This window comes from Camelus ferus, chromosome 29 (genome assembly GCF_009834535.1).
Source record: "Camelus ferus isolate YT-003-E chromosome 29, BCGSAC_Cfer_1.0, whole genome shotgun sequence".
Taxonomy (NCBI): Eukaryota; Metazoa; Chordata; class Mammalia; order Artiodactyla; family Camelidae; genus Camelus; species Camelus ferus.
The window spans coordinates 1,376,248-1,441,429 of NC_045724.1; the positions used below are offsets into that span (position 1 = coordinate 1,376,248).

Here is a 65,182-nt window from a genome sequence, read left to right on the forward strand (position 1 = left end):
GCTTAGTCATGATTACCCTCTTATAAACCACCTGATTCAGTCTGCTAATTCTGTGTATACGATTTTTGCACAACAGATTGGCAAACCAGGCTTTTAAAGTGACTTCTTTTCCCTTCTCATTACAGAATGCTTTTGAAAACCATAAATTATTGATCAGAAGTGTGCTCCAGGGTGTTTACTCTGTAGTTTGCAAGATGTAGAATGGACTAGTGCAGGAGGTGGGTGGTGAAGGATTAGGAGGCTATTGGAGTATCAAGAGTTTGGACCAGCTTGGTACAGGTAGAAATGAAAAGGATGGATAGACTCCCCAGCACTTACTTAGCTCCTGATTAGATGAAAGTGCAACATTAGGAAACAGAGAAGTTAGGAGAAGTTGATTTGAGCTTGGAGAAGAGTAAAAATAATGCATTAACTTGGAGTGAAATCCTTATCTTCATCCTAATTATCACCATCATATATAATCACCATATAATTATCACCATATAAAGGAAGGACTGCAATTTAAGAAATTGCAAATACACGGAAATAAGTAACTGGTGACTATATTAATGTCTTTAATTAGAAAATTTCCTTACCCTCCTAGAGCTTGAAGGAGCCTATTAACTTCCTCTGTGTCATTTTTTTAATGTGCAAAATTTGGATGATAAACAGTTACTGCCCTTGCGTGGTGAGAATTAATGCTTGCTGAGTAGCAAGTACTGTTTTAATAAAATAATCTTAGTTGTTTGCTTTGTAAAAAAAAATAAGAAAGTTTCCTTACGTTTCTTTGAAGCCAGTTTTTAAAATAATTTCCACTCACAATAGGAAAAAGTAAATAATCTTGTATTCGTTGAGTATCTTAAAAGAGGATCCTTAACTTCACAGCCTTTTAAAAAATAGCCTTTTAGTACAGCACATTTCAATCCAGGTTACCCTACTCCTTTCCTAACCAGCAGGTGGCGACCAGGCGCCCAGCTAGCTCTCCGGTCTACCCCGCGGCTCCCGGGAACGCGCACGCGCCGGAGGCCGCGCACGTCGCTCAGCGGCAATTCCCCGCGGCGCGTCGGCCTGGACCCCGAGGACCCGCACCCATGTGGAAACTGCTCCCCGCCACGGGCCCGGCCCGAGGTAAGGGGAGAAGGGAGACGCCCGGGGAGCGAGTTCCCGGAGCAGCGGCGGTGGGCAGCCGTGTGTGGAGCGGGATTTCCTCGGCGGGGTCCCGGTTCTCGCGCCGGGAGGCCGCGCTTCTGCGGTGCTGGGGTCGCGCGGGCTCCCTCGGCCGCGGAGCTCGGTAACCGGGCTGCGGCCGGCGGGCGCGGGGGCCGTGCGGCACCGGGCCCTCCCCCGGGGAGCGCCGGGCCTCGCCGCGGGGCCACTTCCCAGCTCCGCGGGCGGGCGGGACCTGCCCCGACCCCGGCCCCGAAGGCCTGCCGAGTCCAGCCTGGGCCGGGCCTCGCCGCGGGGCCACCTTCCCCAGCTCCGCGGGCGGGCGCGACCTGTCCTATCCCGGCGCCGACGGCCTGCCGGGTCCAGCCTGGGCCGGGGATCTGCTGTGACCCCTCATGTTTTCAGCTTTTGAGGAAACGCCCAGAATAAGTGAACACAGACTCAACCACAGGATGGCAACAGATGAGTGTCTGGAGCATATGGTTCATTTTTGTGACGAACCATTTGGAGGTGACTTGGGTAAATGACAGTCACGGGAAAGCATAGTTTGGTTTTTGTACGCCTTTTTCCATTTTGTCATCAGAACAACTGAAAAGGTGTTTTGTTTTTTTTTTTCCTTTTTTCCTTTTCTGCATTTCCAGCAACGGAAGATGTTAATCCCATGTTAATTTGTTGCCCAGTATGTGCAAATACTTATTAGTTGGTAGACGTGTAAACCTATGATTGGATCTTGCCCTCAGGAAGTTTGCACTATGATAAAAAGATCTATGTATAGGCTAAATTGACTGACAGTATAAGGAGGGATGGAGAGGGCCAAACGAATGGTAAGGGAAAAAAGTACCATGATGATACTATCGATATTAAAAAAATATAAAGATCAAGGCATCACTGTGGACTCCGAGCGTTTTAGGGGTAGAGCAAAAACCGTTGGCCGACAAGTAGGAACAGTTTCCAGGAACACTTAGTTGTAGCCTGTGGCTAGCTGGCTCTTTGACTCCCTAGGGTGGCAGTGAGGACAAATGCCCTTAGCACCGGCAGGTGGCATTCTTACCCTTTGAGGGATCTTGAACTCTCTTCAGTACGTAATGGAAGCTAGAGGGTGCCATCCTTCTAGGGAAAATGTAAGTAAACCTACACAAAAGTTTTTTCGTTGAAAGAGCCCTCTCTAGGTTAAGAATCTGATGAACAAAATGTAATCCAAATCTGATTAAGGCTTACTTGGACTGCTTCGTGCTTGTCTCGTTTATCTGCCCTCATCACTTTACCATTCCAGTAATGGACTTCAGAGCTCCCAGACTAAACTCCACAAGTTTCCAACACACATGCTATTCAATTTGTGATTTCCCCCAGCTTTTGAAGCTAATAACCCTTTCCCATTGTTCTGAAAGCTACCTTTAACATAAATTCCACAAAATAGGCACTTGAATCTGGTCTGGACTTTTCTTGCATTGATCTATGCTTGTTTACTCTTGATCCAGTACCATACTTTGTAATTACTACGGCTTTCTGGCATATTTTACCATCTGGTAGGGGAAGTTCCCATAGTGTTCACATTTTTCTTGACGTTTTTGCGTTACATTTTCTAGATGGAATTTTGAATCTGTTCATCAGGTTCCAAACGTAGTGTTGTGATTTTGTGTGTTAATGTATTAAATTTATAATTTGGATAAGCATTGACGATTTTCAATATTATTTTCTCTTTGGAAAAATGGCAGAACTTTCCATCTATTTAGAGTTGCATCAAGGATGCAACTATACTAGAAAACGCAAGTTTGATTTATATTAAGTTGATTACTAGCATTTAAATAGTAAAATAAAAATATTTAAATACTTGCCGTACCCGTATCTTAAATACATATTTATATGTGGGTGTATCTGTTAACTTACTTTTTAAAAATTTCTCTTAGAACCGTACAGACTTTTGACTGGTGTTGAATACATTGTTGGAAGGAAGAACTGTGGCATTCTAATTGAAGATGATCAGTCAATCAGTCGAAATCACGCTGTGTTAACTGCTAACTTTCCTGTAACCAACCTGGTAAATTACTAATTTTATTTCAGTAGCTTGTAATAAGAGGATTGAAATCACAAAAGATTACCTTGCTGTATATGTAAGAGAGAGTTCCTGAGACTTTTCATTTCATAAGGCTCTTTTTTCTTAATGTCAGCAAAATAAAACATTTATGTTTGGGAGTGGTGCTGGTGGTGTTTATTTTGAGATTTGAAAGTTATGTATCGGTATTTTACTGTTTGTTTTAGTGATTTAGACACTCAAAGGAAGTGGAATATATTTGTATTTATTTTCTTAAACATTTATTGAGTGTTTACTGTGTGGTTAGTCACTGTACTGAGCCTGGAAATAGAGCAGTGAATAGACCATCACGACTCCTACTTTAAATAGCTTGTGTAGCTGTGTGAACACTGGTATTTCCCATATCACTTAGGTTTTCAGGATAGAAACTGATTTATTTTACCAGGGAAAGTAGCTGTTGCTTATGCCCCACAGCTCCTTTGAATGGCTTTGAATTTCTTTTGGTGTGTTGGTCATTTTAATAACAGTGGGTTATAAAAGTAATGTAAATACATACAAATAGCTGTGCTCATGGTTGTTTAATGCAGGTGGCAGTAAGAAAGAGAAGCCATTATTTTGAACAAAGACTGCATATGGGAAGACGCTGGATCTGTTCAGTGATATTTAGGTTTTGTGCCTTTTAGATACAGAAAAATGTTATTGAAATTTGTAAAGAAAAAATAAAATTATTACTGCAAGTCAGACACTCTAACCTTTTCTCACTGGAATGATTATTACTATGTGATTTTGATAATGTTGAAAAAAAACTTTAGGAATGAAGCTCTCACATTACACATGAAACACAGAGGGGTCAGAAAATCGCCACTGATTTAAAAAATGAAGAAAATGTATGTTCTAAGAGGAGTGATTCTGGAATTAACATACTTTCTTTTAATTGCTAGTTGAGTGATCATTTTTTGTATGAAACCAAAACAGTAACTGTATTACTAGCGTATTGGGAGGTTAGCCACCTATGGCCTATTCAAAATGTTATTAATCTTTTCTTTTGAAATCTTTTCCCCTAGGAACAGTATTTACTGAGTGGTAAGAGACCTTAAATTATTTATCATTTTTTTTGCCAGAGTCAAGCTGATTGAAATCCCTATATTGACAATAAAAGATAATTCTAAGTATGGTACCTTTGTTAATGAGGAAAAAGTGCAGAATGGCCTTTCTCGAACTTTGAAGACAGGGGATAGAATTACCTTTGGAGTATTTGCAAGTAAATTCAGGTAAGAATTTTTTAGTTGATATTAAAATGAACAGCTTTATTTTACACCAATCAAATTCTCAAGGAAAAGGATATTTATGGTTAACGAATTGGAACCAGTCTGTTAAGTTCCTGCTTCACCCAGTAGTGAACTTAGCACACCACATGTGGTCAGTGCTTTTTGTTAATCATAGGTAGTGACAGGAGTGAATGAGGGTTTGAGCGGGTCCTGGGACCCATGATGAGAGCTGGTTTTGTTTGATTCCGCATAGGTCAAAGTATAATGTTAAACTTTGATCATTGTTTTCTTAATTGTGACTTAAGACTTAGGAAGTGATACTTGCATAAGCTAGAGGGTTTAGTCATGCATAAAAATCATGCGATAGCAGCATGTGATGGGAGCTTCAAGTTTAAAGTGCCGTAAGTTGCCATCTCTGTAACTATGATAATATAACTTTATGTAACTTACTCTCATTTACAGAGTAGAGTATGAACCTTTGGTTGCATGCTCTTCTTGTTTAGATGTGTCTGGGAAAACTGCTCTAAGTCAAGCTGTATTGCGACTTGGAGGACTTACTGTAAACAATTGGACAGAAGAATGTACTCATCTCGTCATGATGTCAGTTAAAGTTACCATTAAAGTAGGTTGAATGCCTTGTTATCATGTTAAAATAAGTTCTGTGAATTTAATCTTACTCATTTACTCACTATACACAGGTGTTTTAAAAGTCATTTACTTTAAAATTACCCGAACTGTTGTAGATTTATATATACCGACCAATTCTGTGCCTGTATGTGGGCTAGAATGGTGTTTTAGAAAACCTGTTTATTATCTGGGACAAGCAGAGGGACATAAAATGTTATTTCAGATTTTGGTTTAGCATTTTAAAAAAAGATGTTATCTTTTCAACAAGAAATTCATTACAGTGCATAGTTTGTGTTCTTGGTCAAAAAACAAAGCAATTAGAAATCAACTGTCAGTCTGTAAAGTTAGCAGCTCACGTCTTTTCTATCAGGTTGTCTTCCTCCAGTCTCTGACATCATCCCATGATCTCATGCTTTTTTATTTAGTTATTATTTGGTTTAAGGCCCTAATCACAAAGACTTTAAATTGTTAATGGTTTAATATTACCTTAATATATTGTCACAGCCTAGAGACATATAGATATGCACCTTTGGAAGATGCAGATGATTTGTTGAAACAGTGGTGTATTTTGATATGTTTTCAGATTTTGCATCTTCATCAGATTTGGTTATATCCAAAGCTAATTGAAGAATGACACTGGAAGGTGATTCGTCTCCTTTCAAACATGTTGACTGTAGATAATGTGAGATTGTTTTAGGTTAATGTCTATAGTAAAAAGCAACAAATATTTATATTCCTTTATTAAATGGTGCAAAAATCCTTTAATATAGTTAATTAAATCAGAATATGTTTATTATAGCTAAAGAGGTATTGTAGAGAAAAGCTTGCTGCTCAGATTGAACCTCATGTTAAACTTGCGTCTTAGTGGGGTTATCTCTGACCAAGGAGCTTTTCATCTTTGTAAATTTATGAAACTGATTTATAAATTCCACAGAGTGATTAGCCTCTTGAGTACTAATTTATGCCAATAAACCCACAGATCATAGATTGATAAATCAAAATGTCCGTTTATTAGTTTATAGTAGTGATGCACCTTTATAGTGACCAGAATATTTGTGTGTGAACACCAACATGGTCCTCTGAAAGGTACCAAGTTACCTGAGAAGTAGACTAGGTAATCATGCCCTTGCTTGCTGGGTTTGGAATAAGACCAAAGTTAGTTAGGTGGTCTTGAAAGATGTTTTACTGAGTCTGTGACAGACCTGGAAACTAGCACCCATTCACCACAGTATACACTGTTCCAGTGACTGGGATGCTAATGGCCACCCAGTCGCTGGGACAGTAGAGAATACTGGATATATACTAAACAAAAGCTTGCGGAGCAATTCTCCTTTTTCAATATTTTTGATCAATCATGTGCCAGAAAAGAAAATCTTACCATTGTATTAATTTTTTTAGTAGATTTTCCAAAAATATAGGTTGTCTTATGTTTTTAAAATTACTGAATGTTAGAACCAAATGGGAACTTAAAGATCATTCAGCTCAATTTTTATTTTCTGAAGAGTAAACTGAGGCAGTGAGCAATTAAATCCTTTGCCCAGTATCACCTGTATTGGATTTACTCAGTCCAGGGTTGGATTGCACGTTACTGCTTCATGCAAGAAGCCAATTACTTCATTCACATTTGAGGTTAGTGACTTTCAGATTCCATTCTTGAGAAGTACCCTAAATTACTTGCTCACATTTAGGTAATACCCCCGTTTATTAGATGCATACTTACAAATTCTTTAGTGGGATGATTTCCGAGAATTACGCTGAGTCTTCTTTTTCATTGCCAGTGGTGTTATTTTTTAATCTTTCTTGAATTTTGTGGAGACATCTCATTTGAGGCTTATAGCTTCATTCACTTGCTGGTTGAAGTTTCTCCCCCAAACCCCCAAATGTATATACTTATTTTGCGGTTTTATCCAATCCCGGTTTTTTTTTTTAATTTACTTTCTTGAAAAGACTTTGTTCTGTATAATAATCTGTGGGAAGGCAATTAGGCTAAAAAGATCTTATGTCTCTTGTTAGGGCAGATGTTACATTTCCTCAATTATAACTTTTTAACATTTTAATGTTTTTTAAAATAGGTATACATTTTAAAATTGACTTATATTTTATCTTACATTGTTTTGCCCCCTCTAAAGCAGTTTTTAAATTAATACTGTAATTGGTGGCTTCTTATGATCAAGTGATTATGTAGGAATTTGTATACTGAAACTATGCAGTGACCAAATACTGACTTCTATTTTATAGATTATGGCTCCTTTATAAATTTAAAGAGATGGAAAGAAAAACAGATTAGAATAGCCTCTTTGTAGTCTATAACTTAAAATTTTTCTTTAAAAAAATAGCCTATGAATATATGTATTCACATGTTTTCTTCTTTTTAGACAATATGTGCACTCATTTGTGGGCGTCCGATTGTAAAGCCAGAATATTTTACTGAATTTCTTAAAGCAGTTCAGTCCAAGAAGCAGCCTCCAGAAATTGTAAGGTATATTGTGTATTTTACACATAATAAAATACGACTGAAGAAATACGGTAGTGCTGATTTTGTTCAGGTTAATTCCCTCTGATGACTTTCAGGATGTAATTATGTTTCAGTTCAGTGTTACTAATGAAGTTTTATTTTTGTTAGTATGTAAAAAAAGTTTCCCCAATAGTTCTTTTGTTTTCTCGGTAAAGCAGATGTTATACATGTGCCAGTATTTAAAGGAAGACATTGAAGGGTGGTAATGGCATAGAGGGACAATGAATAGAGCACTTGAGCCAGCGCTGGGCTTCGTGCAGGCGGGACCCCTGGAATTGTGTGGTGCAGCAGCCCCCTTCCGGAGCACACAGCCCTGAGCCAGACCGTGCCCAGCGCTGTGGCCTCGGGAATGGAGCTTACTTCTTCCAAGTGTCAGTTACCTCCTTTGGAAAATGAGGCTAATACCTATCCTGCCGAGTGTTTAGGGATTTAGTAGTAGTAGGGTTAGTATTAGTTGTCTTAACTAGTAGTGTCCTCAGAAAGTCTGAGCGAGTAAGTGCCTGTTAAAGGAAATGTAGTTGATTTCAGTGTCTGGGAAGATTCATAATAGCCTTATTTATTTATTTAATGTTTTAGTTGCTTTGCTAAATTTGTGAACCACCAGACTAAAGATTCTGTCTGCTGTGTGTGTGAGGAACGCTTGTAGCACTGTGGCTGAGGAGGAGCATATTTGGGGTTTTTCTTTTCAGATTGCATGGTTAAGATACTGGTGACTAGACGGTGGGTGTTTTTAGTCAACGTAAGGCCGTGCTTGCTTAAAATGTATGTCAGTATCTTGTAGTCTAGATGGCATAATAGATCTGAGGAGGTTTAAAAAATCTAAAATATTATGGAAGTTAAGTGTTTTATTACCACTTTGAAAAGATTACTACTATAAGCTGTGTCATCGGAAATAAAATGCACAACCTGTAAGTTGAGATTTATGTTTTATCCAGTGGACCTTCTGAGAACTTGAACCCAGGAGGCAGCCTCTCAGATCACTGTAAGAGACTGTTCCGCAGTGGCAGGGGAGAAGCTAGGATATATAGGAGTTTTGCCGCAAAGACCAGATAATCGGAATAACAAAAGATTACTGTTAATTAAAGAAAACCAGATATCTCAAGTTAAGGAATTTAGTGCTTTTCTATGTATGTGAAGGTGCAGAGGTCCAGGCTTGTTGAAATCATTTCTTTGAGATGCACCTTAGCTCTCTAGGGCCAGTATCCTGTTCTTTCCCATCCTGAATCCCGTCAGGGGCGCCATAGTGATGGCTGCAGAGGTGGGCTGCCTGCTTGTCTGCATCCTTAGTTCCCTCTGTCTACCATCAGGGTGGTGGCAGATGACTTGATGGCCACAGCATCCTTTGTTTACTGATACCACTGGCAGTATTTTTCGTTCACAGCTATTTTGCCCAGTGTGGGGCATTTTTAGGAACTATTTATACCTCATAATATGTATCTGCTTTTAGAAGTAAATGAAAACTAGATTTTCCTCTTTGTTTTAAATTTTCATTTGGGAGATTTCTTATATTTTATAATCTGGTTACAGTTAATATGCTTTGTTCTGGGAAGAGATCGTCAGGTTTTAAAATAGATGATTCTTAACCTTTTTTTGAGTCCTAATGTTGTGGGAGAATAGGTTTTTGCCTCATACAGGAAAGGATTTAAGAACAAGGCCTGGTAAAGTGAAAGTAAGTTTATCTAGGGAGATGCGCACTCCACAGGCAGTGTGTCTCAGTCAGAAGGAGAAGCGGCTTAGGAGACACACACTCCATAGGCAGGATGTGGGCCGTCTCAGAAAGGTGAGAGGGAGGGAAGCTGAGAGGCGTGGGGTATTTAAAGTAAAAGTAGACACACTCTCCATAGGCAGAGTGCAGGCTACCTCAGAAGGCAAGCGAGAGCGACCCCAGGGTGCGGAGTTGTTAGGTTTTATGGGCTTGGTAATTTCACATGCTAATGAGTAGGAGGATTATTCCAGCTACTTTGGGGAAGGGGCAGGGATTGCCAGGAAGTGCCCCCTTCCGCCTACTTTTTTGACCTTTTATGCTCAGCCTAGGAACTGTCATGGCCCTGTGGGAGCACCATGAGTCTCAAGGTCTACTGGAAGTCAGATCTTCTGCCATCTTGGTTCCAACCAGCTTGTCCTGTCCTCAATGGCTGTGACATTCCTTCAGTGCTTGTGTCCTGCCCCCTTTCCTCCCACTTCCCTGTGAGAACATGAAAGCACTGGTCTCTCTTCTGGAAACTTCACTTACATACCACCAACTTGCATAGTATTTCAACAGAATTATATTTTCCCTGAAGCCTATTTATAAACCTACCTAGGGGAGTCAATAAATCCTATAAACAGTGACTCTTGTTACAGATAATAAACAGTTGTTAATTCTAGATTACTTGGGAGTGTGGGGGTCTGATAGGTTTCTACTACTAGTGATACGTTTTAAGGTCTTGGAGCTTTTAGGATTAGTCATTGATTCCTACTTATTGTTCAGATTCTCAGATTTATTTTACCTGGGTCTGTTTTTGATTTTAGATTCTGAATTTTTTTTCTGGCTTCAGTTAGTGACTGTAATAACTTAGATGGCTACAGTAAAACATCTCTACTATAAAATTGTTCAGTAACTCCTAAATCAGTGTTAACCAGGAAAGACTGTTGCATTAGTCCATATTTGATGGTAGCAATTGATGATCAAATTTTTAGTATTATTTTAAAATAAATGGTTTTTTTGCGTTAATAGAGTCCTATACCTGTCGGCATCCATTCTGATATGTTTGCTGAAGAGTTACTTGACTATATACTCAACTATTGAATAGAAAAATGATGAAATTTAAAATATGAAATAGGAGGATGAGTTTCAAAATGGATATGAAATAAATTGTGGTGACTCTTTTATTACAAAACTGCCTGTTCTTTTAGTTCTGTAAAAGCATTATCACTAGTCCTGGGCTTAAATTAGGAAGCATATACACTATAATATTTTTACTTAATAAAGAGTGTAGTCCTTTTTAGTATAGATATGTCTGCATCTCAGCACTATTGTCAAAGAGTCAGTAAGTCAAGGGGAAGACAGAATTTAAGCTTTCATGTACCTGACAGAGTTTGTGATGACCGATTTTCCTGTACTATCATCATAGTCCCAATGTTGATGAAGTCATTTTTAGAAGATTCCGTTTTAAAAAAGTACTTAATTTTGCTGTTCTATACTCTAATATATTAAAGGAAGTTTATTAAAATATTCTGTATGATGTGAAGAAATGATCCTTCAGGGAAAAGGGAGTTTCCCTTTATTTGTAATTTTACAAAATCTCTCAAACTGTAGAACTTTATTTCAAAGAACAAGCACTGTTTCGGGAAAGCACTGTTGGGAGAGAGGCCTTGCCTCATACAAAACTTGCTGGATCTGACGAGAATGCTAGGCCTTGACCTCCCTGCACCCAGGCCATTTTTCACAGTTGTGTTTGCAGTAGAAACCTTGGAGGATGAGGTAATATCTCCCTTGCAAGATAAAGAGTAAGACTGCTTTTAGCTTGTAAAATGAGTAGATGCCCGAGTTCAGTAACACCACGAACGGCATACACCTCTCCTATAGCAAAACCCACCGTGTGCGCCTTCTGTGTTGTCCCCGTGGGGCTTGATATGAAGGAGGCCTGCTACCAACACAGAGGCTTGTTGCTTGCTTGGTCTCTGACCTGGGAGTCTTGTGTCTTCTGCCAGCATCCATGAGAGAGGAACAGGTTAACTTACTAGCTTGTAATAAAATCCTAGGCCCAAGAGACACATTAGCCTGAAACAGTCTCAGTAAATGAAAGTTTAGGAAGTTTATAGAGTTGACCTTAAACAATTAATTAAAATTCAAGGCAAAGAAATTTAACACATACTAGAAAATGTTTCCTGGACATGTAAGCTCAGATTTACAAATTGTGCATGCCATTGTTAATTAAAATCTTTAGAGATTATCCAAAAAGCAGCATATAGTAAGTATGTAGTTCTCGAAATCATGAGCATATATCTCTAGGACTAATGAAATAAACAGCTGTCTAGATGTTAGGCAAGTAAATACTGTGGTTTGGAATACAGTTTCCAGGACAAAAATTATACATGAATTCAGAAAAATTATGTATTTGGAAAATTTTGGGACAGAAGTAAAGATGATGTGCTCTGAGTTAGATGAACTTTATTGAGGATCATGTGAGCAATTTAAATAAAAGTTATAAAATATACATGGGAAAAAGTCAGTATTTCTAGATTAATATTTTATAGAATTTGTGAATAATAATGTGCTAGTTACTACATAATAAAACACAATTACTTTATTTGTAGCTCTTAAAGTTTCTGTATAAATGTGCCAAAAAATGTTTTAATTATTTCATTGTTAGAAGTTGGAGGTCACTTTATATTTGTGGTAGCCTTGTATTCAGGCAATGTGCCTCTAACGTAGGTCTCCAACAAGTTAATTTACTGTCTTCTGATTTTCTTACTAGCTGTCAAATCACTAGAGCTTCAGAAATCCTTCAAAACTTCTAGAATGTAATTTTCCAGAAATACTGATTTTAAATTATATTTTCTTCATATTTATCTTAGTCTCTTCTTTCTTGTTTCCATCCTCACACTGTTCAAGAGAAAAAGACTTTTCTAGGTGTATGAAGTTCCAAAACATCTATTAGTTATCACTGTACTATCGTCTATATATACATCATATATATGTATATATCTATACACGACTCCATTTGATTAGATTCTTGATAATAACAATGACCTTTTTTGAAGATCAGTCTTATTGGCTGTTGGGATGCAAATTTACTAGTGTTTTAGAAAAGCAAACTGTATTTTTCCAGTCCCAGAATTTTAATACTCAAATCTGTAATAAGAGATTTTTTAAAACTTTTCCTGTACTTCTAATTTTTTTCCTTTTTTTTTTTTTGGCTTAAGGAACAAAAATTTATTCTCTTGAGCTTTGGAAGTTAGGTGTCTGAATTCAAGGTGTCAGCAGGGTGGTTTTTTTTTTTAATTGAAGTACAGTCAATTATAATGTCAGTTTCTGGTGTACAGCTCAATGTACCAGTCAGGTATATACATACATATATTTGTTTCATTTTTTTTCATGAAAGGTTATTACAAGATATTGAACATAGTTCCCTGTGCTATACAGAAGAAACTTTTTTAAAAATCTATTTTTATATATAGTGGCTAACATTTGTAAATCTCAAATTCCTAAAATTATCCCTTCCCACCCACTTTCCCCAGTAACCAGGATTATTTACTGAATCTGTGAGTCTGTTTCTGTTTTGTAGATGAATTCATAGTGTCCTTTTTTTTTCCTTTTTTCTTTTTAGGTTCCACGTATAAGTGATATCATAGGGTATTTTTCTTTCTCTTTCTGTCTTACTTCAGTTAAGATAATGATCTCTAGGTCCATCTATGTAAAATAATGCTGCAAATGGCATTATTTTATTCTTTTATGGCTGAGTAGTATTCCATTGTATAAATACACCACATCTTCTTTATCCAGTCATCTGTCAATGGACATTTAGGTTGTTTCCATGTCTTGGCTATTGTATATAGTGCGGCTATGAACATTGGGATGCATGTATCTTTTTGAATTAGAATTCCCTCTGGATATATGCCCAGAAGTGGGATTGCTGGATCATATGCTGGGTCTGTTTTTAGTTTTTTTGAAGAATCTCCATACTGTTTTCCATAGTGGGTGGAAAACTACATTCCCACCAGCAGTGTAGGAGGATTCCATTTCCCCACACCCTCTCCTGCATTTATTGCTCATGGACTTTTGAATGATGGCCATTTGGACTGGTTGTGAGGTGATACCTCATTTTAGTTTTGATGTGCATTTCTCTGATAATCAGTGATATTGAGCATTTTATAATGTACCTATTGGCCATTTGTATGTCTTCATTGGAGAATTGCTTGTTTAGGTGCTCTGCCCATTTTTGGATTGGGTTGCTTTTTTGTTGTTGTTACTAAGTTGTATGAGCTGTTTATATATTCTGGAAATTAAGCACTTGTCAGTAGAATCACTTGCAGATATTTTCTCCCATTCCGTAGGTGGTTGTTTTCTTTTGTTAATAGTTTCCTTTGCTGTGCAAAAGCTTATAAATTTAATTAGGACCCATTTGTTTATTTTCTATCTTATTTCTATTGCCTGGGTAGACTGCCATAGGAGAACATTGCTAAGATTTACGTGAGAGAATGTTTTGCCTATGTGTCCTTCTAGATTTATCATGTCTTGTCTTATATTTAAGCCTTTAAGGCATTTTGAGTTTATTTTAATGTATAGAGTAAGGGAGTAGTCTAACTTCACTGATTTACATGCTGCTGTTCAGTTTTCCCAACACCACTTGCTGAAGAGACTATCTTTTCTCCATTGTATATTCTTGCCTCCTTTGTTGAAGATTAATTGACCATAGGTCTGTGGATTTATTTTGGGGTTCTCTATTCTGTTCCATTGATCAATATGTCTGTTTTTATGCCAATACCATGCTGTTTTGATTACTGTAGCTCTGTACTATTGTCTGAAGTCTGGGAACATTATTCTTCCAACTTCATTCTTTTTCTTCAATATTGCTTTGGCAATTCTGGGTCTTTTATGATTCTATGTAAATTTTAGGATTGTTTCTTCTAGTTCTGTAAGAAAAAATATCCTGGGTAATTTGATAGGGATCCCATTAAATTTGTAGATTGCCTTGGGCAGTATGACCATTTTAACAATATTAATTCTTCCAGTCCAAGGATATGGGCTATCTTTCCATTACTTTAAGTCATCTTTAATTTCCTTAATCAGTGTTTTGTAGTTCTCCATATATAAGTCTTTCACCTCCTTGGTCAGATTATTCCTAAGTATTTAATTTTTTTGGATGCAATTTTAAAAGGGATTGTTTCTTTACTTTCTTTTCCTGTTGATTCATTGTTAATGTAAAGAAATGCCACTGATTTTTGTAGGTTAATCATGTATCCTGCTACTTTGCTGAATTCTTTTATTAGCTCTAGTAGTTTTTTTCTGGAACTTTTAGAGCTTTCTGTATATAGTATGTCATCTGCATATAGTGACAATTTTACCTCTTCTCTTCCAACTTGGATCCTTTTGTTTCTTTTTCTTGCCTGATTGCTGTGGCTAGGACTTCCAAGACTATGTTGAATAGAAGTGGTGAGAGTAGGCATCCTTGTCTTATTCCAGATTTTAGTGGGAAGGCTTTCAACTTTTCACTATTGAGTACTATGCTGGCTGTAGGCTTGTCATAAATAGTTTTTATTATGTTGAAGTATGTTCCATCTATACCCACTTTGGTAAGGGTTTATTATCATAAATGAGTGTTGAATTTTATCAGATGCTTTTTCTGCATCTGTTGAGATGATCATATCATTTTTGTCCTTTCTTTTGTGGATGTGGTATATCACATTGAGTGATTTGCATATGTTGAACCATCCTGTGTCCCTGGGATGAATCCAACTTGATCGTGGTGTATGATCTTTTGTATGTGCTATTGAATTTTGTTTGCTAATATTTTGTTGAGGATTTTTCATCTATGTTCACCAGTGATATTGGTCTGTAATTTCCTTTTTTGGTAGTATCTTTGTCTGGTTTTGGTATCAGGGTGATGGTGGTTTCATAGAATGAGTTTGGGAGTATTCCTTCCTCTTCAGTCTTTTGGAAGAGTTTGAGAATGACTGGTAAGAGTTCTTTGTATATTTGGTAGAATTCCCCAGTGAAGCCATCTGGTCCTGGACTTTTGTTTGCAAAGAGGTTTTCTATCACTAATTCTGTTTCATTTCTAGTGATCAGTCTGTTCAAGTCATCCATTTCTCTTGATTCAGTCTTGGTTGACTGTATGTTTCCAGAAACTTGTCCATTTCTTCTAGGTTTTCCAGTTTGTTTCCATATAGTTGTTCTTGGTATTCTCTTATGATATTTTGTATTTCTGTGGTATTGGTTGTAATTTCTCCATTTTCCTTTCTTATTTTGTTTGTTTGTGTCCTCTTTTCTTCCTAGTGAGCCTGGCTAGAGGTTTCTTAATTTTGTTTACTCTTTCAGAAAACCAGCTCTTGGTTTGATTGTTTTTTTTTTTTTCTATTTTTTTAACCTCTATTTTACTTATTTCATCCTTGATTTTTATTATTTCCTTCCTTCTGCTGAATTTTGGTTTTGTTTGCTCTTTTTCCAATTCTTTCAGCTGGTAGGTTATGTTGTTTATTTGAGATTGTTCTTGTGTTTTGAGGAAGACCTGTATGGCTCTGAACTTCCTTCTTAGGACTGCTTTTGCTGCATCCCATAGATTTTATGTAGTTACGTTTTCATTGTCATTTGTCTCAAAGTATTTTTTTAATTTCTTCTTTAATTTCATCATTGACCCTTTGGTTTTTTTAATAGCATGTTGTTTAATCTCCATGCTGTCGTTGTTTTCTCCTTTGTTTTTCCATGGTTGATTTCTAGTTTCATGGCATTGTGGTCAGAAAAGATGCATGAAATAATTTATATCCTCTTAAATTTGTTGAGTCTCCTTTTGTGCCTGAGAACAGAATCTATTCTAGAGAATGTTCCATGCACACTTGAAAAGAACGTAAATTCTATTTTGGGATATGTTATGTCCTAAAAATGTCTACCAAGTCCAACTGTTCTATTGTGTCATTTAGTTTCTCCATTGACTTACTGATTTCCTGTCTGGAAGGTCTTTCTAGTGATGTTAATGGGGTGTTAGAGTCTCCTACTGTGATTGTGTTCCCATCAGTTTCTCCCTTTACATCTGTTAGTATTTACTTTATGTATTTAGGTGCTCCTGTATTGGGTGCACATATGTTAATGAGTGTAATGGTGTCCTTTATCTTTCTTTATGACCTTTGTCTATTTTGTCTGAAATCAGTATGCCTTCTCCCACTTTCTTGTCATTAATGTTTGCATGAAATATCTTTTTCCATCCTCTCACTTTCAGTCTGTGTGTGTAAAGTAGTTGGGTCTCTTGTATGCAGCATATTGTAGTTTCCTGTTTTATTATCCAGTCTGCCACTCTGTGTCTTTTGATTGGAGCATTTAGTCCATTGACATTTACAGTAATTATTGATAGATGTGTGTTTATTGCCATTTTAACTTAGTTTTCCAGTTGATTTGGTATTTCCTCTTTGTTCCTTTCTTTTTGTTTTTCATTTTGTGGTGTGATAATTTTCTTTTGTATTATCTTGGTTTCTTTTTGGTTTTTGTGATTCTTGTGTGCTGTTGACTTGTGGTTACCTTGTTTTTCAAGTGTATTAACCCATTATTATATGTTTGTTATAAACTGATAGTCATATAAGCTCAAACACATCCTAAAAATAATGAAAAAAAGAAAAAAATCTATATTTTCTTGCTCTTCCACATTTAACGATTTTGTCCTCTTTCACATCTTCATGTTTATTCTGTTGCAACTCATTGTAGTTATTGCCTTTCCAATTTAGGTTTCCTCCTTTCTATAGCGTCCTGCTGCTTTTCTATTTACAGTAGACTTTTCAATATTTCTTTTAGCAAAGGTTTAGTGTTGCTGAATTCTTTTAGTTTTCACTTCTCTGTGATATTCTTTATCTCTCCTTCTATTCTATAGGATAGCCTTACTGGGTAAAATATCCTAGGTTGCAGCTTTTTCTCATTCAGGACTTTAAATATATCTTGCTACTCCCTTCTGTCCTGCAGTGTTTGTGTAGAGAAATCAGCTGAAAGCCTTCTGGGAGTTCCCTTGTAACTTACTCTTTGTTTTTCTCTTGCTGCCTTTAGAATCATTTCTTTATCTTTAACCTTGGCCATCTTGATTATAGTATGTCTTGATGGGTTCTTCTTGTTGGGGACTCTTTATGCTTCCTGTACTTGGATATCTGATTCCTTCTTTAGGTTTGGGAAGTTTTCATTCATAGTATCTTCAGATATATTTTCAATCCCCTTTGCTGTTTCTTCTCCTTCTGGGAACTCTATTATGCATAGGTTGGCACATTTTGTGTTATCCCATGTGTCCCTTATATTGCTTTCACTGGTTTTTATTTGCTTTTCTGTCTGCTGTTCTGATTGGCTGACTTTTGTTGTCCTGGCTTCTTAGTCTCTTACTTGTTCCTCAGCATTGTCTAGTCTGTTTTGACAGCCTTTAGCTTGGCTCTTATCTCTGCCATTGTGTTTTGTGTTTTTAATTGGCTCCTCTTAATAGTCGTAGTTTCCTTTTCAAAGTATTCTCTGTCTCCATTCATTTTAGTTCTTTCGATGCTTTGATCACTCCCTTTTTGAAGTCATGATCTAGTAGCCTATTGAGGTCTATTTCATTGATCGTTCTTTCAGGGGATTTCTCTTGTTCTTTTAATTTGGAGTAGTTCTCTGCTTCATTTTGCTTATATCTCTCTAGCACTATGGATTATGGAGTATCAGTTATTTACTGTGGTCTTGAGGGGATTTTTTTTTTTTTTTGAAGAGAATATGGAAATAAAACTTAAGAAAAAAACCCCAAAACAAAATAAAACAACAGCAGCAAACACAATTTTTTTAAAAATTAAAAACAAATTTTTAAAGAAGAAAAAGAAACTTTTAAATAAAAACAAAAGAAAATTAAGGAAAATTTTAAAACATTTAAAAAGAAAATGTTAAAAAATTTTAAAAACAACTAGTAAAATAATATAAAAAATATATAACAATTTTAAAAATTAAAAAAAAGTGCTCCTTTTTAGCCTGTGCTCCTCTGATAGTTTAGTTGTGAGGTCTGTTTTTAGTATGGATGGTTGCCAGGCCCTTCTTCCGTGTGTGTTGGCTGTTACGCCTTTGACTGGGGGTGTGGCCGGTGTTGTGGTGACCAGAGCCCGCCCTGGCTGTTGAGTGGGGCCACTTTTTCTTCTGTGGTTGTCACAGCCCTGACAGGGGCTGGGTCTGTTCCTCTTTTGTTGCAGTGGAGGCTTCCGGACCCATTTCTGAGCTGCCGTGCATACTAGGCGGGTTTGGAAAGCTTTAAGTACTCTTTGTTGACTCTGCCTTTGTTCCCACTTTAGCTGCAGGGATGTCATTGTGCTGTTCTGGTGTCCCTCAGGTTCTCTGGCCTCAGGGCTACCAATGTAGTTATGCCAATTTCTGGGTTGCACACCTGGATCATGGTGCACTATTAGATCAGCTCCTTTCCCAGCACCAACCACTGGCCCTGCACTCACCCTGCTGCGTGAACTCCGCTCTATTGTTCTAGAGGTCCGTGGGTTCCACCACTCTGTGCTGCTCCCCGCGCCACCTCTGCATAAGGTAGGCAGGCTGGCAGAGAACGGCCACACCAGCCCTTGCCCCTGCTGTGTGCCTGAACTCTGGGTTTTGGTCATTTGTCTTAGAGGCGTGGATACACAAAGGCACCCGTGGAGCAGAAAGGTCCCGTCTGCCTGGGGCTGTAAACAAATCTCAGTTTTGCCTATGAGGTTGCAGAGGCCCTGGTTACGGATTCAGTTTTCATCCTCACCTCTGCCTGGCAGCTGAGCACTAGCAAATTTGGTGGCTGTGGCTGAGCCCCACCTCTCTTCTCCCGAGAATGCACCAGCAGTGGGGCCCTGGGTCTGAGGGGACAAAGGCTCTGACACCCCTCCTCCCAGCGCACACCAGCAGTGTTGCTTTTTTTTTTCTTAATGGGGGACCCACGCTGTTATTTTCCATATGTACTCCTAGCAGTGGTGCACAGCACACTGCAGCCCCCAAGTCTGCCTCTGGGCAGCGGCCTCAGTCCTCCATCTGGCTAGGGCAGCCTGTCCTGGCCCCCCCACCCCCTGCCGGCTCGCCTTCTAGGGCTGGGGATCACAGGGACCTTTTGTGCCCATTTCACTTAGTTCTGTCTGTGCAGGGCTGCTGTGCCCAGATCTGCGCCTCCACGGAACTCCGTCCCCACTGACCTCTTTGTTGGAGAGGTGGAGACCCAGCCTAAGAGCGCTATTCCTCCTTTGTTGCTCCCTCCCTGCAGGACTGGTCCTGCGCTAATTTCCTTTTTCTCATTTTTTTTTCTCCTACCAGATTTGTGATGAATTTTGTTTTTTGAAGAAGGTGATGTTCTGTCAGAGTTCAGCAGGTGTTCTGAGTGAATGGGTGGGTCTGTGGTTGTCTCTCGGTGTATTCGTGGGAGAGGGTGAGCTAATAATAAGCACGTCCTTCTACTCCGCCCTCTTGGCCACTTCCCCATATTTTTAATTTATTAGGTGAAATTTTAATTTCTATTTTATATTATCAATTTGTTATTACCAAATATTTATTGAATGCCTACCGTGAACCAGGTGAGATAGACCTGTGGATGTCATGATGAGCCAGAATGCATTACAGTTTCTGCCAGCTTGGAATTTAGTGGAAGAAGCAAACATGAAATAATCATGCAAATAAAAGCTAGAACTCTGGCTAATGCCGTTAAGGAGAGCTAAGGACATATATCTTTAGGAACCTGACTCAAGGTATAACAAATGTTCACTCTTCATTGAACTAAACTAGAGTTAACTGTTCTCTGGATACAGTAAACTATTATCTGTGGCAAAACAAAGAGTGAAAATGTGAATAATAAAGCTGTAGGTAATTTTAAAATGTTTTATTCATTGGAAAGTAGTAAGAAACCTCATATCCTCTCATGTATGTATTATATATTTACATACCATTTTTGTCTGAGATTGGCTCTGTCATTTGGTGTTGTTACATTACTGTGTAGACTGATTCGTAAACAACCATTTGTATATATGTGAGACCTTTTACACTGAAAGAAATGTATGATAGAATAGAAAGAATTTTGTTAAAGGGGATGTAAGGCATTTGATAGATATTAAAATTTTATTCTATTTATAAATTAGAATGTCTTCTAATTTTCTAGTACTACGTACTTTCTTATTGTACATTTAACTTTAATAGTTAAAACAGTTTCCACTGTTCTCTGTATCGCTTTAAAAGTAGAATAAATAGAATTTTAAAGTCAGTTATTAAGAAAACCATAATAACTAGTGCATTGCATCCATCATGCTGACTGAATCTGTCTTATCTGCAAATAACTCACTCATTTGAGATTGTCGATTCTAGGAATCACTGCTTTAGTAGAGCATCCGTTGTAGCAGATTAAAACACATGCATTTGTGGTTCAGTCAATTATAAAAGTTTTTTAATTAATATAAATTAGATTAATATAACTGTTTAGTCATGACTCAGCTCACTTTATGAAACATGTATGTTGCCAAGTGTGGGAGCACAAACTTGAATTAAACTTTAATGCCACTCTGTTAATTGAGTAAGTGCTAAATGTCACTCTGTAAGATTCATGTAAGAGCATAAGTTTTGATTAACACACCAAAATACCACCCTGATCACTACATAAGTTTAGTTGCTTTAAAGCTGCTTTGCTAGCAGGAATCTGCTACAATCTGTCTTCTTGCCGTAAAAAAGCAGAGACATGCTTTGCTTGCTTTGCTTAGTTCAAGGTCATAGGTCAGGGCTGCTTGTGCTTATGGAAAACCATGACTCGTCCCTTGCCCTAACCGGCAGGACATGCTTCGCTTATCAGGCGCAGGCAGATAGGGTAGGCGGCTGACCCTCACAGAAGACTGACTCGGCCCTTAGCTGGAAACAGCTGTGCTGCTTCCCATGCTTAGACAATTTCTGATCATTGGAGACACTGTGGTGGTCTGGTTTTCGTTATCAATTGTTTGGAACACTGTAACCTTGCTCATGATTGTTTGAGGTTTGAAATAGCCCTTTGTACTATCAATATTGTAATTTCGTCACTAAGTATAAATGAAGATTATAATGTTTACGTTTTTCACAAACTAGAACTACTGATCTGCATCCCTGCACGTACACCATGCCCCTTAACTCATTCCTATGACGTATTTTCCTTCTTCTTTGTCTGACTGTTCTCAGTAAACACGGGAGCTTTGGAGGAGCTTAGAGAGCTGTTCTCCGGCTCCCTCTTACTCTCTTGACTTGATAAAGTCTTGAGTAATTTCATTCTTCCGTGGTGGGACTTTTGCTGGACAAAACCCACAAAGAACAAAACCCACAAGTGGTGACCCTGACAGAATACACCACTCGCAGCGACAAGAACCCATGCCCAAGGAGAAATGTGGAGAGACAGAGGGAATTTAAGGAAATTAATTGTAAAGTACTGGATGGTGACTCTTAACAACCAAAACATTGTTGTCATATCAGATACTGCTCTCTGTGGATACTTAACTCTAGTGACTGGTTGTCCACATTGTGAATTCCCCCCATCCTACATTATCCTATCATCACCGTGATGATTTAGTAATTTTAAAAAATCTTTTTTTAAGACTATTTTTTAAAGCCATTTTAGGTTCACAGCAAAATTGAGAGGAAAGTAGTTTTTCTCTGTAAGCCCTGCTCCCACATATGCATGGCTTATCCTGTTTTTGATGTCTCTCACCAGAGTGGCACATCTGTTACAGTCTGCATTGACACATCGTAGTCACCCAAAGTGCATAGTTAGGGTTTAATCTTAGTATTGTACATTCTGTGGGTTTGAACAAATGTATAATGGCGTATATCCATCATTATAGTATTGTATAGTGTTTTCACTGCCATAAAAACCCTCTGTACCCTGCCTGTTCATCCTTCCAACTTACCCAGCTCCTAGCAACCACTGATCTTTTCCTGTCTCCATCATTCTACCTTTTCCAGACTGAAATAGTAGGGCCCATACAATGTGTACCCTTTCCAATTGGGCCTTCTTCACTGACTCACATGCATTTAAGTTTCCTCTACGTCTTGTCATGGCTTGATGGTTCATTTCTTTTTTAGCAGCACTGAATAAATTCCACTGTTTGAATGTACCACAGTTTATTTATCCATTCACCTACTGAAGGACATCGTGATTGCTTCCAAGTTAGGGCATAAGTTTAGCTCCTCTGGGTGAATAACGAAGCATGATTGCTGGATCGTATGCTAAGAACATGTTTAGTTCTGTGGGAAAGTGTCAAACTGTCCTCCAAAGTGACTGTACCATTTTGCATTCCACCACCAGCAATGAGTAAGAGTACCTGTTGCTCCACATCCTCACCAGCATTTGGTGGCGTCAGTGTTCTAGATTTTCACCATTCTAATAGTTGTGTAGTGGTATCTCTTTGTTTTAATTTGCATTTCCCTGATGATACATGATGCTGAGCATCTTTTCCTATGCTAATTTTCTCTTTCTGTATTTCTCTGGTGAGGTATCTATTAAAAGTCTTTGGCCCAGTTTTTAAATCAGGTTGTTTATTTTCTAATTGAATTTTAAGAGCTCTTTGTATATTTTTGATAACAGTCCTTTATCCGATATGTCTTTCGCAAATACTTTATCCCAGTCTGTGGTTTGTCTTCTCATGCTCTTGATAGTATCTTTTACAGTGTGAGTTCCAGCTTACCATTTATTTCTTCCATGGATCACATGTTTGGTGTTATATCTAAAAAGTCATCTCCATCCCCAGGGTCATCTAGAGTTTCTCCTATGTAATCTTTAAGGTTTAGAGTTTGCATTTAGGTCTGTGATCCATTTAGAGTTAATTTTTGTGAAGAATATAAGTCTGATTCTAGATTCATGTCTTTTTGCATGTGGATGTCCAATTCCACCACCATTGGTTGACAGGACTCTCTAAGCTCCATTGTACTGGCTTTGCTCCTTTGTAAGAGATCGTTTGATTCTCTATGTGAGTCTATTTTTAAGGTGCTCTGTTGTCTTCTATTGATCTTTTTTTTTTTTTTTTTTTTTTTCTTTTCACCAGTACCACACTCTCTTGATTATTGCAGCTTTACATTAAGTCTTGAATTCAGGCAGTGTCAGTACTCCAACTTTGTTCTTCTCCCTCAATATTTTGTTGGCTATTCTGGGCCTTTTGCCCCTCCATATAAACTTGAGAATCAGTTTGTTAATATCCACAAAATAACTTGTATGGAGTAATTGGGACTGCATTTAATCTATAGATCAAGTCGGGAAGAACTGACATCTTGAAAATATTGAGCCTTTCTATCCATGAATGTTAGCAGTTTTCACCAGGAGGTAGAGAGATAAAAGCCAGTCAGTTATGAATAATAGCTATAACAAAAGATTTGATTATGTAGAAAGTTGCAACTATGGTCTAATGAGAGGTTTAAGAATTGTCTGTTGATTTTACTTCTCTGTTTTCCTCTTTTCCCTAATCTTCATGGGTGATTAAGCTGCACTTACAGAATTACATTAATGAGCTAAAATTTTATGTTTTTATTTTTTATTTTTTCCTTAAATTTTTATTTTGTCAAGTGTCAAATCTCTTTGAAAAGTTCCAAGAATAGTACAATAAATAGTACTCATATACCCTTTAGCTGTTCACCAGTTGTTAACATTTGTCACATTTGCTTTATCTCTGTATGTATAATTTTTAATTTTATCGTTTTATTCTTGAGCTGTTTGAGAACTAGCTGCAGATACCATGATACCTCATACTTTATAAAAGCTTGTGTTTTTAAATCTCACTTTGGAAGTTTTATTGAAACTGACAAAATGTAGCTTTTAAAATTCCCTGAACTTTTCCAGAGAGATTTATTAGAAAACACTTACAGTAGTAGTTGATAGAATTCGAGTATGAACATTGCTAATATTGGTTCCCAAGCAAACACAAGATGCTAATGGAATCTGATCTTTAATGGACGATGTTTCTCTCAACCTTTGGTGGTTCACAGAACTTGTTTGATTCATGTATATTTAATTGTATCTCATTGCATTATATATTTTTAGAAAATAACGAACAGTTCCACTTTTCTGTGTGTCACCTGTCACCATGGATTTCTAAAAAAAGGAATTTAGATGCTTTCAATCTTTTTGTCCCAGTTAAGACTCTTACTTTTTTAAAAATAATATAATGGTATTATGGATATTAAGCTTTTCTAGTGTCTAGATTGCCGTTCCCACTTACAAATTTAATGGTATACATACAGAGTAGTATGTAATTAGAATGTACTTTATTTTTTTTTTGTAGTTTTTATCCACCTGTTGATGAACCAACTATTGGAAGTAAAAATATTGATCTGTCAGGACGACCAGAGAGAAAACAGATCTTCAAAGGGAAAACATTTGTCTTCCTAAATGCCAAACAGGTAATGTTATAAGCTAAATTTTCCCAAAGAAAACATTATAAAGTAGGATAGATTATGACAGTTATCAGTAGTTGTTAATGCATTTCTTTTTGAGACTTTGTGTAGAAACATAAAGTGGAATAAAAAACTGTGTAGGCACGAGAACCTGCCCAGTGTTCATTATATGACTATATTTTTTAACAGCTGTTAATTGGCCTATTAAGTTTATGTAAATATGTATGGGGAGGAGACAGAAAACTTGGTTGAAGTCCTAACGTGTTCGGTTAGTAAACAGCTGTTGCATGTCTTCTGTGTACTGAGATGGGGGTTCCAGGAGTTTATGTTGTAGGTGGAAAGGTCTTGCAGGCATGCCCCCGGTCACAGCACTGTGTGGTGAGGGACTGCAGACGATGTAAGGATTCCACGGCTGCAGTGGTCCCTGGTCAAATAGGGATTTATCTCAGAGTGGAAGCTCAGATTATCCTCTCAAGAAGTATAACCACTTCTACTTCAAATTCTACTTCTATTTTACTTCCCAAATCAAATTCTTATAAAGTTATGAATGTATTTAAGAAATTAATTGTGGCTATTTAATTCCTTTTTTCTTTCCATTATTAGCATAAAAAATTAAGCACCGCAGTTATATTTGGAGGAGGAGACACTAGGTTGATAACAGAAGAAAATGAAGAAGATGATAGCTTCTTCTCAGCTCCTGGAACTTGTGTTGTTGATGTAGGAATGACAGACTCACAGATGTTAATTCCTAACTCTCAGAAAAAATGGATTCATTCAATTATGGATAGACTCCAGAGGTAAGGAATGATTCTTTATGAGTTAAAAAAAACAAACAAACAAGCAAGTAGGTGATTTTATCTGTAACCTTTGTTATACTCCACATAACAACGTTAAAGTATATACAAGAATTTTTATAATGATTTTATTGCGTATGCTGCTTGAAAATTTGTTGTGACTTAGTATGTTAGAAATAGAATATATTTTACCCATGACAATTTTTTCTGAGTATTTATTTTCTGCCTCTTTTTCATTACTTTAATAGAATGTACAGAATTTACTTATCTTAAAAAAGTATTTTTCTGTAGAATACATAGCAGTTGAGAAAGTTAAAATTCAAATGTGAAATTTTTTCTGAAACAGCGTAGAGCTGAAATGTATTTCTCCATTGATGATTACTACCCTTCATTGAAGAGATGTATAAAAATTTTTATCCCTCTTATATGTAGGCTATTATGGGAAAGCAGGAAAAAAGTGTCAAATATCCTAGAATTGTGTTTAGTGGGGATGGGGAGCAGTTAAAGGAGTTAAATCAATGATTTTTTTTCCTTTATTGGTGTTCAGAATCTTAGCATTGTTGAAGCAAAATGTATTATTAAAAAAATCAGTCTTGACTGTCTTTTGACTAGCGGAAACTAGTTAGGGCTTAGGGTATTTATATGCCTGAAAAGTCCATAGCTAGCTCCCTATTCATTTTTCCCATCTCTGAAGTCCTTCTGACCATGGAGATTGCTTTTTTTTTTTTCTTTTATGAGTTTGCTGAAATAAAAAGTAAAATTTCAGCCATCTGTTCCATGAATATTTTGCTTAATGGAGATGTATTAAGTGCTGTGGAAAAGAAAATAGCCATGTAACAAAAATACCATCTTACTATAACAAACCCAAATTTACTTTGATTCTGTTATGTTTTACGCACTGAGAATATAATGGGAAACAAGAAAGCCATGGTTCTTGGCCACCACTGGAGTTTACTGTCTAGAGAGAAAGATAAAGACAAGTAAAACAGACCATTACAAATATGTATAAAACAAAAGCAGAATAACAGAGCAGAGGGGAGAAGTTTATTCTACGTGGAGAGGCTCCTTTCGGGCAATATTTTATGTATGACCAGGCTTTAAAAGAGCCATTCAGAGCAATAGCAATAATACCTATGCTTAATGATACTATGCAGCAGATCCTCTTTCCAAGAGTTGTACGTATATGAAGACTTTAATTCTTACACAGCCCTGTGTATTTTTACTGTCATGGTCCCCACTGTGCAGATGGGGCAAAGTGGGGTTTGAGTAGAACACGGGGAGTGAACATAGGAGCCAGGATGTAAACCCAGGCAGTCTGGTTCCTGAGTCCACCCTCCTCACCATCACATCTTGCTGCCTTTCACGTACAGGACCCTGAGGTGAGAAGGTAGCTGGAGTGCAAGGCTGCTCAGAGGCTGGGCCCTTGACCATGAGGTGACATTTTGTTAAGGAGTCTTTGGCCCCTGTTTTGATTTGGTTTTTGATAGAGGATAGTTTTATAGTTGGAGAAAGACTGTGACTTGAAATGACACCTGTCAGTTTAGTCCAGGCCACTGAGCCACTGATAGCCATTGAAGGTGCAGTGATACCAAGCAAGTGGCCAGTAAAGCCAGCTACTGGCCGAATTTCAGACGACAGCCCAACACTGGGCTCAGCTAATGCCATGGCTGTATTGATTAGGTGTCAGAAGTGGGTGTAGGATGTCAGTGATTAAAATTAGTCATGTCTGAAGAAGACTGGAAGTCTAGAGGAACAGTGTAACCCTGATTTTTGTCCTTGTTGAGATATTCTCTTAGTATCTTAGCTCAAGTTTGAGAACTCTTCCCTGTTAAGTTAATTATTTTCTCTCCATCCTCTCCTTTGCCTTCTCCTCGTCTCTCCTGCTTCACAGCTTTGCACAAAAGTAGATGAATCATAATCTTTGGGTCATGATATACTATCATCACTGAACCAGAAATAATTCATTTGTTTATTTGTTCACTATTTGATTAGTTATTTTAAATAAATTTTTACTATTGTAAACTGCTACTAAGATCATGTTTGTCTGTTTCCTGTTGGTAGCTGTGCAGGATTTTTTGGGGGGTATATTACCAAATTCCTAGGGTTAGAACTGCTGGATCGTAGGTTATATAAATGCTTAACAGTATCAAACTTTTCCAGTTTATACTCTGAACCTCAGTATGTAAGAGATCAAGTTAGACGCACATCACAGTCAACACTGGGTGTTTTCAGACTTTATCACTTCTCATTTGTTGTATCTCGTGATTTTGATTTGTTTCTCCCTGATCACCAGTGATGGTTAAACATTTCTTCAAATGCTTATTGGATTTGTGAAATACCTGTTCATGTCTCTTGCCCAGTTTTCTATTGGGATAATTGTATTTTTTTTAATACAGGTTTTCCCCAGTTTTATGTGTGTGTATTTAGTTCTGTATAGTTTTTTTGCATGTGTCGGTTCGTGTATTCGTCACCATAGCTAAGATACAGAGCAGTTCCATCACCACAGGGACCCCTTATGTTGTTATGTTATAACTCACTTCCTGTCCCCAAACTTTGGCAACCTCCAATTTGTTCTCCATTTCTAAAATTTTATTTAAAAAATGATACGTAAATGAAATTATATAGCATATAACCTTTTAGAATTTTTTTTTTCATTCACCATTATTACTTGGAGATTTATCCAGGTTTTGTGTATTAACCTTTTTTTATTGTTGAGTAGTGCTCCATAGTATGGCTATCCATGACATGGATATTGTCTCTTTAATTACATTTTCTAGTTTACTGCTGAGGTATAGAAATTCACTTGACATTTAGATACTAATCTTATATCCCATCACCTTACTCGACTCTTCTTTTACTTCTAATAACTTACCTATTGTCTTTGTTTGTATCATTTGTAAATATTTCTCTCCTTTTTAATCCTCATGCCTTTGATACTGCTTTCTCTGTCTCTCTCTCTTTCTTTCCTGGTTATGTACCAACTGGGACATCCAAAGTGGTTGGGTAGAGCAGTGAGAATAGCCATATTTATCTCACTTTTGGCTTTAAAACAAGTGCTTCCAGTGTTTCCCCATTCAAGATGTTGTAATGTCTGTATAATATTATTAAATGTGCATTTTAAATGTTTTTATTCTATTTTATATAGCCAATCTTTGTAACTGATTTTCATGGTAAATTTATAGCTTGAGAAATGTGAGTAGGATAACAAAGTACTGATTTTGAATTGCCTGGATTATAAGTAGGTACTTGTGATCACTTGATTATAATACTTCTTAAAATCTTTTATTTTAGTGCTATATTGTAATCACGCATAGAGTTGAACTCTAAGTTAACCTAATACATACAAAACAACAAATGTTAATAAGCATTTGAAAAATACCTTTTAAACTACTACAGCCACTTAGAATATCTTTAAGTGTGCAATGGCATGGGTACACTGAGATTTGTTCATTCACCCACTGAAGGACATCTGCATTTTTCCAGTGTTTGTTACAAATAAAGCTGCTGTGAATATTTATGTACAAATTTCTATGTGAGCATAAGTTTTGATTTCTCTGAAATAAATGCCCAAGAGTACAATTCCTGAATTGTATGGTAATTGCATATTTGTGTGCTTTTTTTTTTTTTTTTGTATTTTTAGGAGTTCTTTATGTATTCTTTTTTTAATTAAAAAAAATTTTTAAATTGAAGTATAGTCAGTTACAGTGTGTCAAGTTTCTGATGTGCAGCACAATGTCCCAGTCATGCATATATATACATATATTTGTTTTTGTATTATTTTTAATGAAAAGTTATTATTAGATACTGAATATAGTTCCCTGTGCTGTACAGAAGAAACTTGTTTTTTTAAATCCATTTTTATATATAGTGGCTAACATTTGCAAATCTCAAAACTCCTAAATTTATCCCTTTCCACTTCCTTTCCCCCAGTAATTATAAGATTGTTTACTATGTCTGCGAGTCTGTTTCTGTTTTGTAGATGAGTTTATTAGTGTCCTCTTTTTTCTTTTTTTTTTTTTTTTTTAGATTCCACATATGATTGATATCATATGGTATTTTTCTTTCTCTTTCTGGCTCGCTTTGCTTAGAATGACGATCTCTAGGTTCACCCATGTTGCTGCAGATTGAATTATTTTACTGTTTTTTATGGCTGAGTGGTATTCCATTGTATAAATACATGACAGCTTCTTTATCCAGTCATTTATGTATTCTTGATATTAATCCTTTTTTTCACTTTTATGTATTATAGAATCTGTTAACCACTTTGTAAATTATCTTTACTATGTTGATGAATGAAAGTCCTTAATTTTAATATACTAAAAATTAACAATCTTTCAGTCAGTGCTTTTTGTATTTTGTTTAAGGAATCTTTTTCTACTCATAGATAAAAAAAAAATTCACCTATGAGTTTTACTAATTTTTACTAGTATTTTGATATTTTGTTTTTGAAATTTGTTTTTAATTTATCTGGAATTGATTCTGTTTTATACCAAGGGACCTTACATGCATGGGAATGTTTTGGGTTTTATTCTATTTCATTGATCAGAATGTCTATTCTTGTACCAATACTACATTTACCACATTGTCTTAATTACTATAACTTAAGTCCTCACATCTAGTAGGACATACGTTTTCTTCCTCCTTTTCTTCAGAAGCATCCTGGCTATTGTTGGCTTTTTATTTTTCCATGTACATTTTAGAGTCATCTTTTTAAAAACCTTACAAAAACCCATGTTAAGCATTTGAAAAAGACCTCTTAAGCTATTACAACTACTTAAACATTTTTATAATAAATATTAAAAGTTTTGTGATTCTCAAAATTCACTTAGTTTCTATAAGCATCATTATTAAGTTGTATTAAATTATCTTTGTTGTATAAAGTCAGTCATTATTTACATTACAGACTAACAGAAGATAGGTTCACCATAAGATTCCTTTAATACGATTCATTAATACATGTAAATTTGGGAAAATGATTTGACTTACTAAACATAACATTATAACACATTTATAGGTAAAGCTTATATATATATAGTTCTTTGTACTTTTCTCCCTTCTTTCTCCCCTCTTCTTTCTCTCTTTTAAGGTTTATCTTAGAATTCTGATAATCATAGATTTGCTTAAAAAATCTATTTTGTTGCTTCATCTGAGTACTATTATTTTCTTCTGAAAATTACAGTGTTTAGAACTGGAAGAATCTGTATCCTTTACTCTAGACCTTTATTTTACAGATGAAATAGCTAAATTACTAAAAGGTGGTGAACTTGCCTAATATAACATTGTCCAGTGAGTAAGCTAGTACCTTGTGTATTTGCCATTCCCTCTGTATGATAAAACTGTTATAGCACTTTGAGGGAAAAAAGATAGATTCAGCTTGACATCGTCTTAATAAAAGTTGTAAGTTTTAACATATTATCATACTTAAGCTATTTTATTCTAACAGGCAGGGTCTTAAGACCTATTCCTGAAGCGGAAATTGGATTGGCAGTTATTTTCATGAGTACAGAGAATTACTGTGATCCTCAGGGCCAGCCCAGTACAGGTAACTAAAACATTATTTTGTTGATTCTTTAGCAACTTTATTTTTTGTAAATTGTTGCTATCAGGATTATATTTGCCATGGGTGACCACTTTTACTGTCTTTTAAACATGTATTTATCCATTCATTTATTCATTTGATAAATATTTCTGGCTGCCATGTACTAGGCACTGTTGTAAGTGCTGAAGATACAGTGGTGAATAAAGTAGATAAGATACCTGTTATTGTGAGTGTCATATTCTAAAGGTCAGGATTCAGACAGGTAATAAGCAAATAAACATATTTGATACGTTCTGTTAAGGCCAGATGCAGAGAGGAAGCTAAAACAAGGTGGTAGTGACCGGGACTGGGCTGTTTTGGATTGGTGCTCAGGAAAGGTCTCACTGAGGATGGAACATTTGAGGCTCATGTCCTGAATGAGGAGAAAAGGCAGCCGTGGGAGGATCTGGGTAGCAGGATTCCAGGTAGAAGGAGCAGATCACAGTGGTATCTGTGTGGAGAGTGGATTCCAGGGGTCCTAAGTGGAAATGGGGGTATAAGTAGAAAGCTACTGTGGGGTCCAGGTGAGAGAGAGCCTGACGCCACGGTAGTAGTGGAGATGCAGAAAAACGAGCAGATTTAGGCCAAATTTTGGAACTAGACCCAGCAGATCTTGCCTTTGGAGGGTTTGGAAACAACTAGTTTTTTGGCATGAGTAACTAGTTGGAAGGTGATGCCATTTACTGAGATGAATACTGTGTATTACAATCATCTCAGTGCTGACCGTCACAAAAGCCAGTGTCCTCAGAGCAACTATTACCTCTTAATTATTTAAAATGCGTTCCCCTATTTGTCTTAATTTAAGCCGCCAAGAAGGTGGTTTATTTATCTTTCCTTCTTGCTTCTTCACTTTAGATATTTTTACATTTAATCTCCCTAGTAACTTTTCTCTTTGCCTAGCTGTCAGAACATCCATTTGTATTCCTTTATACATTTGTTTGCCTCCTGGGTTATTTTTATAGTTACTTGTCAGCAGTTACTGACTTCAGGCTAAAAGACAAGTCAAGATGGCACTACCTAGTTGCATCCTCATGTGTCATTTACGTTGTGGCCCACTGAATGGCACCTGTAGAGTTGGACAGTGTACCTCCTGAGTAGCTGTACTCTGCAACCCTGGTTTAGACAGGTTAGGAATGCATTAAGCTAGATTTTGGAAGGAGTGAGCCATTAGAACCTAGTGACCAGGAATTGATTAAGTGTATAGGTCATTAGTAATATGATGATCAGTAGTAATAACTACCGTGTCTTGAGTTGACAGAGACTGAAGTAAGTGCTTTACATGTGTCATTAAAATTTATTCCAAAACAGTCCTTTTAATAGATGGACTGATAGATGACATCACTTACATTTTGTAGATGAGGGAACTGATGTACACAGAGGTTAAGAAATTAACCAGAGGTCACATAGCAAATAGTTTGATTCATACTGACTAAATCAAAGCAATTGTGATATTACTATACTGTAGTGCAGATAGCATGTATTTTAATGGGTAAATTTTAAAAAATGATGGTACAGTGGGTAACTGGGAGCAGATATAAAAGGATAGACGGGCTAGTGTTTGGATTTTATGATCTGGGTAAGAATGTTTATTCACCTGAGATCTCTACCCTTTCCCACTGAGTACACTAAATATATTTCTGCCTGTGCATAGGTAACCTTCAGATGCAGTTTTAAGTGCTTGTGAAGTTTCCGTTATGTCCAAATAACTTATTTTGGTAGGATTGTGATCTGATGAATATTCCCTCAGAATTCATGACTAACATGCTCAGAATTTATCCTCAGAGTTAAAATTAAAGACCAACTCTTCAGCATCTCTTAGAACCACTTTGATATGGATACGAAGAGAGAGCCATACTCTTGGAGAATCTGTTAGCAACCTGTACAACCTTTAGAAATAGCATGTGCTGTATATACTGTTTTGTTGACAGTGGGATTTCTGTTCTGTTACAGAAAAAAACAAAACCCTATCTGTAATTTTCGGATTTTGACAACACGAGAAAAATGTATATAAAAACAAAAAATCATTAGGTCTATGTGAGTAGCTCCCCTTGTGCCAGCCCTTGTTTGGGACAACTGTCCTTTGTTTCTCTTTTAGAAAACTGGTTCTCAATTAGATCGTGTTTCAGAAACATTTTTTAAATGCAAATTCACATTCTCTGTAATTCAGGATATTCTGGCATCAGAGCATCAGGTTTTGTTGGTGTGTTTTGCTTGATTTTGAGTTCATGCTTCTGATACAAACTCTAAGAAGCCGGGGAAGGACTGAACTAGAGAGGAGCCTTCTTTTATAAAAATGGAGGAGGCACTTGGACTGCAAACTTCAGTCATTCGTTATTCTTAAAAGACCTGAAAGTCTGCCTCTGCAGCTTCTGCTCAAGAGGTCTGCTACCAGCCCTTCTCACAGGCGCTGCTCTACTTGAACATTCCACATCTTTCTTTCCTGAGGGCTGTTATAATTGCCCCCAGTAATGGTCCTGCCTCCATATTCATCTCTACAGTTAAGTTTTCACTTTGCCACTAGAATCACCTTCTGTTTTCTTAAAAACTTACTAGTTCTATAGAATAAATATCTATAGAATAAATCCCTAAGCCTTTTGTCTAGACTTTCGAGCCTTCAACAGTTCAGCTACAGCCTATCTCCTCCCATCATTATCTTTTTTTTTTTTTTGTACACCTCCCATCAGCATACATGTGCCATATTAGTTACAGTTTTTATAGTTTTCACATCATGGTCCCTGTAACTAGAATGCCAGTCTGACTCATTTCACAAATACTCACCCACTTCATGAAGTTTTCCTAAGTTGTTTCCTCTCCCGTAACTTCTCCAAGCCAGATTAGTTATTGTTTTCTATATCCCAGTAACTTTTTTTTTTTTGCATTCCCATTAGAGTTCCTTACTTTGAAATATAACCAGCTGTTTCCATGGCTCTTTAGCACATAGATTGATTGTAACGTCATATTAATTTTGGATTCTCTAACATCACCAAGCACAGTCCTTGTTTGTAGCTTGGTGTGAACATTTACTCAATTGAGCCAAGTTATTGGTACACAAGATTATCTTTGCTAGGGTACAGCAGGATTTTACCATCAACTATTGGAAATGCACTTATGGCCAGAAGGTCCCTAGAGGTCATCTTATCGGTCTTCCTTTTAAAAGGTAAGAGATCTCAAGGCTGAGAAAAGCTAAGGTTCCATAGACAATTCATGACCCAGCCAGTCCTCAAATTGGGGTTTTGTGACTGCTAGACCAGCACCTTCTCTATTGTATCATTCCGTATAGAAACAAGGTCATAAGGAATTGCTAAGACTCTGCATTGTAATTAGTAGTATTACTTCTTGTGCATATTGATAGCTAGGTCTGTGTGGGTTCCAAGTCATGGACATCTGACTGACACGCAGTTTTAGAACACGGCTAGTTTTGGGGAACAAAGTAAATGGGTGTCTCCTTCCCTCCCTTTTCCTCCTCCTCTGTTTCCTCCTCTTCATTTATATCCATTCATTTACCTTTCAGCAAGTATTTATTGAACATTTGTTACATGCCTGTAATTATTTTAAACACTTGGAATAAAGATGTGGACAGAATAGAGCAAATCCCTACCCTCATGGTGTTTTAGCAAGAGAGAACATTGTAAATAATCTTATTGTTGACAAACATTAGTTATTTGGGGTTATTAGATTCAATTTATAAATACTTCTTTTAGTGATTTTTTAAACATTTTTTATTGAGTTATAGTCAGTTTACAATGTTGTGTCAAATTCCAGTGTAGAGCTCAATTTTTCAGTTATACATGAACATACATATATTCATTGTCACATTTTCTTTTCGCTGTGAGCTACCACAAGATCTTGTATATATTTCTCTGTGCTATATTTGTTTAGTGATTATATAAGCATTTGTAATTATTATTTTAGCAAACTGCAAGCTAAAATGAATTTTACAGATATGTGTGTTTAAGGAAATGCCTCTGGAGCTTTTAAGGTGGTCAGATAAGGAGAGTGGCAGAAGTAATTTAAACACCTGAATTGGAATCAGTAATAAACATCTATTAAACACATCCTATGTCATGAGGACCTAACAGTGATATTTAGCTTTGATACTAGTAAATGTCAACTTTCAAAAAAAAAAATTCAGTTCCCAGTTTAATTTTGTAAACTTGTTTATGTCCATTGTATACCAGACATTGCTCAGAGACTGGAGATGTAGAAATGAGTAAGAATCTGTTCTCAAGAAGGCTCTAAGTCTAATAAGGGAAAGTAAACGAGTACAATGTGGTGACAAATAACGGCTAACGCTTGCATAGTGCTTACTTTGTTATAAGCACTTCTTAATGCTGTCCACATGCCAGTTCATTTTGCCCTTAAAACAACATGTGAGGAAAGTGTTATATGCATCCTCATTTCATAGATGAGAACACTAAGACATAGATGGACTGAGTAACACAGGCCACACAGCTAGTGTCACAGAGTTCAGTAGAGTGTGTTAGAAGTTAAGGGAATGATGTCAAGGGTGGGATGGGATCCAGAATGAGGGCACCTGATTCACTGTGGGAGGGTTAGGAAAAGTGTGCCAGAAGAGTGGCACTTGGATTAAGTTGCTATTCTGGTAAATGAAATGATGAAATCATCATTATGGTTTTCTGGAGTAGTCGAAAAATTTAAGTTTAAAACTTTGTCTTTTCAAGTAGCGTATTCCTTCTAAAAATTAAATTCACATTGATTTTGAATTGTGTAGAATAGTAGACTAGATATACTTTCTGTGGGGAAAAAATGTAATTTTTTAGTCTCCTGACTTACAGCATAATTTGAATTAAAATTTAAGTTGATTGTATTTTTATTTAAGTTGGTAGTACTTCAACACAAAGGAAATGATGTAGCTTTAAAATAATATTGGTTCGAATAAGCCTATCGAGATGCCAGCAGTCTGCTTTCAGGCTGTTTCATTAAGTATTTGTTGGCTCCACTGACTGGAGACAACGTGTGCTGTGTTACCTACTTAATTCCCTCAGTGTGGCACAGCCTTAACAATTCTTAAGTGACCAGATGTCCATCTTGTGTCTAGCAGTTGTGATTCTTTCTTGCACTTGTCTGATTTACAGGACTGAAGACGACAACTCCAGGGCCAAGTCCTTCCCCAGGCTTCTCAGGCAATGGAAACCTAACGCCAGGTGTCCCGGTGAACACTACAGCATATGTAGCTGACACAGAATCAGAACAAGCAGATACATGGTAAAGCTTTATTGTTGACAGACTATCATTATATCAATAAATTAACAGTACATTCAAGAGTAAACTCAGTGCCTTTATCAAGTCATCTTTTGGAAGATAAAGTGTGGGAAAGTGGGATGCTGGGGAAAATAATATTTTGGGACAGGGATCAGCAAACTTCCCATAAAGGACTAGAGAATAAATAGTTTTGGCTTTGTGGGGCATGGTCTCTGTCATAAGCTACTCAGCTCTGCCGCTGTAGCATGAAAGCAGCCGTAGGCAACATGTAAGTGAATGTGAGTGTGGCTATGCTCCAGTAAAAGTTAATTTGCAAAAAGTGGCAGGCCAGATTTGGCCATGCGGGCCATAGTTTGCCAGCTCCTGTCTAATTGTAAGATTTTTTTTTTCCCCTCACAGATGTACATGGAAAACTATAAAGGATTATACTATTTTATTTGTGACTGGTGAAATTAATTTGAAATAAGTTTCTTTGTATTATGTGATGTTACCTGTATTTGTACATTTCTTACAATTTTGAAGATACTTAATATGTGTGTACCTGGCTATCTATATTATCTATCTAAATAATTGATATTTGTTCATAAAGATAGTTTTTTAGTGGTTCTCTATTTAAAGCGGTTTTTTTTTTTTTTTGTATCTTGCAGTTTTTGTAGTACTTGCTTACTCTATGTTTTTCATGTAAGACAGTGTATTTTATTTTAAATAATCCATAATGACCTCTTCATATATAAAGATACTTATATCACTATATTAGACCATATTTAAATTTTTGCTACACTCACAGTTTGTATTCAAACCAGGTGTAACTTTTAAAGAGAAACTATTAACATTTTGAAAGTCACTTAAGTGACAGCTTTGTTTTTGTGTGAAATGAGAATAGAAAGGCAGTATACATTCAGCCAGACATTGTAGTCCTGTGTGTGTATGTTTACTATAGTTTTCTGATGATCTAGGGTTTTATTCTAGAGACTTGCATCTGGCTGGAATATAACCATAGCAGTTCATCTAAAGTGACCTAAATACCCCGTTATCTATGATACAGGAATGACAGCTTATTCTTTTTCTAATAAAAAGTTTCCATTTTTAGGGGGGAGTGTATAGTTCATGTGGTAGAGCACATGCTTACCATACATGAGGTCCTGGGTTCAATCCCCAGTACCTCCTCTGAAAATAAATAAACCTGATCACCTCCTTCACCACCAAAATTTAAAAAAAAATTTTAAAGTTTCCATTTGTTAAATTAATTTTTTTGTGTGGAAATAATTTTAAAATGTTAAACAAAGCAGAAAGTTACTTAGGAATATGACCTGGTTTAATTTATAATAGGGTACTAGGTTAATATTCCATGTGTGTTTTTAATAGTGGAGCATGCCTGACAGTGTGTGCTGTCGGGGATGAAGAAGAGAAAGGTGTCATCTGACTTCAGGTGGCTTTGATGAGAAAAGACCTGCTTTCTTGAGATAGTAAAATATATTCACTAAATTCTTGTCTCGAGATAATTATGATCTAAAGCTATATTATATTAGTACTACTTAAAGGACTTTGTTAGAAGTTTTTATAGATGAAAATTGCTATAAACTTGATTGTTTACCTTGTATTCTTGTTTTCTTGCTACAGCATGGATTTGAGTGAAAAGCCAAAAGAAATCAAAATCTTTGGACTGGAACGAAAATTCAGACTGCCTTCACAAGAAACATCCACTGTGAGGGACCCCCCCAGAGTAAGCGCTACTAGTAAGAGTACAGTGTCACATACTCTGGTCAGGACGGCAGTCCCGAACCATCAGCTTTCGCCAGCTAAACTCCCAGGTGCAAATAAAAGTGGAGATCGGGCTTCTCAGCAACCGCAGACCAACTCCATCAAAAACTACTTTAAGCCATCCACCCAAAAAAGGTATTTTTTAAATAAGACTCTGTGTCTCTAAAACGTTTAATATGTAGATTGGTATTTAGTCTGTGTTCTGCCTAAGCATGCTTCCGTGGAAAGCTTTTGAGCTCACGTCCTCTCAGAAATGTCCAGATCTTCTTCACTGTAGTTAGTCTCCCTCGCCTTGTCTCTTCCGTACCTTAGCTTCTCTGGGTTTCATTTCTGTACTTCTCGTGGAGAAGAGCTTTCCCACACCTGAGTTTTTTGACCAACTGATTCCCTTAGTCACCTCTCTCATCCCTCTAGGACGATGCTTCATCAGTTTTTCTCCCAATTTCTAGCACTTTTAATATCTAGGCTCTTTTATTCTGTATTCAGAGGCTCTGTCTCGTTTTTGTTTTTTAAAACCTTCCCTTGACTTAATTTCTTCCTTTAGCTGCTGCCTTTTGTCTTTTATAATCCCTGTTAAACTTCTCAAAAAAGGAGACTATTATTATTGCTCCTATTTCTGTGTGAAATACTTCTTAACTCACATGTCAGTCTTGACATGACATCCTTGAAAGTAATTATTGACACAGTTGCCAACTCTAGTGGCCTTTTGGTAACATTCAACTCTTGCATCTGTCCACCTTGCCGTCTCTTCTCAAGTGTCTGTGACAGTGGCCTGTCCCTATTCTCTGACCTTCTCCATTGCTCCCTTTGAGGACTTCTCTTCCTCCTACTGTGTGTGCTGTGCTTCAGGGCTTCATGACTTCATTATAGATGATCAATATGTTTGGTCCTAACTTATCCTTACTTGAGCATCACTTCTACTTTTCCACAGAAGTTTCCTGCTGTTTTCCCTAATAACAGGCCTAAAGTTTTTTCTCCTTTGTCACGGCATTGTATATATTTTTTGTTAGTAAATCACTTGGTCAAAACCTTTTACTCTTCTTGCCTCCCCAAACCAGTGATGTTGATTCTTTTTTTTCTTTCCTTTGTCTTATAAATCCCCCCCTACCCTTTCCATCTGTTTGTTTTGCTGGCTCCCTGGTTCTAATTCTGACCACCTAAATTATTACTAAATCCTCTTGACTGATGTGTTCAGTACCCTGGCATAAGATTAGTATTACTAGAAGATCACCTTAACTGTTCTAGTTCACCGTGGATCCAGTAAGCTGCAGAATAGAGACCCAAGTTTCTGTGCCCTCTGTGGACCTCAGTACAATTTAAACAAGTCACGTATTCAGTACTTATTGAATGAATGATACAGTGTTTTATAGAATACCCTGAGTCACACAGTCACATATTACTTGCAATAGATAGTCTATTCTGTGTTCTGGATTTATAGCTACTCTGACTTCCTGTCTTGGATCCAGCTCTCATTAACCCATCTGGTTTTATTCACAGGGTAATTTTTCCCTGCCCACAAGTTCCCTACATTATAAAGTAAGCTATTGTTCCTTGACAACAAGCCTTTTGTATTTTGTATTTTTCTACCCTTTCCTCCACATTGATTCTCACCTACTGCTGCTTCAGCAGCCTCCCTTTTGTTTTAGCCATGGGGTTGATCAGTCCTGTCAAAACAGCAGAGTGTGTATGAATTATGTGCTGTTTCAGATGTCTGTTTTTTAGTTTCCAGTGATTCTGTTACTCAGCAAAACAAAAAATATTGCCAGTCAAGGGAGGAAGGGGGTGAATATTGCCAAACTGAAAAATTAACTTAGATGTGTTCATTTTTTGTTTTTGTTTTCTTGTCTCCTTTTTTTGAATCTAAGGGAAAGAGATGAAGAAAATCAAGAAATGTCTTTATCTAAATCAGCAAGAATAGAAATGTCTTGTTCTCTTTTAGAGCAAACACAGCCTATCACACCCTCAATGTGGACAAGAAAGGAGCAGCACCTATCTCGGAATGAGCCTGTGGGAAAAGAAACAGATAGCTCGTTTGCAGATGTAGATTTAAAATCCACTGTGAAAAATTCTGCCACTAAATCTCTTTCTACAGAAGAACTAAGATCAGAAAAAAGAAAAGAAATTGATGACTTAGCCATAGAAGATGAAGTATTGGAAGAGTTATTCAAAAACATAAAACCAGAGTTAGAAATGGAAGTGAAAGTTCAGAAACAAGAGGAAGATGTCAATATTAGAAAAAGGCCACGATTGGATCTGGAAACAAATGGCACTTTTAATGATGAAGCAAGACCAGAAAGTAACAAAATCTCTGTAAGTAACATTTTTTAATGAGAAGTATTGCAAATAGAAACTTAGAATGTTAAAAAGTACTTTAGATATTTGCATTGACAGTATGACCATTTTCATGATGTTTTTTGGGGGGAGAAAAATTAATGTCTTCTACACCTAGTATTAGGTATAAGAATTTGTTGGTTGATAAGGGAAATGTTCAAAATAGTGTGATTCTTTGACAGTGTTGTAATAAATGGCAACAAATAAAACTGTTATTCATAATTGTTTTAATAGATTTCCAAGCTATACTATTAAACCAGACATTTGGCCATGATGGTGAATATAGGAGATATTTTAATAGAGTAAACAGGGACAGAAAGATAAAATTAGTAAACACGAAGTATCTACTAAGTAAGTTTTTAGGGTAGAAGATGTATAAGATCATTAGGAATTTTTATTTTCATTTTTATTTTTAACGTCTTCAGCCTGTTCTCGTGAATGTTGGTAGTTTCTCTTAACCCACTTTGGTCCAAGAAAACTTCAGGATTATTTCCTACTTTATTCATCAGCCAGTTACCTACTATTTGTAGACGAGTTAGCTCATTAAGTGAGAGCACAGACCTCATGAAATGAAAATTTGCTATTCTGACTGCTCGCATAGGTCTGTTAGCTCCACTCTTATTCATAGCATCCCCTCCTATAAATGGCTACTAGATGAGGATGAGGCTAAGTAAAAGAATGAGTAAGAATTTAAGTCATTGGAAGATACAATGATTCAGTATTCATTTGTTGAGAACCTAGTGTGTATCAAGCACTATTTAAATCTATAACTACTATTGGAAAATAAAAACATACGTCCTGTTTAGCCTATATTTTGGCATCATCACATGAAGGAGAAAATTCCTCATTATTTGTTATTTCTTATGAGTGAATACTTGAAGCCCTTTCGTGGACCAGCTGCCTCGGAATCACCTGGTGAGCTTTTTAAAAATAGGGACTCCCGGACCAAAGCCCCAGAGATCCTGACTCGTTACATCCAGTTTTCTTCCCAGAAATATTTCCCCCCTTGTATTAGTTAAGGATTCCTTTTGCTGTCTCTAAAAAATTCTAAAATCAGTGGCTTCAATAAGATAGGGTTATTTTTTTCCTGCAAAGGATGCCCAGAAGCAGGTAACCAAAGCTGCGTGGTAGTTCCATGGTGTTAATTTCCTAGCGTCTGCCTTTCTGTTTTAGGAGATTGCACCTCTAGCCATCGTGTTAGCTTTCCTAGGAGGTAGAACAAGGTGGAGAGGGGACAGGGCAGAGCGCCCTGTGAGTTCCTGCCCACACTTATCTAAGGAGCTTTCTCAGAAACCCCGCTTGATAACTTGGGTTGCTGGCCGGGAGTGCTCATGCTCTGTGCCGCTCCCCAGCCCTCACCCTCAATTTGCAAGAGAGTCTGGGAAGTGTTTGAAGCTTAGCACGTGGCTGCCTCTAACAAACTTAGAGTCACATTGTCAGGAAGAGAGAGTGAGATACCTTCCAGCTGAGATACCTTCCAGCCAGACTGGGGACTCCAGAGACAGAGGAGCCCTTTATTAGTAAAGATTTAAGATTAGCGGGCACTTTCCAGAAGAGGTTAATAGAACCAGGTGGTTTATATGTCCTCTGAGTCACTTCTGTAGCATCTTCCACTGGGTAAGTTACCTCGGTAAGTTAGTTTAATGTGGCATTTGGTGAAATCCAAAGGATGATTTCCTAAGTTTCGTAAATTTATTTATATCTCTTTATAAAGATATGTTTATTCTGTTGACATTATGGGTTCCTATGTCACTTTAGCTCCAGACTGTTCCAGAATGTGTATTCAGGCTACTTAATATTGTAAGTGTTTAGCCTTTAGAAAGGTAGGGCCTGTTTATATTATTTTGGTCATACCTTTCCCGTGTAGGAGCCTTTCCTCCTGTATTTATTTCTGTTTTTTCCTGATATATTCTTACTTTCTTTTTCTAGTCTCTTTGTCCTTTTACATAATTTAATCTTTTTCAAATAGCCTTTTTTCTTTTTCTTAAACTCTATCCCAGATGGATTTACTACTACAATGGCCACAGCCCGGTCTGGCAGCGGTTGTAGTTTTAGTCACAGAACTCTTTGGTGCATCCTGTTTGGCTGCTAATCAATCTTCCTATATACCTACTTCGACCGCACATTCCCCCAGGACTCATATTACCCAAGGAATTAGAGCCCAGATCGGGAGAGATGAAAAGTGAGCACCATATGCCAGTGGTATGGGAATCATTAAACAGTTTTTTATCGACCTGAAAAGGCCTCTCATTCAGTAGCCAAGGTTTACATGTTATATAATGCTGTCAGGGAAAATAATTATTTTATTTTGCTCTTTGATTCTGTAGCATGATTTCCTGTCCTTATTTTACTATTTTAGAATTCATGATGTTTTGAATAAAAATATGGTGCAACATAAATATGTTGTAGCAGACTTTTGGAGGATGAATAGCAGTTTGGTTGTGACACACTTCTAGATATTCTAAAAGCTAAATCACTATTCTAGCAGTATTACTTTTTTAGTAAGAACCATGTTATCAAAGTATTTTTGCTTTCAATGTAAAATAAGTTTTTAAAAGTTTTTATTTTGAAAGAATTGCTGATTCACATGCAAATGTAAGAAACTGTATTGAAAGATTCCATGTGCCTTTCACCGTTTCCCTAACTGTAACGTCTTGAGTAAATTCAGGGCAGTGTCGCAGCCAGGAAGCTGATGTGGGCAGCAGCTCATCAGCCTGACTCAGACAGTGTGAGATTACATTTAATTCTTCCATTTTTACCATTTTAAGAACTTGTCTGAAAGCTCTTGTGGATTCTCATAGATTAAAAGAATTACTCCTGATTTTTCTACCTAAAGAAGTGATTATAAGAAAAAAATATTTTTTAATCCTTTTATTTCAAAAACTTTTTGCAATTTTAAGAAGGCAGAAATGTGATATTTCTCTCTGACGTGGATTCCTTAGCTGTATTTCAGAAGGACAGTTTCTAAAATATGTTGATGACAGACCTACCATTTTTCTATTTGGGGATTTAAATATGGATTTTAGCATGTCTATAAGATTTCCTATAAGCTGAAATAGAAAGCTGTGGGCTAGATACCCCTGCCAGGATCTTATCTTTATATAAATGACAGCTGTGCTTGAGTTTTGGCTTTACTTTCAATTTCCCAGTCTCCATAAAATGCAAACATGACTCCATGTCGTTGTTAACGTTCCTCCTCTTAATAGCACCCACTGTCTACAGAATCTCTCTTCTTCACCTCATTCTACCCTTCTGTTCTAAATTAAGGTTTCCTCCTCTCTTATGACTGCAGCATCTTTGAAAGCCCAACAGTAATAGCTACCACTTACTGGATACCACCATGCTCTTTACAGCAGTCCTGCAGTGAAGTAATAACTAGACTCATTGAACAGATAAGGAAACTGACAGTAGGAGCTGTTAAGTAACTTGCCGAGGTCATTTAGCTAGGTTTTGACAACTGGGACAGAAACACAGGTCCACTGTGCTGCTTTGGCTTCTCCCTTTGTCAGCTTTCTCAGTATGTCATTTATTCATTTATTTAATTATTCTAGGCATTGGGCGTGCTTACATGAAGGGCAGTCTGAAGGGATAAGTCTGATAGGCCTTTAGGAGGTAGGATCTCCAGGACTTGGTGATTGACGCGATATGAGAAATGAGGACAGAGTATAGGAGAATTTCCACTGCTTATAGTCCAGGGGTCGGGGTAGGTTGTAGTCTGTTCTCTGAGATAGGAAATAAAAACTTGTGTAAGAGGATGAGCAAGTTTGAGGGAGCAGGGCAGGATGAGGAGACACGGGAGTAAAATGTTCTTACTGTGATAACAGCTTCCATGGGGTGATGGGAAAGTACTCAGTAAGAGGCACGCGACAGGCTTCGAATAGAAATGTTTACTCTTACTACTGATAAATAAAAACATCAATTCTCTTTAGTCCCTAAGCAAGCACGGAGTACATTTGTTTTTCTTCCCTTTCTTGTTAAAATTTTTCTGAGTTCGTATTACTCAATCATTGAAAATTTAACGTAAAATGATATACATCTCCTACTGTATCCAAAGGGATTGTAGTTTTTACTGAAAGTCTTAGAAAGCTATCTGTGGAAAATGCTTTTGTTTAGAATGTGGTCCAGAAAAATGGATATGAAGGATAGTATGATTGTGTACAAGGCAGTGTCCGTTGTATTGCAGATGAATAACTTGAACAGTCGAAATAACTGTCTTTCTTCTTGGATTAAGGGTGATTTAAAATTCAGTTCTAAAAAAATTTAGATAGACTTCTTGAAAAGTGTTTTTATTTTTGACTCTAAAAGTCATACACAATCTTGTAGAAATATGGAAAATAAAGAAAAACATAACAACAACTTGTTGATAACCCTGCAGATTACCATAGTTAATATTTTGGTATTTTCTTTTTTAAAGTCTTACTTTTTTAAGCAGGCATCAACTGTTAATGCAGTTTTACAGCCATTTTTATTCACTTATATTATGGTCATTTCTCATTTGTTAAATATTCTTTAAGTATATAACTTACATGAACTTAGATTGCTTCTAGTTCTTTACTCTTGTAACTAATACTGCAGTGTCTTTTTCTACATGTATTTCTATTCTCATCTCATTTTTTCCCTAGGGAAGATGCTTGAAAGTCAAATAGCTGGATCAGTAGCATGAGTATTTGTAAGGTTTTCAGGGAGGTACTATCTTAGACTGGGAGTTCGAGATTTGTAGATACTGACAGGTGTATATAGAATAGATAAACGAGTTTTACAGTATAGCACAAGGAAATATATACAAGATCTTGTAGTAGCTCATGGTGAAAAAGAATATGAAAGTGAATATATTATATTCATGTATATATACATGAAAAACTGTGCTGTACACCAGAAATGGACACAACATTATAAGCTGACTATAACTCAATAAAATAAAAAAAAGAAAGGTACTATCTTATAATTCTTATGAACAATATTTTTTATTTCTTTAGCAAGAAAATGAAATTGGGAAGAAATGTGAGCTCAAGAAAGAATCACTATGGTCAACTAAAGAACTATCTGTGAGGAATTTTTATTTTATTTCATTTTTATAAAGATTTGACTTATATGGACCGTGATTTCATCCATTTCTCTCAGTCTGCATTCTTAGGATTAACTGATTTTCTTTCTATAATTTTGGTCTATTTCATAAATTATGCTTCCTCTGAAAATGAATAAATCATATTACAACCATTATATAGCACAGGAATATGGAGAAAAGCCTGAGTGTAATTCCCTGCCCTCTACTCTGTAGATATGTGACCTTGAATAAGTCATTTTTCCATTTACAAATTCGTCTTTTGTTTATAAAATCAGACTGATACTTTTCCAACAGGGTTGTGTTTATATCAAGTAGAGTAATGGATATGAAATATTTTTCTTAAAACACAAAAGTATTAGGCCAGCATTACTAGAGTTCCTGATTATATTCTGTCTCTATCACATGAACTTTTCCTTTTGACTGTTCCCTTTTTTCATCTCTCCCTGACTGTCTTTATCTTAGTTCTGTTAGCAACTTCCATATGAGTGTATAGTAAAACAGTTTAGAAAACTAAGATGGTCAGCCTTGAGCCGCTGTAACAATGTGGATATGTAACTATAATTAGTTAATAGGAAATGACATAAAGAATGCCATCCAACAACATAGTAAAATGACTATAACTCAATAAAAAAATGTTAAAATTAAAAAAAAAGAAAAAAAGAATCCTATCTGGCAAAAGGAAGGAATCTTCAGGCTGATAAAATAGCTGTTAATCTGGAATAAAAAAGTGGCTTTCAGTTAATGAGGTGGCATGTCCAGAATTAATTATTGTTTTTTTGATGTGTCAAAAATAATAAAAAATATAAACTATTGGAAATCCAGGAAACCTTAAACATAGTCTGTGGGAACTTGTAGAATGGATTATGTAATAATCTTGGTGTATGGTTTCAACAAAAAGAAACAAGACAGTATTTCTTGCCAAGAAAATATATACAGGAAGATAAATTGTTTATTGGGATGGTTTTTATTAGAATAGGCTGCTAAATTTAAAATCCATTATGATTTTTAGCCTTTTATCATAGATGAGTATGATACAGATGTTTCTAAAGTTACGGAGCACTTGAGTAAATAATCTTCTGGTTTTGAAATAGATACAATTTGATTTCAAATACAAAGTTCAGGTGCCAGAAATAAACCTTTTTTTTTTTACTGTTGTTTTAGGGGTTTTACACTTTTTTCTGTAGAATCTTAAATAATGAGTAATTATCCTTCTTACTTCTTTTTCTTATCTATTCATCTTAATGCCGTTGAAGAACAATGAGGAACTTAAGGATGATGGTGAGGTGCTTCCACGGAAGGTGTTACTAACTGAATTTAGGTCACTGGTGGTTAGTAACTCTGCCTCCAGAAACGCAGCAAGTGTAAGTAATGATTATGGTCAACTGAAGAATTTCAAGAAATTCAAAAAGGTTCGTATTCTTTTAACTAAAATGTCCACTTAAAGTAGTTTAAAAAATTACTCTTGGAAGGATGTAAACTGAGAGTTAATGAATAGATATAACCAACTTTATTAAAGTTGAGTTCTTTAGGGTGCTGTTTACCTGGTTTTCTCTACCTTAAGCAGCAGGCGTTTGCCTGTATTGACAGCGTCCTCCCAGTTCTAATGTTGATCTATGACTATCTGACGGGATTGTTTAACTCCGGACTTTGTGAAGATAACGTATTTGTTAATAATAACTGAGAACATTACATAATGAAAACTAGGCATTTTATTACTATGTGTGTGTAAAACAGAATATAAATAGGTAGACTGACTATCTAACCTGAGTTCCTCCTCCTTTAGGAACTGATAAGGTATTTATTTTATTAGTATGGTCAAAAAGATATTTCTGATCCAGTCTGTATTCTCTTTGCTGGCTCTTTTGGGATCTTTGCTTCTTGCTCCATACCCATGACTGACTGCTAGGTTCTGCTTATGCATTTGATCAGAATGTAGTCATTTTTTCAGAAGTGACTTCTGTGGAGTACTGCTTTTCTCTAGAACATGGTCTGTGTGATTCTTGCTGTGACCTCAAGGTGCTGTAGCTTTTTCTCTCTAACGTGAGCCACTGTTAACATTTCTCAGTTAAATTTGTTTTCTGCCTATGACTTTAGAACCTTTTAGAGTATTGTAATGTTATTAAACAGTTCTAAACCCTATTTAACAGGAAGAATCTCTTCTACTTAGAGTGGAAGATATCTCCCACTTATATGGCACCCACGTACTCTTTCCCACTCCGTGGCTGTGGCTTATGAGTAGCTCAAGGGCATTCTTACTTCGTGGTTATTTCATGTTTAGTGTCGTGTCACAGAATCTTATTGTTAAATCGAAATTCAAAAGACATACTAATGTTTTAATTAATGAAGTTACCAAAGAGAAAGTAATAATATTCACTGTAGTGAAGAAGTATAAATTAGTACAAACTTCTGGAAACTAGTTTGGAGAAATTTAAAACCTTTAAAAATACTAATATCCTTGACCAAGGAAATTTTTTGAGACTACAAAAGAAATTCAAACCAAAATTTATATGGAAAGAAGTTTAACTAGATTGACTTTAATGAAAGAATTTGTCTGAGTTTCTTCATATATGTGAAAATCAATGATGGCTCTCTTTGTCCTTTTAAAATATTGCTAAATGATGAAAACTAATTCAAGATTCCCTTTCCACTTCATATATTAGAATTTTAAAGGTGTGTCCCTTAAATATTTATTATTTATTCCCTAAGTATAATATTAGCAGTGTGGTTAATATGTATTCTTACATAATATTCTTTTTTAGCACCTCTTTATAGACAGTTAAAATTTCTATTAAAAATATAAACTGTGAAAATAGAGTTACCATATGATCCAGCAGTCCCACTCCTGGGCATATATTCCAGAGGGAGCTCTAATTCAAAAAGAAACATGTACCCCAGTGTTCACTCTTTACAGTAGCCAAGACATAGAAACAACCTATATGTCCAATGACAGATGATTGGATAAAGAATTTTGGTATATTTATACAATAAAATACTACTCAGCTATAAAAAAAATAAATAATGCCATTTGCAGCAACATGGCTAGACCTAGAGATCATCATTATAAGTGAAGTAAGCCAAAAAGAGAAAGAAAAATATATGATATCACTCATATGTGGAATCTTAAAAATAAAAAAAAAAGAAAAAGGGCACTAATGAACTCATCTACAAAACAGAAACAGATTTGAAAACATAGTAAATAATCTTATAGTTACTGAGGGAAAGAGGGAAGGGATAAATTTGGGAGTTTGAGATTGCAGATGTTAGCCACTATATATAAAAATAGATTAAAAAATAGATTTTTTCTGTGTAGCACAGGGAACTATATTCAACATCCTGTAATAAACTTTAATGAAAATGAATATATGTATGTATATGCATGACTTGGACATTTTGCTGTACACCCGAAATTGATACATTGTAACCAACTATACTTCAGTCAAAAAAATATATAAACTATTACCACCTCCAACATCTTTTGCTAAGGATCTATAAATTGGAAAGTTTTGAAGACTTAAATTTCCTTGAGTTCTAGGAAGTATTTAAATATTTAGAACCAAATATAATACTTTTAAGTTATAGTGTGTATATTCACCTTGAGTTCATTAATTTGTTAGGTAATGAGCTAAAGACAGTTTTAAATAAAAATTCCAAATTAAAAATCTTAAATTCTCCTTAGCACATAAATCTCAGTGACATGTCTAAATCAGGTATAGTATAGCCAAAAAATAGGACAAAAACATATGGGTCTAGCACAGTTACCTCTGTCTCACTTACTTTCATTTTTACGATCTTTAGTACCTAAATTATATGTGATTTACAATCTTTGCTTTAAAAAAATGATTGTCTTAATTTTTAATGCATTTGACAAGGCTTACTATTTCACAGGTCTCATTTCCTGGAGCCAGAAAACTTCCACACATCATTGGAGGATCAGATCTAATAGCTCATCATGCTCGAAAGAATACAGAGTTGGAAGAGTGGTTGAGACAGGAAATGGAGGTTAGTAGGAAATGAGGCCCAGTAACTTGTTTGATTTGCAGTTCGATTCCTTCTGATTTCCTTAGAGCAAACTCTCCTTAAAGCCAAACTTAAGGTAAGTGACCTAAGGTTGTCCATTCTGAAAAATTCCTGAGTTACATAGCATTAAGATTAATTTGTACCTTTCTGGAACACTTCTTTAAGGGACTTCCAGATTTATTGATTGTATCTACAACTACACGCTGCCTAAGCTTCAGTAACCCAAACCTCTGTTATAACATTGCTCTTTTGGGAAAATGTGAACTGCTTCACAGCTCTACATGTTGGGGTGTAGTTTCCAAAAACTCACTGTTGACAGCTATCAGCTAATATATTTATAAACTGCTGTAATGAGAGCTCAGAGGGTAGACTACAGAAAATCTGCTTGTTTTGCCTTCTCCCTGGGTGTTTTGAGTCCTAGTAGATATTATGTAACAAGACTGTCCATGTGATCCATAATTCATTCAGCCTCAACCTTTTTTTTTAAACTGGAGAATTTAATAAAATTCAGTAAAGTGAGGAGCTTTTTAAAATAGAACTATTCTGTGGAAGTTAAGAATTCAGAAACACATGACCATTGAATTGAGTGGTAATCAGAGGCCAAATCCAAAGTTAGAAAGTCGTCTTAGTCTTTTTGCTGCCTGATTACTCAGTGTTACTGGTCCCAAAGGTGCAGCTCCATCAGTCATCTCAACAGGCGGTTTGAAGTAGGGCTGTTTGGTAATTAGGGGGTAGGGGCAGTATCTCTTGTCCTCTGATTTGACGTAAGTTAAATATCACTTTCTTGTCAATGTATCTTAACTTCTTTTCTGTATATTTCACTGCTTTGTTTCTCTGGATTGTAATTTTGGTAATTTCTTCAAATTGTCTTCCAGTGTAGCACTTCTCTCTTCAGCTCTGTCTGGTTGGTATTTCATTCAGTCTGTTGTATTTTTTTTATCACTGGAAGTCTGTTTCATTTATTCCTAAGTCTTCTTGTTCCCTGCTGATATTTTTAAGGTCCTCTTTTGTGTTCTTTGTCTAGTGATATCAATACCTAAAGTGTTGATCTGTTTCATCTAGTTCTCGCTCATGTTTCCAAGTAAATATTTTGTGATCTTTGAACGTGAGCTGTTTGTTTTCCTTGAAACTTGATCTGTGGGAAGTCCTAAATTCTGGTTTATTTCCTCCAGAAAAGATATGTTTGTGTCTGCCAGCCTTGTTCTGCCAATTAAAGACCACTTGAATCTCTGCTTGTGATTCTTTTGGATCATTCAGGTAGTTAATATATACCTGGACCAGGAGCCTGAGTGAAAGCCAGCCTTTCATTGTAAACTTAAGTGTGATTTTTAAAATTTCTTCCTTCACCCTGTGTCGGGGTCAAGAGAGGCAAGGTTCTATTATTTCCTTTGTGTTGTAGGGTTTGTTCCACTTGCACCCTTTAGTATTGGAGTCTTTTATTATATTTCCTACCTTGGATTTTCTTTCATAACACTCATTCTTCATACAGACATCAAAGGACAGTCCAGGTTTTTTATGGTTTGCAGATCCACACAGAGCAGCGCAAAAGCTGACTGTGCTGCTTACTAACATCCCAGGATTTGTGTTTTGCTAAATTATGAGTTTAATGTAGTCTTCAGCAGTTTGTTTTTTAAAAATGCTTTTTTTTTATCAAAAAATTGTTCGATCACTCAAGAAAATAGGGTTATAGGATTATTTACTGTCAAAAAATGGGAGAGTGGAGGTAATATCCTTTCTTCCTTTCTTTTTTGAAAGAGTATTTGGCTTTACTGTTTTATAAATGTACCTTCCAAAGAATTACGGTAGTATGCAAAAGAATGAAGAAGTTAGAATCCTAATTATCCATTGAAACATTAAATGTGTAATGTTCCAGACGTCTCTTTATTGAGGAGGAGTGAGAGGTAGGGACAGTGTTGAAAGGGAGAGAAAGAGACTGATAGAAGGAAATAAAACTGAAAGCATTGCTGAATTTGTGTAAATGTTTCTTCCTTTCAGGATATTTTCTGAGATCCCTAAATATGAAAAACACTATCAGGTTAGAATCAGTTATTTGTTTCACACTCTACATTCTGATTTTAGATACTGTTTGTTGGCTCCCTGCTGTGAAGAGTGAGGAAATTTTTTATACTCCTTCCCTTTCCTTCCCCCACCTCATGTCAGTCCTCCTTTTCCCCTCTTTTTAGGTGACTTGCATGCCTACAATATTCCTTCTTAAGCTTGAAAGTCAGTAACAATCAGAATATATCTCAGTGTGGATCACTCTCTGTTCATTTTTCCCAGAATACAGTATGCTATTTTGATTTGTATATGGAGTTCGTTTTTTATTTCGAGAAACTTTTCTGTTACATCTTTACAAACATTTTTATAATTGCTGGGTTTGCTACATTTAAGGCATAAGTTTCCTTTTATTAAATCACCTCTGCCCTCCACATTCATTTCTTCCACAGTTACGACGGTTTTATTAAGCTCTCTCACTCTACCAGAAATTCAGGCTTCAGTTGTGTCTGTTTCTCACCAGCTCTGTGACTTTGAGAAAATTACTTAACCAAATCTTTATGCTTCTGTTTCTTCCTGTGCAGCATGGGAACAATAATAGTACCTCTGTTTCACAGGGTTTTTTGTGAGAATTATATAAGATACTATTTACAAAGCATTTTTAACAGTGGAAATGGTGTTAGCTGTTTCTCATTAATTTTGAAATGGGATTATTACAGTTCTGAGTTTGTTTACTTAGCATTCATTCCCATTTGGTTTCATCATGTTTTTTTTTTATCATCTACCTTTCTTGTTCTTATTTCATTGCTTTCATGTTACTATTAATTTTATTTATTTTTTTATTCTTGGGTTATTTCTTGCAGACTAGGTTCTTGAACTGTCCTTGGCATGTTCTGTTCTAGTCTCTTCTTTTCCCATCTGGCTGTGAAGTGGCTTTTCTGGTTTCTTTAGTTTTGTAGCTATTTAAAGTCAAATGCCTGGTCCAGATATTGCTTGCTGTGTGAAGCATCATATGACATCTTACGCAAGGGTTGCATTCTAAAGCCAGTGGATGAGACAAGAATTGAATGCAGTTGAAATTACTCCTTCCCATTTTAGCTTGCTTGTGAAGAACGGGATTGCCCTGATGCCTCCACACTGGGAGTATGGCCGTGTGCTCAGTCACAGGCCTACTGCGTGCCCCATCTACTTCCTGTTGCCTGAAGACATTGAGTTGAAGAAAGGAGGGACTCAGCTGGAGCTATGTGCAGCTCCTTCTTGGGATTGGAATTAAATGTGTACCAGGGAGTATATTCCACTAAATCTCTCTTCTTTTTGTTAGAACGACTTTAGGTGCCCGAGGTAGGATTTGCTCTTTAAGATAATAGAGTTGACTTTCTCTTTCTGCAGGGCCCCTGCTTCTCTATAAAGGTGCTTCTGTCTTGATGTCTCATTTCCCTAGTCTTGCCCCAGCTGCTCTTCTGCATTCCCTGCCCTTTGTTCTTTTTCAGCCCTTCCTTCTCTACCTCTGCTGCAGACCAGTTCCCGTCCTTTGCCTGAACTTAGGGTATTTTCATTTCTTGAATTTAGGATATTTTCATTTCAGTAAATGTAGTAGTTCTTTAAATTCTATCCAACCTGATTTGAATTTTGAAAAACTGGGAGATGCAGTTTTCCCAGGCTGTTAAAAAATGCCAGTAATATGAGAATTTCTGTTTCTTAATACTGTTACACTTAATGTTTTTACTAAGATACATAAGATAAAGCTTATTTTTCTTTACTATATTAAACTTTAAAATTAACATCCCCTGCTAGGAAGCTTTTAAGAGTGTTTAGGATAATGGTACCAGCAGCTTTTTTAACAATTGTGAAAATCATGTCTTCCCATTTATGTTCTGCTGTACCTATTAGAAAATGTAAAAAGATACAATTTCATTTTAACATTTCACTGTATGAATAGAAAATCATTCTGTAAGTTTGAATCCTGCAAGTCATTCTTCTAGGCCTTTTCCAGAGACTCAGAAGCAGTGTAACAGCCTGAGTAACAGCTGGTGCTCTTACTCAGGTAAGCCTGGTCGATCTCAGTTCTTCCATATGACAGCTTTTTGATCCTCTGCAAGTTATTAAACCTAAGTCTCTGTTCCCTTATTGGTTAAACTTGGTGTAAATAGTGTAAAAATAGTAATGAAGTTACCTGAAGTTAAAATGAAATTTTTTAGAAACAGTTTTCAGACAGTATTTGGAAGTACACAAATGTGAATTATTTACAGGAAACATAAACTGTCTGCATTAAGAGAATTATGGTTTTTTAGTAGAGTTATGATATAAATAATGACAACAGAAGGTAGAAATTGGTAAGCATTTAGGAGTTGTGCAGCTAAAGTTTTGGGGAAGTTCTTCAGAGCAGATGTTACTTTTAAATGAAGAAGGTCAGAATGTTATTGTTAAAGAGGTGAAGCACATTCCTTGACACATAGTAGGCACTACAAAATCACTGAATGAATGCAACCTTGAAAGATGGTCAGATGTGGAAAGACGTGGGAAAGGAGGTAATTTCCTGGGTAGAGGGAGAAACCTGGACAAAAGCAGAGGGTCACAGGGTGTTTATTAGGAAAGTGAGTTTGGTTTTTTGTTTTTGTTTTTTCTTTTTTATGATTTGCTTTTAACTGGCCTACAGAGTTCCTGAAGAAGAGAGTGAGAAGGGATTGAGAAGGTAGGATGGAGCCAGGTTACGAAGAGCCTTTCCCATTTTTAAGAGTCAGACTCAAGAGCCTGTGTTTTCTTTGGTAGGTGGGAGAAGTCATTGAAAGGTTTTGAGTGACACATGGTAGGATCATAGCCGGACTTTAGGAAGATACATCCAGCACAGGGCATGTCCAGTCCTAACTCTCAAAGGTGCTTTAGAAGTGTGGTGAGTTTGTGTTTAAAATTGTCTTGTGGGTGAGGTGTTTCAGCAGCAGCTTCTGAGCCCTGATCTGGGGCTGTGAGAAAGAGAGCAGCGTTACTTGGAGAGCTGCTCTGGTTGAAGGTGGGGTCAGTGTTACCTGTTCAGCCCCTTCATCAGCGGCATGATTTCAAAACACTGAGATTTCATTTGGTAAAAGGGTTCTGCTGGAAAAAAAAAAAAAGTTTAAAAACACAACAAGCTAGCAGGATACATGTTGGTTGCCTTTGAAAGGAGATTGGCTGCAGAAAGTTGTTTAATTAGAGAACTCTTGCATAATCTTGGTATGACGTGAAAATGGAAAGGATCCGTTGAAGGGAAAGAAGTCATAGAGGCATGAATTCATAGACCTGGTTACCTCCTGGGTGTGGAAATCTCGGAGCTGGCTGTGATCATCCAGCACAGCAGTTTTATTAACTGTATACATCACTGAGCAAATGTGTGAAATGACGTTTATTTTTACAGGTGCAAAATCAACATGCAAAAGAGGAATCTCTTGCTGATGATCTCTTTAGGTAAAGTTTAATTTCACCTTTCTCATGAATCTTTGAGTGATGTATGTAAAAATTCAGTTCTATTCTTAGAGTTTACATATTTATTTTGTCTGTCCTTGGAAATAGATGCTTAGTCCCTTCACCTAAAGAATGTTTAATATATGGATTTCTTTTTACTGCTTGAGTACCTCTTATTTGAGTTTACTGGATATAGCTTTTGAGATTTGGGCTTAACCCAGTTGTACTGTATCACAAAATATTTAAATTTAATGGGCACATTTAGGCAAAAGAAGGTTCCACAGCTGCATGAGTTTGGCTGATTTTTTAGCTCTGAATAGAATTATGAATGGATTTTGAAATAAGACAAACGAAATGCCAGACCATTTGTTTAGTTTTATTTGGTGCATACTTGAAAATAAGAGGCTGGATTAGAGTTTCAAAGCAGGTTTTTGTGGGAGGGTTAGAGGAGTTATAATGGGTGATTATAATTTAGTTCTGATTTAACATTTTTAGCATTCCTGCAGGCCCAGTAAGCCTTATGATAGTTAGCTCTCAAATGCTCGTAAAGTACAATATTGTGGGTAGATACTGGCTGGGGAGAACACTGTTTTCCCAGGAAATACTATATTTTTGAGTCTGTTCTGTAGCCACTTTCTTTAATTTCATTATTGACGGTATAAATCATTGATGACAGTGTTCACTCTTCTTTTTTGGGGATGGGTGGTAATTAGGGTTATTTATTTATTTTTAGAGGAAGTACTGGGGATTGAACCCAAGACCTCATGCATGCTAAGCTAGTGCTCTGCCACTTGAGCTGTACCCTCCACCCTACTTTTCATAAATATAGTCAAATGAGAATGTCTCGTTGCCCAACTACATTTTGTTTAGTTGCTATAGGAGAAAATTCTGTAAAATAATTGTATTTTAGGTTCATTATGCTCTTTTGCACAAATGGTATATACTTTAATTTGAAGCTGGAGAGGTCTATTGGAAGCTGTCCTGGAGAAAGTATAAAAATGTGTATTTATTTTTAAACTTTTTCATTAATTATTTTAGTGCTTGGACAGGATTTTTTTTATGTTTTATTTTTACCAAATGTTCATCAAAGCAACATCAAAAGTTACTTTTGAAAGTAAAAATGTCAGTGTTTACCATCTGATCCTAAGGATAAAGTTCACGCTCTTAATTTTGTTTGCTGAAGTATGACTGTTTTGAAAGCCCTTTTACTTTAAAAGTAAAAGAAGTACTGTCATTTATCTAGATATTTGTTAACCCTGTTTTCTTTCTTTGCAGATACAATCCTAATATAAAAAGGAGAAGATAATAGGGTTTTTATAAAGAAGCCATGGAAAAGAAAAGCCGTTTTCTATCAAGAGTTCACTTCAGGTTTCTTATGGGATACATGCATCTAGTATATAGAAGAGATTTAAGTTTATGGCCTAAATTTGTTAAATAAAATGCACAAAACTCCATTTCTTTTGTGTTTGACAATTAGTATTGTTTGTTCTGTTTTTGGTCTTTGTCATCTCATCTTTTATGACAATTATTTTTCATTTTTAAATGTGGTTTTAATTTATTGAATAATTAATATAGTCATAGTTCAAAATACTAAAAGTATAAAAAGGTAAATGATTAAAAAGTCTCCCTTCTACCACTGTGCTAGCAATTTTCTTCCCCTCCTCTGAAAAAATTCGTAGTACTCATTTCTTATGAGTATTTACAGAGATTTTTAATGCCTATTCAAATTTCTATGCATGCCATTTTTCAATAATTTCCTACAAAAATGATAGCATAATATATACAGTGTTCTGTGCCTTGTTCTTTTTCACGGCCTGGATTAGAAGGTCATAGGCATATCAGAACATAATTTTCATAAATAGTTTTAATTATCGTTTCTTTTCCATTATGCTGTAGTCTTCCCTGAGCTGAAGTAACCCAAATGAAATGGATTTCAGTGCCAAAGACATCACCCCCATATTATTCTGGTACTGGAAACGGCAGTGGAAGACTTACCAAGCTTCTGGATAGGTCTCACTGGGATGCGATAAGACCTGTTTGTGGGTCTAACTGCGCTGGGTGTCTTGCGCTTCTTGGACTTCTCATTTTGTATGTGTAAAGTAAACATGATAATTAGTCTTCTTTCTGCCTCAAAAGGAGATGATAAGAAAAAGTGGGTTTTTTTTTTCGAATTTTGTCATATAGACAGCTTTTGGCTGTACGCTAGAATTAGGGTAAAGTCTTTTTGTCAACTCTTAAGGACTGATGCATTTTGTCCTAGAAAATAGAACAAGTCTTCTGTACTGACTGAAAGCTTCCTAGTCTCATGTAAATTCTGCCACCCTAACAAACTTACCTTTTTAGGTTGTGAGAGAGAACATAACATGCAAAACTGTCATCATAAATTAACTTGTACTATTCCTAGATCTTCATGGAATATTCAGTGTTCCCCCATAGTCAGACAAGGGAAGTCACCACATTTAAGTTATCCGGCTAAGATACTTTGCACCCTGGACCAGCGCTCAGGACATACTATTTCCTTTCAGGAGATAGTCTGTAAATGTCACAGCTTTTTCTTGTTTCTTTGTTTCATTATCCCCTACAAATGTCAGGTCAGTGTTTAATAATGCTGTTGAAATCTTTTATGTCCTTTCTGTTTTTTTGTCCACTCTTTACTAGTTACTGAAAGGTGAATATTAAAATCCCCAACTATAGTGGATTTGTTTTTTTCTCCCTTTAGTTCTGTCAATTTTTGCTTCACTTTTTTTTAGTTTTATTGAAATACAAATTAAGGCATATAGTATAATGATTTGGTATAAATATATAAGTGAAATGATTACTAGTAAGTTTAGTCAGTCTCGATCTCCTCATATAGTTAGAAAGTTTTTATCTCTTGTGATGAGAACTTTTAGCGTATCTTAAAGATTATCAACTTCAATTACTGTAAAATGTAGTCAGCATGCTGTGCATTGTCTCCCTAGATCCTGCTCATCTTAGAACTGGAAGTTTGTTTAACTTTTGACCCCCTACCTCAGGCAACCACCAGTCTGTTCTTTGTTTCTATAAGTTTGTTTTTTTTAGATTCCACATACAAGTGAGGTCATACAGTTTTTGTCTTTGTCATTTTATTTGATGTAATGCCCTCAAAGTCAATCAGTGCAAAGTGGATTAAAGACTTGAACTTAATAGCTGTTGTCACAGCAGAATTTCCTTTTTTATGGCTGGATGATAGATAGCCCATTGTGTACATATATCACATTTTTAAAATTTTTTTTTTTTTGGTATAATTTCAGAAAAACAGTAATTTTTCTTTTCTTTTAATTTTTTTTATTGAGTTATAGAACATTTTCTTTATTCCTCCTTTAATGGACATCTAGGTTGTTTTCATGTCTTGACTATTATAAATAATGCTGCAATGAACACAAAGATGCATATATTTCTTTGAAATAGTGATTTTGTTTCCTTCAGATATATAGCCAGAAGTGGAATCACTGGATCATAACGATACTTTAATTTTTAATTTTTGAAGGAACTTCCACATTGTTTTCCATAGTAGCTATACCAATTTACATCCCCACAAACAATGCATAGGGGTTCCTTTTTATCCACGTCCTCGCCAACACTTGTTATCTCTTATCTTTTTGATGACAGCCATTCTAACAGGTGTGAGGTGATGTGTCATTGTGCTTTTGATTTTATTTCCCTGATGATGAGTGATGGTGACCACTTTTTCATGTACTTGTTGACCATCTGTATGTCTTTGGAGAAACGTCTATTTAGTTCCTCTGCCCATTTATTAATTGAATCGTTTGACTTTTGCTATTGAGTTCTTTATGTATTTTGGATATTAACCCCTTACCAGATACATAGTTTGCAAATATTTTCTCCCATTCCCTTGGTTACCTTTTCATTTTGTTGATGGTTTCCTTTGATCTGCAGGAGGTTTTCAGTTTGGTGTAGGCCCATTTGTTTATTTTCCTTCTATTGCCTTTGCCCTTGTCAAATCCAGAAAAATCATTTCCTTTACCTATGTCAAGGAGCTTACTTCCTATGGTTTCTTCTAGGAATTGTATGCTTTCAAGTATTATGTTCAAATCTTTAATCCATTTTGCATTGATTTTATTTATATGGTGTAAGATAATGGTTCAGTTTCAATTGTTTGCATTTGGCTGTCCAGTTTTCCCAACACCATTTATTAAAGAGAGTATCCTTTCCCCATTGTATATTCAAGGATCTTTTGTCAAAAATTAATTGACCATGAATTCCTGGCCTTATTTCTGGGCTCTCTATTATGGATGACCTGTATGTCTTTTTATGCCAGTACTGTACTGTTTTGATCGATACAGCTTTGTAATATACTTTGAAATCAAGAAGTGTGCTGCCTCTAGCTTTGTTCTTCTTTCTCAAGACTCTTTCTGCTTTTTAAGGTTTTTTTGGTCCATAAAATTTTTACAATTGTTTGTTCTATTTTTGTGAAAAATGCTATTGGAATTTTGATAAGGATTGCACTAATTCTCTACATTGTTTTGGGTAGGATGGATATTTAACAATATTAACTGTTGCAGTCCAAGAGCACAGAATATCTTTCCATTTATTTGTGTCTTCTATACCATCAGTGTCTGACAGTTTTCATTGTACAAATCTTTCACCTTCTTGGTTGAATTTATTCCTAAGTGGTTTGGGTTTTTTTTGTTTTTGATACTACTTTGTAATTTGGATTACTTTTCTAAAATTTCTCTTTCTGGTAGTTTGTTTTTGGTGTATAGAAATGCAACTGATTTTTGTATATTGATTTTATATCCTGCAACTTTATTGAACTCATTTTTTGATTCTAACAAGTTGTTTTGTTTTGTTTTGTTTTTGGGAAGTCTTGAGGGTTGTCAGTGTACATCCTGTCATCTAAAAATAGAAGAACTTTTTTTTTTTCTGATTTGGAGCCTTTTATTTATTTTTGTGGTTATTTTTTGTTTGTTTATTTGTTTCTCTTTTAACTAACCTTTTGTACTTTTTAAAAATAATTTGCTGTATTTTTTAGATTCCACATATAATTGAAATCATATGATATTTGTCTTTTTCTGTCTGACTTACTTCGCTTAGTATGGTGAAGCCATAGCTGCCTCCTACCTCTGTGAGACTCCAAGACCAGTAGGTAGGTCTGGCCCAGGCTTCTATCAGATTATTGCTGTATCCCTGGGTCCCAGTGTATGTGAGGTTTGGTGTGCACCCTTTAAGTAGGAGGTCTCTATTTCCCCCAGTCATTTGGGACTCCCAAAATTAAGCCCCACTCACCCTCAAAGCCAAATGCTGTTGGCAGCTCATTTTCCGGATGCAGGACCCCTGGGCTAGGGAGTCCAGCGTGGAGCTCAGAACTCTCATTCCTGTGGGAAAACCTCTGCAATATAATTATTCTCCAGTTTATGGGTCACCACCTCTGGATATGGGACTTGATTATAACATGAGTCCGCTCCTCCAACCCGTCTTGTTGTGGTTCCTTTTTTTTTTGTATCTTTTCGTTGTAGAAGGTCTTTTCTGGTAAGTTCCAGGCATTTCCATCCATGGTGGTTCTGAAGGTCATCGTCATTTTGGTGTGCTCATGAGAGGAGGTGAGTGTAAGGTCTGTGTACTTCGCCGTTCTGTCCAGTCTTGGGAGCCTTTATTCGTTTTCTTGCCACATTGCTCTAGATATGACTCCAGTACTCTGCTGAACAGCTGTGGTTAAAGTGGGCTTTACTGGGTTTTTTTGTTACCTTAGAGGAAAAGCTTTTGGCTTTTTACTTTTGAGTATTATGTTGTGGGCTTGTAACATATGGCCTTTATTATGTTGAGGTACGTGCACTCTATACTCACTTTATTGAGAGTTTTTATCATGAATGGATGTTCAGTTTTGTTAAATGGCTTTTTCTGCATCGGTTGAGATGGTCCTATGATTTTTCTTCATTTTCTTAAAGCGTTGTGCCACATTGATTTGCAGAACCACTTGTCGAACCATCGCTGCATTCCTGGAATAAATCCCACTTGATCATGGTGTACAATCCTTTTAATGTATTGTTAAATGTGGTTTGCTGATACTTTGTTGAGGGTTTTTGCATCTGTGTTCATCAGGAATATAAGCCAGTCATTTTATTGTCCTGTAGTAGCCGTTTCTAGTTTTGGAATCAGGGTAATGGCTTCATAAAATGAGGTTGGAAGTGTTTCCTCCTCTCCAAATTTTTGGTGGAATTTGAGAAGGATTGCTATTAATTATCCCTTAAGTGTTTTGTGGAACTCATCAGTGAAGCCATCTAGACCTGGGTTTTCTCTTGCGGGAGGTTTTTGATTATTGATTCCTTAGTGTTAATTGTGATTTTTATCATAGTGGGGTATTCTGTTACTGTATTACTGTTTATTTCTTTCTTCAACTCTGTTAATATTTGCTTACAGGTTTAGGTGATACTGTATTGAGTGGGTAAATATTTACACTTGTTGTAGCCTCTTGTTGGATAGACCCTTAATATAATATAATGACTGTCTTCGTCTTGTATTATACTCTTAGGCTAGAAGTCTGTTTTGTCTAAGGATAACTACTTATGCTTTCTTTTCATTTTCATTTACTGTGGAATATCTTTTTCATCTCTTCACTTTTAATTTGTATTCTGAAAGCTAATCTGAGTCTCTTGTAGGCAGCATAGACTTTGGACTCATTTGTTTGTTTATCCATTCAGCCACTGTGTCTTTTTTTACTGGAGAATTTATTGTCCTTTTACATTTGAAGTAACTGGATAGGTGTGAACTTACTGTTGCCATTTTGTTGTTTTCTGGCTAATTTCTGTAAATCGTTTTGTAATTCATTTGTACCTTTCTTTTAATCTTGTTTTCTTCCTTTGTGATTTTGAAGATTTTCTGAAATGATATGTTTAGATTCCTTTGTCTTTTGTGTATGTACTGTAAGTTTTTACTTTGTGGTTCCGATAAGTCATACATATAACATTACGTATAACATCTTAGAGTTACAACAGTCTGTTTTACACTGGTAATAGCTTTGAATGCTTACTAATGTCTGCATTTTAACCCTTCACACCCCCACATTTTATGTTTTTGATATCACAATTTACATCCTTTTACCTTATGTCAGCATTGATAAATTCTTGTAGCTATAATTATTTTTCTACTTTTGTCTTATAGTCTTTATATTAGATTTATAAGTATTTACCCATCTCCATTACACTTTTCTAAATTTAACTATGTATTTACCTTTACCTGTGAGGTTTATATTTTCATGTTTTCCTGTTACTAATTAGCATCTTTCTTTTTAGCTTGAAGAGTCCCTGTAACTTTTCCTGTAAGGCCAGCGGAGTGGTGACGCACTTCTTTAGCTGTTGCTGCCTGGAAAGCTCCATCTCTCCTTCGATTCTGAAGGACGGTGTTGCTGGGTAGAGGATTCTTGTTTGGGAAGGTTTCGTATTGTCCTCAATTTGAATATATCATTTCATTCCCTTCTGGCCTGCCATGTTTATGCTGACTAATGTGATATTTCTATGGGGGTTCACTTATAAGTAACAAGTTGATTTTCTCATTCTGCTTTCAAGATTCTCTGTCTTTAATTGTTGACGGTTTGGGGTTCTTGTTTGGAACTCTTCATTCTTCCAGGATCTGAATGTCTTTGTTTCTTTCCACAGGTTAGATGGATGTTTTCAGCTATTCTTTTAATAGGCTTTCTTCCCTTTTCCCTCTCTCATCTCCTTTTGAAAACCCTATAGTGCCAATTAATGGCGTCTTTTTTGTTTTTTAAGCTGTATTTACTCTTCTTCATTCCTTTTTCTTTTTAATTCTCTGATTAGATGAATTCTGCTGCCCTGTCTTTAAGTTTGCTGATCCCTTCTCCCACTGCATCTGGTCCTCTGTTGAACCCCTGTATTGGATTTTTCAGTTCTGTTTTCTTTTCTTCAGTTCTGTGATACCGGTTTTAAACTTTTCTCTCTTTGTTGAAATACTCACTTTTTATGCATTGTTCTGATGTTTGTAGTCATCTTTATGGCTATTATTTTGAACTCCTTGCCAGTTAATTAAATTATTTATCTCTACTTACCCGCTTCTGGATTTTTATCTTGTTCTTTGGTTTGGAACATATTCCTCTGTTTCTTCATCTTCCTTACTCTGTGTCGGTTTCTGTGTATTAGGTAATGTAGCCACCTCTCCCCGTCTTGATGGAGGGGTCTCATGTATGAGGTAGACCTTTTCGTTCTGCCAGGCCCTGACTCTTAGTTGTCTGTCAAACCTTTGTTATCATCCAAGCCACCCAGTTTGTTCTTAGTGGTGCCCAGTAGTTGAGAGTGTGCCAACTTCTGTAAGTATTCCAAAGGAGAAGATCTCAGTCAGCACTAGATACAGGCTGATTAGAAGCAGGACCCTCAGGCAGCAGCTTTTAAAGTATTCAAATAGGTCTCTTGCATGGTGGGCTGGGAGTTTCTGTCTCTTCTGCACTGAGCCCTGGGTTTCTGTCTGTTTCTTCTGCACTGAGCCCTGGGGGATAGCCAGTTAACTGCTTCTTTTTTGCTATAAACCTCTGTGACCTGTGAATACAAACTCCTTCTAGTGAGATATTGATGATTTGGGTTTGGCTACAGGGAGAATGCAGATACAGTGTCTGCTAGCTTCCCTGATCCCTGGGGAGGATACAGTGTCCACCTGGATATGGGCTAAATTAGAAGCCTGACCCTAAGGCTGCAGCTTCTAAGATGTGCATTGCACTTCTTTCATGGGAAGACTGAGAGAAGAGCGTTTCTGTGTGATGCCTCTACACTGATCCCCAGGGGAGAGCTGGTTAAGAACCATTTCTTCGTTTGCGACAGTCCCGTTGAACCTGTGAACACAAGCCCAGCTGACTACCAGAGCCAGGCTGTCAAGGAGTGTGTCCTCTAGGGCACCAGACACGTGCACCAGAGTTTTGGGGGGAGCCACCAGTGACCCGCAGCTGGGCAGAGGGGGAATGCAAACGGAATACCTGCTGGTCTCCCTAGCGGACAGTAGTCCGTCCACAGATGAGTGCTACATTAGGAGTCCGACCCTTGGGCTGCAGCTTTTAAGATACACAAACAAGCCTCTCTGAGAGGAAGACTGGGAGATAGGCGCTTTGCCTGCTGCCTTTGTGCTGCGCCCTGACGGGGTGGCCACAGCAAGCACAAGGCAGTTAAGAACGGTTTCCTGTTTGCTCTAGTCCTGTGGGTCTGCGGGCCCTCGTCCTGTTTGGCTTTCAGAGATGGGTGTTTTGGGGGCCTGTGCCTCAGGTGGAAATCATACGTTAGGGTGTTTGATTTTGGGTCCAAACCCTTTACATCTCAGAGAAGAGTTGGGAGTTCCTTTTTGATTGTCACAGTGCCAGAGGTAGGATTTCCGGCAAGAGGGTTTCTCAGCCTACCACTTTTGATTTTTTTTTTTTTTTCCTAGTTCACTGGATATGTAGGAATAACAGCTAATTTCTGGATTTCTTTCGTAGGGAATTGTTCTATGTGTAGCTGTAGATTCAGTGTGTCTACTGAAGGAGGTAAATTCAGAAGCCTTCTGTGTGGCCACCTTGGAGCAGAACTTTTCATATATCTTGAAACTCAAATTAGATGTGTATATACTTAATTATTGGTATGTCTTCTGGGTTTCCTGAAGTTTTTCTTATCAAACCTTTCTCTGTCTCTAGTAGGACTTTGTCTTGAAGTCTTTCCCTTCAATGTTTGTATGCTACATCTTTTTACTTATAGCCTTATCAGTATCTATATTTTCGTGAGTCTCTTGTAAATACTATGCTGCTGAAGTTTGTTTTTCTCCTAGTACGATGATACTGGTGTTTAAATTGGTGGTGCTTAATCCACTTATGTAATTATTTACATGGTGGGGTTAAGTCTGCCATTTTGCTTTTTTCTCCCTGGCACATGTTTTTTTTTCCCCCTTTCTTTTCTGCCTTTGTTAATCAAATATTTGGGGGGAGGGAGTGGCCAAGATGGTAGAGCAGGATGACCTGATGACATCTCCCACGGGCACACCAAAATTACATCTATTTCCAGAGCAACTGTTGATGAGAATGTCTTAAGACCAGCAGAAGAGAACTTGCACAACTAAAAATATAAAGAAGGAACCACCATGGAACAGGTAGTAGGGCCAGAGATGTGGTGCAGTCAAGACATCCCTTCACGTCCCCAGTTGTAGGTGACCCACAAACAGGATAATCACTATTGCAGAGGTTTTTCTTGAGGAGTGAGGAGTCCAAGCCCCACAGTGGGCTCCCCAGCCCAGGGGGCCCTACTCTGGGAGGATGAGCCCCCAAAACATCTGACTTTGGAGGCTAGTGGGGCTTGCGTATGGGAGAGCCAGAGGATGTAGGAAAACAGAGACTCGGCTCTTACAGGGTACA

General features: G+C 36.6%; 1 protein-coding gene across 1 annotated transcript; it reads left to right on the top strand.

The window, feature by feature from the left end:
* Positions 1-977: 977 nt before the first annotated feature.
* Positions 978-56,279, top strand: NBN (nibrin). The gene is given in 18 exon segments (XM_032470295.1): positions 978-1,107; positions 3,054-3,184; positions 4,300-4,311; positions 4,313-4,449; positions 4,909-5,068; positions 7,449-7,552; positions 24,515-24,632; positions 25,230-25,423; positions 26,805-26,807; positions 30,868-30,962; positions 36,095-36,224; positions 37,842-38,117; positions 39,848-40,292; positions 45,290-45,358; positions 46,632-46,787; positions 49,264-49,377; positions 54,779-54,828; positions 56,101-56,279. Coding segments are annotated over 18 exon segments (2,262 nt in total). The 5' UTR covers positions 978-1,070; the 3' UTR covers positions 56,132-56,279.
* The last annotated feature ends 8,903 nt before the right edge of the window (positions 56,280-65,182 follow it).